General features: G+C 34.1%; 2 protein-coding genes across 2 annotated transcripts in view; both read right to left on the bottom strand.

The window, feature by feature from the left end:
• LOC149790568 (syntaxin-17-like) overlaps nt 1-12,737 on the bottom strand; it is a 32,296-nt gene extending 19,559 nt beyond the window's left edge. Inside the window, exons 1-4 of the mRNA XM_089972640.1 lie at nt 12,657-12,737; nt 9,150-9,338; nt 2,738-2,975; nt 553-701 (exon numbers count right to left, since the gene is read on the bottom strand). Coding sequence (XP_089828766.1) covers nt 553-701; nt 2,738-2,975; nt 9,150-9,296 — 534 coding nt within the window. The 5' untranslated portion in view covers nt 9,297-9,338; nt 12,657-12,737. The remainder of the gene's footprint in view (nt 1-552; nt 702-2,737; nt 2,976-9,149; nt 9,339-12,656) is intronic.
• Nucleotides 12,738-22,683: 9,946 nt separating this feature from the next.
• On the bottom strand, nt 22,684-42,584 carry LOC149790567 (uncharacterized). The gene is made up of 9 exons (XM_089972636.1): nt 34,973-42,584; nt 31,321-31,424; nt 30,886-30,950; nt 29,779-29,984; nt 29,167-29,347; nt 27,704-27,880; nt 27,007-27,121; nt 26,154-26,288; nt 22,684-23,354 (listed from the first exon to the last, which is right to left on the bottom strand). Exons 1-9 carry the CDS (start codon nt 42,570-42,572, stop codon nt 23,271-23,273), a joined length of 8,667 nt encoding a protein of 2,888 aa, XP_089828762.1. The 5' UTR covers nt 42,573-42,584; the 3' UTR covers nt 22,684-23,270.
• Nucleotides 42,585-72,089: the final 29,505 nt, after the last annotated feature.

Here is a 72,089-nt window from a genome sequence, read left to right as displayed (position 1 = left end):
AACAATACTGGTGGTTAATACTAAAACAATACTGACGGTTAATACCAAAACAGTACTGATGGTTAATACTAAAACAATACTGATGGTTAATACCAAAACAGTACTGATGGTTAATACTAAAACAATACTGGTGGTTAATACCAAAACAGTACTGATGGTTAATACTAAAACAATACTGATGGTTAATACCAAAACAATACTGATGGTTAATACTAAAACAATACTGACAGTTAATACTAAAACAATACTGGTGGTTAATACTAAAACAATACTGACGGTTAATACCAAAACAGTACTGATGGTTAATACTAAAACAATACTGATGGTTAACATGCACCCATTTTAATTGTACTGATCTAAAATGGTGCTCAGAAAAGCTTGGACTAAACATTGTATAAGCTCCTGAATCAAAATCACCAAACACACAAAGAAGGAATGAGCACACATATTACAATTTTTCCTTAAACCATAATACACATATTTGCACGTATAAAGAGTTAGCTGGTCTTGAGTAGTTTATGATATTTGTGAATGTCAAGGGACAGAACTCACCTCCTGAAGCTGTTCAAAGGATTCCAGAGCCTCAGCATTTTCTTGTGGAAGAATTATCAGCTCTTGATTCCTTGCTGGCATCGGCATGTTAGGAGGAATGACAATCCCTGAATCACCGCCAAGAAGGGGCTCACCTTGTGAAGCACTATCTGGAAAAATATGCATAGTAATTTACAATTTAAATATATTCCCTTAAAAAGTCCCTCACCTGAATTGATGCTCTAATGTCAGAATGGAATTTCCAGGTATTCAAGATAAGATCATCTTTTTGTTTTAACTGCTGAATCTCGGATATTTTTTGAAACAAGATTTTCAAAATAACTGCACTGTCTTCTCGCTGTCAGGATCAGAAAATCCATATCATGACTTGATGTTTTGCGTCTTGTAACAATCCAGATTTTCTCATCATGACAATATGATGTAATGATTCAATCAAGATCGCATTATTATAATATATATATATATATATATATATATATAAACAGCTTAGTATCTAGCTTTCAAATTAAAAGATACTCTTGTGATATATGATACACTTGGTGAATTTTGTAATATATAACAGGATACATTTTCCTCAACAACATAAAACATTAATATATACTGTCTTTTGCTGTTTGTAGCACGCATTTTCTTTTGCCAAAGTTTCTTATTTTCAAGACAGGTGTATATTTTATAGAAAAACATAAAAGAAGATATTTTCCAGGTTGATCTGATACAAGGATAAAGGCACTACAGCTGTCTACATGTGTCCCATTTACTCCATGTGAAATATTAAATCCACTGCACAATGCATTGTAACTAAATTGTTTACCAGTAAAAACTAAATAATGCCTAAAAACCACGATAACCTTGTTCTTTGATTGCTTACGTTAATAAAGTTGTTTCATTTAAAAAAATTGGGTAACATTTTGTTCTTTGATTCAACTGGAAAAACAATTGGTAACTTGTTTTAAGGCTTTCCAAGGTACCATACTGCAATGGAACAAACGTGATTACCATACCTGTAGTGTAAAAATGTTCCCTGTTTGATAACTGTAGATCTAATAAAATTTGTGTTCATTTATTCTTGGTTACATTGAAATATAACATTCTAAATTCAATCAGTGTTAATATTCTCTTCAGAGGTAAATCTAGGGACATTTTTTCGTGACTAAAGTTTGTCTGTTAAAGTAACATGGTATTTGATTAAAAAGTAATTTTAAAAAATGAACCTGTGTAAAATGGCCAATTTTTGACTTTTCCTATGAGTGAACGTTAGTGTCAGGTTGGACTGTATTTATCTTTCTTTGCAAAATAAGCTTAGATCTTTGTCTTATTTCTGATCTTAATCAATAGTATTGGATACTTCTGTACTACAAAAGAGTGAGCAATATTTCATTTTCTCAACTTAGTGTAGATAAAGGTTATCCGTGTGGCTAAAACTATGATGTGCCAAACATAATTACAATGCATAGTCTTGGTAATTTCTATGATGCAAATCATGAAAAAACACAGAGAGGGCAGGGATGTATCATACAGCAATGCCAGGAATGATGACAGACAAGCACATACAGCAAATTTTCAAAAGTGATGGGATTCAAGGAATTTGATGCAACAGACATAACTCCATCAACAAGGCAAACCTTAAAACGGCCTTTTTAAGAGCCAACCATAAAATCAGAATGATACACTTTGAATACTGCCAATATTAAGCGACATTATTAAGATTTAAAACGTATTTGCAATTGCATTTCACATCCGCATTATATGCAGTACTGTTTTTTCTCTCATTCTGGGTCAAAATCTGGAGTGCATGTTATGCATCAGTGCAGTTTTACACATTAAAATACAGCATAGGCCTATTGGCTTATTGTCCATATTTTACAGTTTTACACATTAAAATACAGCATAGGCCTATTGGCTTATTGTCCATATTTTACAGTTTTACACATTAAAATACAGCATAGGCCTATTGGCTTATTGTCCATATTTTACAGTTTTACACATTAAAATACAGCATAGGCCTATTGGCTTATTGTCCATATTTTACAGTTTTACACATTAAAATACAGCATAGGCCTATTGGCTTATTGTCCATATTTTACAGTTTTACACATTAAAATACAGCATAGGCCTATTGGCTTATTGTCCATATTTTACAATAAATAAATCAACAGAATATTATAAACTACTTCACATCATTTACCTGTTTTAGCATCTGTGACATCTTTTTGACTTTCACTAACATCTACAAACTCCATTACAGCCTGAATTGCAGCAGTTTTCATTCCATAAATTTTCTTATCAAATTTCTCAAGGTCCTCATCACACACCTGCTTTCTTGCCTTCTCGATTTCCCGAACATTAGCCTTGATTTGCTGAATGGTACGAAATGTGTTGACATTCTCGCTTGTCAGACTTGACCAATCACCAAGTTTCTTGTACTATAGAAAAATTTAAAAAGGATTACAAGAAATCAGACATGCAGTCAAAGCTGCTTACTTTTATACGAGATCTGCTCAATAACAAGCCCATGTCTGTATCAGTATTAGCAATTCAATTCACAGATGGCAATTCATTTCAAAAACAAGATATCAAATGAAAATTTAAATGCATGTGCTGTCATCTGTAGATTTTTGCTCTGAAGTCACCAACATCCACTAATGTAATGTATTTTTGGTGGTTGCATAAATGATGCAACGCAAAAATTTGGTTTAAAAAAAGTTTATTTGGTTGAAAAGAAAGCTATCAGAGAAAAGATTATTAAAGAAAATGAAGTTAATAACAGAATAATGACTGTAATAGAGTCAGACCCAGAACAAAGACAGCGTACAATTTTGCCTGGTATTGCAATGAGAGATAATTGCATCAATTGTACCAGAATCTGTATAGAGTATGTCTCAACAAATGTATGATAATTTTTAATGAATAAAGATTAAGATCACAGTTATTTATCATGCAATAATATTATAGGACAATGCATGCAATATACAATCAAACCTGTCTACACCAGCCACCCATGGCAAAAGGTGAAAGTAGCCTTCATGAGCAGGTGACCTCAAAAGGTGGATTCAGTTCTCAAACTTGGTTGAGTAGTATTGTCGTTATTATTATTTCATATATATTATTATTAGCGGTAGTAGTAAATGACCAAGACACATGTATTTAGCTATTTAGCTCAAATCAAGAAAAGTACAACTGTGTACATGCACTCCTCTCTCTCTCTTTCTCTAACACAGGCACACAAGTTTTTCTCATTATCAGTAGAATTGGCTCCTAAATAAAATTACAAACTGACAGCTTACCTGTAATTGTGAAACATGATTGGCTTTTTGTTAGGGCAGTTGGAATAATTAGGCATGAAAACAAGTGTTCATACTTTAAACAGTTGATGGATTAAATTGCTGCTCAAAAAACTCACCAGGATCAAAAGATAGTTGGCTTTTGTTAGAGACCTTTGATGATAAGGCAATGAAAAGAAGCTTCCTGTGGCTATTGTAAGTAGCACCTAAACCACCAATCCAAGTTTTCTCTGACCCTTCTCACCCCTTTTCGATATTTGGATATTTATGTTGGGATGTAGGTTCTGAGTCAATTGCCAATCAAAAAGTTGGAATTCATCACCACAAGACCACTTTCATCAAGCACAGAGCACAACAATGTGGTAATCACATGATATATCTAAACCATCGTTGACAAGTGCTCTATTCTTGACAAGTCTTCCTTTCTTCAAATTGCTGTGACTACGGCAGGTTTTTGGTCATTGTTCTTGGAATAAATATGTTGAGAACTAAATGTCCTTTAATTCTATTATAAACAGAATGTGACTTTCATTTAGTATTTTCAAATGTTTGTACAAGAACATTGGAAAGGGGTTTATTGTTGATATCACATGACTACTGGATCTCTGACATCATGGACATGTAGACAGAGAGACTTGTGTAGTCATGTGAATAGCAATGCAAATGGCGAGTACCAGTTCAAGTTTCATCATCTGTGTAGTTTTGTCTAGTATGTCAGCAGATTAAAGAAATAATGATTATAATATGAAATTTCTCAAAAAATAAATCATTTTTCCTATCATTTCATGCTTGTAAGCACCAATCCTATACCCATCCAACTTTTCAATAGCAATTGACTCTGACCCTACACTCCAACATAAATGTCCAAATATAACAAATGGGGTGGGAAGGGTCAGAGGAAACTCAGATTATTAAACCATAAGGGATATCACTAGTGCAGAGTCCTTCCTGTAAGGAAACGCCTTACTTTCGAAGTAGATATGTAGATATCTTTGAGTTTCACTGGATTACAATAAGTACAACTGAAATATGAAACACTTAAACATCGATTCACATAGTATACATTTATATATATATCTGACTTGCTCATCAAACAAAGAAGTTTAGTTTGCATACTTTGAGTGGTCACTAACGATATGCTCCAGTGACCAAAGAAGACAGGGTAAAACTACTTCTTGGTTAAGAAACACATTACTACTGAATCCGAAAGACAGATAACTGCTGCTTACATGAAATTTATGAAGGAAATTTGCAGGGGTGAAATTAGAATCACTGTTGTGACCAAGTGACCATTAGGACAGGTACGACTGTACATTAGAACTGCATGAAACAGCAAAGATATTACCAATGAATACCAAATATTGCTTGTTTGAACTTGTACAACCTCAAGTCCTTCTGGCATGATGCATATAACTACATAATCACTGCTGGCAAGATGTTTATAATAAATTCACAATCACTTTTCAATTGCAAAATGTAATTATTATGATTGTTAAACACAAGTGTGTACAGGATCAAACTGACCTTTGGTAATATTAACAAATGTTACAGGATTCATTCACTAATGGCAAATCAACAGTGCATGATTTCAGTGTGCTTAGTCATTTCTGGGGAGTGGGATAGGTCCATTAAAGTTGATGGGGATCTGTCCAACTACATGTGCTCAGTCATTTCTGGGGAATGGGATAGGTCCATTAAAGTTGATGGGGATCTGTCCAACTACATGTGCTCAGTCATTTCTGGGGAGTGGGATAGGTCCATTAAAGTTGATGGGGATCTGTCCAACTACATGTGCTCAGTCATTTCTGGGGAATGGGATAGGTCCATTAAAGTTGATGGGGATCTGTCCAACTACATGTGCTCAGTCATTTCTGGGGAGTGGGATAGGTCCATTAAAGTTGATGGGGATCTGTCCAACTACATGTGCTCAGTCATTTCTGGGGAGTGGGATAGGTCCATTAAAGTTGATGGGGATCTGTCCAACTACATGTGCTCAGTCATTTCTGGGGAGTGGGATAGGTCCATTAAAGTTGATGGGGATCTGTCCAACTACATGTGCTCAGTCATTTCTGGGGAGTGGGATAGGTCCATTAAAGTTGATGGGGATCTGTCCAACTACATGTGCTCAGTCATTTCTGGGGATTGGGATAGGTCCATTAAAGTTGATAGGGATCTGTCCAACTACATGCGCTCAGTCATTTCTGGGGAGTGGGATAGGTCCATTAAAGTTGATAGGGATCTGTCCAACTACATGCGCTCAGTCATTTCTGGGGAGTGGGATAGGTCCATTAAAGTTGATGGGGATCTGTCCAACTACACATTCTGGAGAAATCACTGATTTGTATATCAGCATATTGCACTGAAAAATTTGGTCAAGCCAATCAAGCCACACATTCATAAATTACTACTGATACAATTATGAAGATTCTCTTAATAAAAATGTCAAGTCTCTGAAAATTTAGGCCGACATGTATCATTAGGTTAGTTTAACAATATAAATTAAAATTGAGGCTGACATGTATCATTAGGTTAGTTTAACAATGTAGTATATACAGCTATATAGATGGAAAAGTAGGTATGTCTATATAAATGTAGTAGGCATGTCAATATAGATGTAGTAGTAGGTATGTCTATACAGATATAGTAGTAGGTATGTCTATATAAATGTAGAAGATATGTCTACTGAGATGGAATATTAGGCATGTCTATATAGTTGGAGTGCTAGGCATGTCTATATAGATGGAGTAGCAGGTATTTCTATATAGATGTAGCATATACATCTATATAAATTGAGAAGTAGGTAAGTCTATATAAATGTAGTAGGTAGGTCACTATAGATGGAGTAGATATGTCTATATAAGATATGTCTATATAGATGTAGTAGTAGGTATGTCTATATAAATGCAGTAGTAGGTATGTCTATATAGACGTAGTAGTATGTCTATATAGATGAAGTAGCAGGTATGTCTATATAGATGTAGTATATATGCCTATATAGATGGAGAAGGTATGTCAATATAAATGTAGTAGATATGTTTATATAGATGTAGTAGATGTTTATATAGATGTAGTAGTATGTCAATATAGATGTAGCAGTAGGTATGTCTATATAAATGTAGCAGTAGGTATGTCTATATAGATGTAGCAGTAGGTATGTCTATATAGATGTAGCAGTAGGTATGTCTATATAAATGTAGCAGTAGGTATGTCTATATAAATGTAGCAGTAGGTATGTCTATATAAATGTAGCAGTAGGTATGTCTATATATATGTAGCAGTAGGTATGTCTATATAGATGTAGCAGTAGGTATGTCTATATAAATGTAGCAGTAGGTATGTCTATATATATGTAGCAGTAGGTATGTCTATATAAATGTAGCAGTAGGTATGTCTATATAAATGTAGCAGTAGGTATGTCTATATAAATGTAGCAGTAGGTATGTCTATATAGATGTAGCAGTAGGTGTGTCTATATAAATGTAGCAGTAGGTATGTCTATATAAATGTAGCAGTAGGTATGTCTATATAAATGTAGCAGTAGGTGTGTCTATATAAATGTAGCAGTAGGTATGTCTATATAAATGTAGCAGTAGGTATGTCTATATAAATGTAGCAGTAGGTATGTCTATATAAATGTAGCAGTAGGTATGTCTATATAGATGTAGCAGTAGGTATGTCTATATAAATGTAGCAGTAGGTATGTCTATATATATGTAGCAGTAGGTATGTCTATATAAATGTAGCAGTAGGTATGTCTATATATATGCAGTAGTAGGTATGTCTATATAGATGTAGTATATACATCTATATAGATGGAGAAGGTATGTCAATATAAATGTAGTAGATATGTTTATATAGATGGAGTAGTAGGTATGTCGATATAGATGGAGAAGTAGGTATGTCAATATAGATGTAGTAGTAGGTATATCTATATAGATGCATTAGCAGGTATGTCTATATAGATGTAGTATATACATCTATATAGATGGAGAAGGTACGTCAATATAAATGTAGTAGATATGTTTATATAGATGGAGTAGTAGGTATGTCGATATAGATGGAGAAGTAGGTATGTCAATATAGATGTAGTAGTAGGTATGTCTATATAAATGTAGAAGATATGTCTACTGAGAACGAATATTAGGTATGTCTATATAGATGGAGTACTAGGCATGTCTATATAGATGGAGTAGCAGGTATGTCAATCTAGATTTAGTTTATACATCTATATAGATGGAGAAGTAGGTATGTCTATATAGATGGAGTAGTAGGTATGTCTATATATATGGAGTACTAGATATATCTATATAGATGTAGTAGTAGGTATATCTATATAAATGTAGTAGATATGTCTATATAGATGGAGTAGTAGGTATGTCTATAAATATGGAGTAGTAGGTATGTCTATGTAGATATACCGGTAATAGTAGGTGTGTCAATATAGATGTTGTAGTAGGTATGTCTATATAGATAGAGTAGTAGGTATGTCTTTTAGATGTAGTATATATGTATATATAGATGGAGTGGTAGGTATATCTACATAAATGTAGCAGATATGTCTATACAGATGTAGTAGTATGTCTATATAGATGTAGTAGATATGTCTATATAGATGGAGCAGTAGGTATGTCAGTATAGATGTTGTAGTAGGTATGTCTATGTAGATGGAGCAGTAGGTATGTCTATTTAGATGGAGTACCAGGTATGTCGATATAGATGGAGAAGTAGACATGTCTATATAGATGGAGTAGAAGGTATGTCTATAATGATGGAGAAGCAGGTGTGTCTATTTAGATGTAGTAGATATGTCTATATAGATGGAGTAGTAGGTATGCCTCCATCGATAAAGTAGTTTATCTATATATCTATCTATATATATACTGTAGTATATATATATATATATATATATATATATATATATATATATATATATATATATATATATATATATATGGTGTATGACTTGGATTTTTAACATAACTTTAACAACTTTTCAGTCATAACGCTATGATGTCTGCAGTGTGGCAGTTTATAGTGATGTCTAGCACTGGGGCATCATGCCGCAGACATGTAGCATTATGTCCCACAGTCACATTATCCTGACACCAGGCCGACCAGTCCTGACACTAACCTCTTAATGCTGAGTGCCAAGCGAGGGAGCTGTTAGTACCATTTTGTAAGTCTTTGGTACAACTCGGCCAGGGATCGAACCCACAACCTCCCGCATCTGAGGCAGATGCTCTAGCCACTAGGCCACCAGAGCAGCCTATATATATGGAATAGCCTGTATATCTATTTAGCTGGAGTAGTATTAACCTTGTCAATGTTAAGCTTATGCTGGTGCAGTCTCTGCAGATCAATCTGAATGACTTTCATGAACTTGTTGATGGACAGCTCAAGTCGACGGAGGGGGTACTTGTGAAACTGAACCTCCTCCTGATCATCTTCTTCAAAAGACGCCATTCTTCTTGTTAGGGTCTTCTCATTTTCATTTGATGTGGCAGGCTAGAAATGAAAACCACACATTGGGTTGAGTTTGAAGAAACATTATTTAAACAAAAATTGTACAAGGTGGAAAAAAAGTAAAATGTGAAAGTTATATGACGATGATGCTATATTTGTTGCCAGCTGAAAATCAAACACTATTCCCAACTGAACTGTGTAAAGGTAAATTAAAAACACATGCCAGATTTATCTTTGTACAGGTAAATCAAACACTATTCCCAATTGAACTGTGTAAGGTAAATTAAAAACACTATTCCAGATTTATCTTTGTACAGGTAAATCAAACACTATTCCCAATCGAACTGTGTAAAGGTAAATTAAAAACACTATTCTGGATTTATCATTGTACAGGTAAATCAAACAATATTCCCGATTTAACTCTGAAAAGGTAAATTAAAAACACCATTCCTCATTTACCCGTGTACGGGTAAATCAGACACTATTCCTAATTTATCTGTGTAAAGTTAAATCAAACACTATTCCTGATTTAACTGTGTCAAGGTGACTTAAACACTATTCCTGATTTATCTGTGTAAAGTTAAATCAAACACTATTCCTGATTTATCTGTGTAAAGTTAAATCAAACACTATTCCTGATTTATCTGTGTTAAGTTAAATCAAACACTATTCCTGATTTATCTGTGTTAAGTTAAATTAAACACTATTCCCGATTTATCTGTGTTAAGTTAGATCAAACACTATTCCTGATTTATCTGTGTAAAGTTAAATCAAACACTATTCCTGATTTTTCTGTGTAAATCACATTTTCATATGCATTTCAAGTCGAAATGTGGGATATTTTTGTACACTTGATAAATATCACTTTTCTTAATTAAAGTAAAATCGGTCTTTCTTGATATTGAATGAATTTTTCACCCAAAATAACACGGGATCCAATGTTTACAGAAGTGACATATCATGGCGCAGAATTACTTGATGTGAAAATTGGCCAACATGGTGGTACAATGCTGTCGGACATTTCAGTGTACCTAAGGTTTTCGTAACCAATACTGAAGCAAAATTTGACTGATTGATGAAAATAAAATACTGTAATACTTACCATTTGAAAAAAAGCAATTGTCATCAGAATATTCTGTTCAAAATAATATTAATTTTGGACACACATGATACCACCCCCATGATTTCATGACTTGCAATATGTTGTCCTACTATGCACACATCTTTGAAAAGATGGAATGTTTATCCATCGGGCTATAGAAATGAAATACTGTAACATTACTTTGTACTGTTTCTGTCAGAAGTTCAGTCGAGCAATTAGGTCAGGTTTATAGCCAGTTTTACAAAATGCAATGTAACAATGCCAATAAATGGCAAGAGAAATTAAGCAAACTAAACCAACCTTGTAAAAATGTATAGTAAAATTTAACATTTTATAAAACACAAACTATTATGTGGAAGAGAAACAACAATTAATCTGACATAATGAGTTTACAACTTCTTGTTTATTGGGAAAAAATACTAAAGAATTTAGAAACAGACTATACGCCAGGGAATTTCTTGAGAATCTTGTTCTAGCGTCAAGCTGGCATGTTGGGTATCAGATGACTTTGTATGTGCGGGATAGCTTCTTGCAAACTTGGATTAGGATGCAGAATTTTTTAAGGTATACATTTCCATCTTTTAAATAACATATTTATTTGTATGATTCTAAAAGATAGATAGTAAGTAGGATTTTCTGGGTTACAGGTTCAAGAAGGTCATGGAGTAGTCAGAGTTTCCTCTGACCCTTGCCACCCCATTATTAATGTTTGGACATTGATGTTGGGGTGTAGGGTCAGAGTCTATCGAAAAGTTGGAAATAGCCGACACCATTTGGTTTTGGCATGGGGTAGATGCTTACTAACTGGCCCAGATAACTTGAACGACCTTTCATGGAGATGTACCTGCATGAAATGTGTAGGAATATGATTTATTTTCTAAAAAATTGTGATCATAGCATTCGTTCTGCCTTTAACCCGCTGAAAGACGAGACAAAAGTACATCCTTGCTGAAATTTGACCTGTATGTGGCCATTTGCATTTCTAAGTCACATGACTACACAACTCTCGCAATCTACCTGTCAATGACATCAGGGGTCATACAGTCATGTGATATCAACAATAAACAATTTCTACTGTTGCTGTAGGAAAAAAAATCAAACATATAATTGAAAGCCACATAGTTTTTATAGAAAAATGAACAAACATAAACTTCTCAAAATATTTATTGCGAAAACAACGGCCGAAAATCTGTAAACGGTGCAGCAATTTGAAGAAAACCAGATTCACTGCGCAAAGAGCATATGTCAATGTGGTAGTCACATGACACCAACAAAACATCGCTGACACATGCTCGGTACTTCTTGAAAATGGTTTTCTCCTCCCTGCTACCATACCGACAGGTTTCTGGTTGTTGTTCTCAGAATGTTGAGAATTAAGTGGGCATTATATTTATTTACAAACATTAAGTGATTTCTATATAATATGTCCAAATTCTATGTACAACAACTTAGGAAATTTGTTTGTCGATATCATGTGACTATATGACCTCTGATGTCACTGACATGTTGGTTGCGAGATTTGTATAGTCATGTGACTTGGGATGCCAATGGCCAGATCAAGGTCAAATTTCATCAAATACATACTATCATCTCGGCTGGCAGCGGATTAAAGACATGACGAATGCAATGCTCGCGATTTTTGTGAAAATAAATCATATTCCTGTCGATTTCAGGCAGGTATATCTCGATGAAAGGTCGTTCAAGTTTGCTGGGCCGGCTAGTAAGCGGCTACCCCATGCCAACACCAAATGGTGTCAGCAAATTCCAACTTTTCAATGGGGAATGGACTCTGACCCTACACCCCAACATAAATATCCAAATATCAAAAATGGGGGTGACAAGGGTCAGAGCAAACTCAGACTAGTCGTGGAGTGGGTCTTGATTTTGACATTTAGAAATCAGTTTCATATGCAATTAGGTAGAAATGTAGGATATTTTTGTACACTTTATGAATATCACTTCCTTAACAAAAGGAATATCGTTATTTCTTGATACAAACTGGATATTCGACCAAAAACAACACGTGATCCAATGTTTACAAAAATGACGTATCGTTGCGCAGAATTACCCGACGCTCAGAATTGGCCGAGATACAAAATATGTATTAAGACAAATTACAAATTCGTTTTACGTCGTTTGTTTAAGAATCAATACAACACAATATTACTGAGTTTACATCAAATATTATGTTTAAAGTTCAGTTCTAAATTCATCTCCTTCAACCGTAAATATATGTGCATGAAAAAACGTCAGTGAACCTGCAAAAGCCTTCCGATAACTCACAACCAAAACTAAACAAGATGTGCAGTCTCGGACTAAATGGTGATTTATTGGCTGAAGAGCACTATCGTTAAGTTGTGTCCCTTAGGCTTCAAAATGTGGACTCTCGTAATAGATACAATTGTATGACACTATTATCACATGTCTCTGACATTTTATCAGTATAAAATATACTCATTTCGTCACGTATATTAATTCTTTGTAAATGCCTCATTAAATTGTGTGGATATACTTTTCAGATAGATACGACTATAAATAGATTCTTTGATACTGTAACTTGTTCTCTTATATTGTGTTCGGCGATTTTCAAAGTCCCCATCGTGTGTTTTTGTACTATATCCTTATATCACGCTTTTAGTAACGTGACGGTGATACAATATTTGTCAGTATTTGTGTAACAAGTAAATGCTGAAAAACAAAACAAACACCACCACCCACCCCAAAAAAAGAAAACAAAACCCCAAAAACAATACAAAAACACGTTTCACATCCCGATATTGTTTTCAATAAGTTTTCATTACAATATTTCGTCCATAATTACGCTTTTCTTTAATATCTCTTAGGTGCAGTCTCGTTGGAGGTGGCCTTGCACATGGTCTACAGTCAGTATATCCACAGAACCAGGATTTGAGGCGAAAGCACACTGGGTAACAATGGCGAGCTCCTTTTGGGCTTCTAACCTATCTAATTACAAGATACTGCCCCCTGTTTAGATGTTATTATATCCTATGTAAGTTGCCATTTTTTGGCCTTTGGCTTCAAAATCTTTTCTGTCTTAGAGTTCTTCTGTTGGAATTTCAAGAGGGAATCATGTGCCATGCATATCCAAACTCTTCCTGTATTTCTCTTTTTCTATTAAGGGGTAGGGTGGGGGCTCTTCTATATTAATCTCTTTCCCCTTATTTCAATTTTCCGATCCTTTAGTATTATTAGCTGTCCATTGGCATAACGCGCATGTCTTTCATTGACTCTGTTTTTATAGGGTCTCAGTTTATTCAGTTTGGATCCCTCGAGCCAAGAGGACAGTTTGGATATTTTGCTGGTTGGTGCCTCCCAATGTGATCTAAATTAGACAGGCAAAAATCTCTACCTGAAAGTGAATTCACGTTTTCTCTTTCATCTTTCTTTCCTTCTTTGTGGCACAAGTGTCTTTCATTACAGCTGTATTCATATATCAAAAGAAAGACGTTAAATGATGCACAAGCATACGAAGAAAACGAATAAAAACTGATCCAAAAGAAAAGAAAGTCTCAAAATGAATTAAAAATAATATAAACAAAGGTAACTTCTCACAACGACAGGAAAAACCCCAAATGACAGACTTTGTTGCGTTTTAACATCTTATATTATCGAAGGGTTTATTTTGTTTTAAATTTTACTGTTAAGTTTTTAATTTCTTTCTAATTTAACCTTTTGTTGTCACTATTGATCCACTTTTGATGATGAAGTGCCGTAAGACACCATTAAATACATACCAGGTAATACTGGGTTAGGGAGAACTACTCACGCCATTTATTCTTTTCCTAATTTGCATATCACCTACTTTATTATTTTTATATTAAGAGGTCCGAACATTCTGTGAACAATTCATGAAAGGTTGTAATGAATTTTCGTGTAGCGATCTCCAGTTTGGTTTAGGTACATATGTTATTTTTATATTATATTTAATAATGAACGGGATAATTATTTTCTGCTTCTTCTTTATTTAAGAACAATTTATTTATTGTCTTTATTTTTCTAATCCATGAACTACCTTATCTGTTATAATTTTCGTGTCATATACTAATGTTGTTATAAGGTTGGAAATTGATTTGTTTACATTGTGATGAGATCAAATACGTATCTTGCAAACATGTTCCTAGCTTTAGGCAAGCTTGCTCTACAATTTGTTTACCTCATTTTGGACAGGCATTTAGATAAATTTTAGTTTTGAACCACATTAAAGATGCTGTTTGATATAAAATATTTTTCGCTGTTTTAAAGTACTAATAACCATGTGATCTTAAGGACATGAATGAACTATTTGTTGAACATCGTAAATTTTCATTCACAGTACAACATTTGATAAAACTTATTATTTCGGATTTTAAAAAAGCCATTAAAAGTGTATATTGGATGAGAAGACGATCTGTGAAGACGTTAATGTGTTTCAGTAGAATTGAAGTAGTCCTTCGTGTCGAGTAGTTTAAAATGCCTTAATGATTAGAGTATCAAGACAATTGATAGGGTTTGTAGTTTGGGAGCTTCACGGACGGGTGAATATTTTTTTCAGAATTAAAAAAAGATATAATAAACTCTTGCCGTTCATAATCGGCATGAGCCTTACAGAACTTTCACATACAAGCTCTCTACGTACATGGGACAAAAAGACATTTTTGAGGAATATCAGTTTGCCGAATTTTATCTAAACATTCGTTCGTGTCTCTGCATAAAGGTTGACGTATAACCCCAAAGTTGGTTTAAAAATAGCATATTCTAAAATATTGAACAACGCGCTATCTACGTTGAATAATATTGGTTTCCGGTGAATGTTTGAGGGGTTCCAACCACGATTCCTGGTCTTAAAGTATTGTAAAAAAGGAATACTTATGTTTTGGTCTGAGATTCTCCGGTGGTGTTTATTTATTAACGTATTGGCCAATTAGCACCATACTTCTTTTGTCAGGTATCATGCCGTAGCGGTAACTTTAATAGAATAACTTAAGGGTCTTTTAATTTAATAGTAATTAGAAGATTTGGTTTTTTGTTGTTGTTCCAAATTGTCATATTTGAAACTCCCATCATGATCTATGTTATGTTTCTGATGTTAGTTACTTTTAATGGTAAATGTGATCTAAAGCAGTTTAATATTAGAATGAAAGAATCGTTCATTTTCGGACAAGATGCATAACTGGCTGTGGTCTTGTTGCATCAATCTGTGTAGCGGTTGATATATACATTAACGATCGACTTTGTAATGAATCTTCCGCGTCTGACAGAATCCTAGAGCTTACTTTGATAACTGTCTTACCGAGTTGGATTTTAATACCCTGGATTTGTTCTTTTTGAGATAATGCAAATTATTATTAAAAGGGTTGATTTCTTGCACACATTTATTGAGCTAGACTCTTTTCCCTTATGGGACTCTAATCATTACCGACAAATCACTCCCTCTGACGTTGCTATCCAGAATTATGATATCACTGCTTGAGTTTCTAGTCGCGTTTTTATTTCATTCCTAGATATGACATGTTTAGGTATGCTTCTTTAATTACACGTGTTTTATCGGTAGCATAGTTAAAAATATTTCTGCATCGGAAAATCTATCGGGCGTCACCTACAATCGGTTTTCCATGCTTTGAAAATTGGTTTTAGCGTTCACATTTTCTCGTTTATGAATCTCTTTATAAGCACTAAATACGGACCTTTTTTTTTGCTCCGTGAAATTGCATAAAATGCCTGTTATATGAGATATTTTGACCCACTTGTATGACTCAGTTTGAATCACTTTATTCAGATTCAGTACAGGTTAGAATACGAACTGACTAGAGTTTGTTGATTGATTATTCACTGTTTTTTTCCGGTGGGGATTTGACTACAGCGGCATGTGTCAGATTAGGAATACATTGGGTTTAGGAAGACCCGGTAAGAATCGACCTATTAGGACACTGACAAGGAAACATATTGTTGAAGTAGAAGGAATCGCTTCACCTGGCTTCGGTTATATCCTTTATTGATCGGACGACAAAATAGAGTTAAAATGAGTTGATGGTTCGTTTAAGTAATAAGTATCGTGTTTAGGCAACACAGGTATTTGAGTGGTTTCTTAAAGTAAACTATTTATGATATGCACATACTTAAGCCAATTTCTAGTCTATTTGGACACATGGCAGTCCAGGATAAATTGTTTCCAGATCAATACCAAGGTTAGTAGGTTATACTTAAATTTAGAAGTTTTGTTTTAGCTTTGCTTTCCGTTTTGAAATATTTCAGGAAGGAAGGGATGCTTTACATTGAATAATTGGAAACGAATCATTCTGTATTTTGAGACGCACATCAATGCGTTGCAAATTTAGTGTGGCGGAAGTACACATACAAAGCCATTGTGTGATATAGTCACATCCTATGTTTTGATTCACCTGGAAACTGAACCCTTGACACCGGGAGATGTTGATTAGATATTAAATGCAAATGGTCTCAGCAAGTGCCTACAAATCGCCTTGTGTAGTATAATTGAATGTCACCCATTGCAATCCTAGTGTGAATTCCAGAATTATATATAAGGCTGATTGTTGATAGAATGATGTTAACAATGATAAGAATATAAATGAAAGTTCATTTTATTGAACTCAGGACATTAAGGCTATGGTTACAGACTTTTTGAGGATGTGAACAGTGACTTCCATTACGTTCACTGGTTTATTCTATCTATCAGGGTGTATATATTCATTACTGACAGATTCGTCTAGTTATTTTCTGCAAGAAAATGTAATAATGGATGAACACATCTGATAAGTGTATAGTAAACCTAGGTGTCTAGTTTTTAATAAATCGCACTGGCTAGGTTGTATTAATAGTATGTGATTCAGGTGAGGGTGAAAAGAAAATGAGAAAGAGGTTTAATTTCTTATACAGATGTTAGTAACTGTTGTCATATTTAATCAGAGACAGTCATTATTACAATGATAAGGATATATATCATTAGCAATGCATGCCCATTATATGACCGACCAGCATGAATTATAGGTGTATATCATGATACATTAAAACTAATGAAAGTTATAAAAAATAAATGTTGAACTGTTATTGAGATCTTATGGTGAAACACACACACACACACACACACACAAATACACACACCTATATATATATATATATATATATATATATATATATATATATATATATATATATATATATATATATATATATATATATATATATCCCCTTGAATGTAGCTGTTTCAGAGAGCAAAGAAAGCAACTACTACCCAAGCACTTCTATACATGATCAAATGAACCAAAGTTTAAATAATTAACGTATTCTGAGACAGTTGGTATCTTAAGAAATCTATCTAAATTGATTTATATTATTTTATACAAATTTCGTTAATTTCAAACCAACTTTACTCGATGTGTTTATTGCTCTTCCGTTTTCTGTTTTTTTTTTAATAATTTTTTTTTATTAAAATAATTGTCTCATTGTTTTTTTTATATAAATATTTTGTATAAGGAAGAGAAAAGTACTGTAGATTCATTACTGTAAAGTATTTGCTAGAGATGAGTTTGTTTTCCATATGTAATAGTTTACAAACTGTCTTCCTAAATTTACCGATGTCTATATATTTAAGTTTTAACATAATCTTATTACATTGAAGTAATAACTGTAATAATGATCTCATTACATTAAAGTAATAACTGTAATAATGTAATAATGATCTCATTACATTAAAGTAATAACTGTAATACTGTAATAATGAACTTATTACACTGAAGTAATAATTGTAATAATGTAATAATGCTGTCAATCTGAGGTATATTGCATTTACTGTGAGAAAAAACTATCGTCCATGGCTGATGTACACGCATGCAAAATGTTATACTAATATTTTCTAATATTTGCTTCAGATGTTGCATATTGTAACCTGAATGTAATAAAGAATCCGTCTTGTCTCGTCTTGTCTTCGTATATCTATCTCGAATCCTCTGCCCATCCACTCACGTAATTTTTTTTTTTTAAAGTTTAATCAAATACATAGAGACAAAGTAAACTGCCACTATTTGTAAGAGTCAATGTAATTTAGAAACGAAGCTTTACCCTTATTATATAATAAAGAAGAACACACCCAATATGTGGCAATACCAAACTTTATGAATCAATTATTCTATTTGATTTCCTTTTTCTATACAATGGAGTCTGTTGTTTATATTATCGCGACTCTATGGCCTTGAACTAAATGACAGAAAAAGTGAAGGCCAACAAGTTTTGTAAAATTCAACGAATAATTTATCTCCCTAGAATACAATATAAAAATTTCAAAAAATTTACATTATTGTGAATTCAATACCAAATAGTCCTAAACGTTTTATTACAAATCCAAGTGTAGAGTTTCGAATGAATTCCATTGGTGTTCCGAATGAATTCCAATTTTAAAATTAAGTAGACCTACGATATCACTATGTGATGATCTTGTAATTACACAATATATATTACCTATACTTTATACAACAAACTGTCTTGGTCAGCACAAAATGCTCGGTTATTCAAAAACGTTCTCATCAATACGTTTATAAACATGAAGGACTTTATTTTGATAACTAATAGGCCTACTGGGAGCGAAATGAAAAATAGTCCGCGTGTCCATAATAATGGTTAGTGTTATCAATGATATTATTTGCAGTGGTTTAACAAGAAAGAATTTATCACCAAACCATTAAAAATATATTTTGCTCAGCCTGATTGCTACAACGTTAAATTTCGTCTTCTCCATTTCACAATATCCCGTTAAATATATACAAAATTTAAAATGGCCATGTAAGGTTTGTGATTGACTGGACGAAAAGAGTAAACGAAATAGAAAAATCAGAAGCAGAAGATAGTAGAAAAGAAACAAAAGGCTTGGAGAAAATCAAATGATCACGATAAAGTGGAGGATACTTGAACTTAAAAAGTTGATTTTATTTATCTACATAGTATTGGCATAGTAAGTAATAAAGAAGAGTAAGTAATAAAGAAGAACGACACGTTTATACAAAAGATGTTTATTTCAAAGATTTTACAGCAAAACAGTGTTATCACAGTTCCTGTACTTTTCAAGACAAATTAACAATAGATACTCTGCAGGAATTCCTGCCTTAGTGGACATCTCTGTACGACGAAAACCACTTATAATGGAAAGATTTAATTGTCCTTCCTATGATATTGGCATTGTAAAACTGTGTAGGGCACCTGCTAATTATTTATGAGCTTTTTATTTTCTTTTTCTTTGAATATTCACCATAATTACAATTACTGACAATGAAAAACAGAATTGACATAATAGTATTAATGTGATTTTATTTAAATTGTATACAGGAAAATATAACTGTATCTGTATGTCGAAAATACAAATTAAACATCTCAACAACATATCAAATACAACTATACCTAACGCAGGAATTTTAAGGCAGGAGCTAACAATTTATGTGATGCTATTTGCCAGATAAGATAACATAAACGTTTCAACTAAAGCTGTATTCACAAAATCAATAATTTCTTAAAATGATGGACAAGCATTAGCAAACCTCATACATGTAGTTTATTTCCTAGAAATGTAATAATTGGAATGAGACACACAGAGAAAAAACTAATTCATGAAATAATATAAAGTTGCTAATTGTAATATGATTTAACAAATATTCATTCATATATTTTCTGATTATATCAATCAAGGCTATTAATGATTCTCTATCCGTAACATTTGTATCCTGCTTTTTGCATTTGTTTCTTTCTTGCTTATTTGTCTTAAAAGTACTTGTGTCCTTGAATGAACATTATTCTTTTATTTCCTCCAAAATTTGCAGACTTTGTTTAGGATCACAGATCCATATTTTCTTAGTCCATGATCATTAGGAAGGGAATTATGCATACTATTTTGGGACTGAGCAGAACTGGGGAACACACACGTCTTGTTTAGTTTTGTTAAACTTGTACTGATGCAAATTTCATCTTGAATTTTGAAATTCTTTGGCAAGGCCTTCTGTTGTAGAATGCTGTATGGAATGGAGTCGATTTTCTTTAGTATCCATTCCTCATTAGCAGGCTTCAATATACAGCACGGCGGGGACGTTTTACATAGGTAATGCAAAATGCCAGGACGATGACATAGTAGTAAGTTCATTAAATTAGTATTTTTTCCATTCTGATTTCTGCATCAAAAAAATGTTATAATCCCAGATTTTGTGATCTGAGCTCTAAAAACATTGTTTTTTCAGTTTAATGAAACACCATAAGTTTTCAATATAAATACCTTCGCTAAATTTATTTTAAAAGACTATATATATATATATATATATATATATATATATATATATATATATATATATATATATATATATATATATATATATATATATGCTGATTGGCATATTTTATCTAGAAACATAGAATTGATTTTAAAAATGAGATATTTTCTTCCTTTAACAGTTGAAAAATGTGTTTTCCCCTGGAAAGTGTACTATATTACTGGATCAGGAGTTCCATTGCCCCTATTCTGGATTTGCCCCTATTCTGGATTCGCCACCGGGATTTTATTCTTAGGAACATCTAAACGTTTATGAGGGGCATATGGCATTGTATGACCCTAACCACACATTAAAACTGTAATGGCACATGACATTGTATGACCCTACACATTAAAACTGTAATGGCACATGACATTGTATGACCCTAACCGCACATTAAAACTGTAATGGCACATGTCATTGTATGACCCTAACCGCACATTAAAACTGTAATGGCACATGACATTGTATGACCCTAACCGCACATTAAAACTGTAATGGCACATGACATTGTATGACCCTAACCGCACATTAAAACTGTAATGGCACATGTCATTGTATGACCCTAACCGCACATTAAAACTGTAATGGCACATGACATTGTATGACCCTAACCGCACATTAAAACTGTAATGGCACATGACATTGTATGACCCTAACCGCACATTAAAACTGTAATGGCACATGACATTGTATGACCCTAACCGCACATTAAAACTGTAATGGCACATGACATTGTTTGACCCTAACCATACATTAAAACTGTAATGGCACATGTCATTGTTTGACCCTAACCATACATTAAAACTGTAATGGCACATGTCATTGTTTGACCCTAACCATACATTAAAACTGTAATGGCACATGACATTGTATGACCCTAACCACACATTAAAACTGTAATGGCACATGACATTGTATGACCCTAACCACACATTAAAACTGTAATGGCACATGACATTGTATGACCCTAACCACACATTAAAACTGTAATGGCACATGACATTGCATGACCCTAACCACACATTAAAACTGTAATGGCACATGACATTGTATGACCCTAACCATACATTAAAACTGTAATGGCACATGACATTGTTTGACCCTAACCATACATTAAAACTGTAATGGCACATGGCATTGTTTGACCCTAACCACACATTAAAACTGTAATGCATGGCACATGACATTGTATGACCCTAACCACACATTAAAACTGTAATGGCACATGACATTGTATGACCCTAACCATACATTAAAACTGTAATGGCACATGACATTGTTTGACCCTAACCATACATTAAAACTGTAATGGCACATGGCATTGTATGACCCTAACCGCACATTAAAACTGTAATGGCACATGACATTGTATGACCCTAACCGCACATTAAAACTGTAATGGCACATGACATTGTATGACCCTAACCGCACATTAAAACTGTAATGGCACATGACATTGTATGACCCTAACCGCACATTAAAACTGTAATGGCACATGACATTGTATGACCCTAACCACACATTCAAACTGTAATGGCACATGACATTGTATGACCCTAACCATACATTAAAACTGTAATGGCACATGACATTGTTTGACCCTAACCATACATTAAAACTGTAATGGCACATGGCATTGTATGACCCTAACCGCACATTAAAACTGTAATGGCACATGACATTGTATGACCCTAACCGCACATTAAAACTGTAATGGCACATGACATTGTATGACCCTAACCGCACATTAAAACTGTAATGGCACATGACATTGTATGACCCTAACCGCACATTAAAACTGTAATGGCACATGACATTGTATGACCCTAACCACACATTCAAACTGTAATGGCACATGACATTGTATGACCCTAACCACACATTAAAACTGTAATGGCACATGACATTGTATGACTCTAACCACACATTAAAACTGTAATGGCACATGACATTGTTTGACCCTAACCACACATTAAAACTGTAATGGCACATGACATTGTATGACCCTAACCGCACATTAAAACTGTAATGGCACATGACATTGTATGACCCTAACCGCACATTAAAACTGTAATGGCACATGACATTGTTTGACCCTAACCACACATTAAAACTGTAATGGCACATGACATTGTATGACCCTAACCACACATTAAAACTGTAATGGCATATGACATTGTATGACCCTAACCACACATTAAAACTGTAATGGCACATGACATTGTATGACCCTAACCACACATTAAAACTGTAATGGCAGATGACATTGTATGACCCTAACCACACATTAAAACTGTAATGGCACATGACATTGCATGACCCTAACCATACATTAAAACTGTAATGGCACATGACATTGTATGACCCTAACCATACATTAAAACTGTAATGGCACATGTCATTGTATGGCCCTAACCACACATTAAAACTGTAATGGCACATGACATTGTTTGACCCTTACCACACATTAAAACTGTAATGGCACATGACATTGTATGACCCTAACCACACATTAAAACCGTTATGGAATGTGAACTAAATCATCGAAGTAAGTATGATAAAATTATGTTAAAAAGTTAACAAACTGCTCCTACATTTTCTTTCGTGGACTGCAGAAGGCTGTGTTGAAAGCTGAGGTCTAGCTATTGAGTACTGAAAAAATATAATGTGATACAAGACATCAGTCTATGGTCTTAAACTGAAAAAATATAATGTGATACAAGACATCAGTATATGGTCTTAAACTAAAAATAATATAATTTGATACAAGACATCAGTCTAAGGTCTTAAAATAAAAAAATATAATGTGATACAAGACATCAGTCTATGGTTTTAAACTGAAAACATATAATGTGATACAAGACATCAGCATATGGTCTTAAACTAAAAAATATAATGTGTTACAAGACACCAGTCTATGGTCTTAAACTAAACAAATATAATGTGATACAAGACATTAGTCTATGGTCTTAAACTAAGTAAGAGAAAAAAGTAAAACCCCAAAATTAATTAAAATTCAACACACATTTTATTTTCAATAGTCTTGACTATGCTGATGTTTCATAATGATGGAATTCGAACTGTTTTTGGATGATTTAACAAAACTCCATAAATAATTTCCTAATCCAGTCAATTAGGACTTCCAATGAATGATTTCAAATACCTATTCTAGAATTATGTATGAACATAGCTATATACTCTGATAATAGAATCCGAAAGAATGACATGAAACTGGAATGAACACTTTATTTACAAAGGGCCCATCTATATACAGTCACGTAACCTATGATGCAGCAGTATTCCCTGGAATTTCCTAGATGTGGGTCATTTCTAGTTGAAAATTCCTTCAAATTGGCAACAAGTTCGCTTCCAGAATATTCTAAGCTCAAAATACTATGTCAACATGTTCTTTACAAACCACACACACACACACACACACACACACACACACACACACACACACACACATATATATATATATATATATATATATATATATATATATATATATATATATATATATATATAATTGGACATGTTATGAAACATTATTCATAGCAAACGTGAATGTCCTTAGATGAATGAGTACAATATAAGTAGATTTTACCCGTATTCCTAACAATCACCCATGAAGGGACACAAAAATAGCGTATGTCCGTACGTCTGCTCGCCCACAAGGTTTCGAAACAACAAAAGTCGATGACGAACTAATTTGGCTATTACAACTAGAAGAATAATTGTCCTCAGAGTTACTGCGAATACTCTAGTTACCAATTAATGTTTGGGGATGCTTATCCAATTTGCAGTGAAACTGTTTGCTGACAATGGATCGACAAAGTACTATTTTGTTCAGATTTTCACCAGGTTTCAGAGATTTAGTCCTCACTTGTCTTAGAAGAAGCCTTTATGTATGTGAAATTGTACATCAACAATATGTTAAAAAAATTCGAAGCTGACCATATTTTGACCTTGATGCATATATATTTTTTCTCTTGACCAAACTTTCGAAAATGCATTCCATTGGAAATAAGAACAGTGGCAGCCATTTTTACTATTTGATTTTATACAGAATTAGCAGTGAATCTTAATCTCAACATAATCTTCTAACCTTTCTACTATGATCAGATTTTGATAATATTTTAAGGAGTTAAGGCCCTCTAAGGAAGGATTTAGGCATTACACTTCAACATTCACGTTTAGTTTCTTTGATTTCAACCACATTTGCTAAAAACAATTTCCTCAGCAATGTTTCAACTGATTTTGATGCCGACCAGTTTTTAACAATGTTTTTCCAGAGTAATGGTCCTTCAACGACATGTATCAGCTACGAATTCCAAACCGTTCTGAGCAGTATGAACTATTTAGTTTGATATGAACTAAATTTTAGTAAAGGTTTTTTTTTCTCCGTAAGATGACATTTGAATTTGATGATTAGCAGATTTACGTGTTAAAAACAAATTTTGGTCCATGGCTGGTGTTGTGTATGATGTCCGAACACTAGTATGCATATTGTTGTCTTTTCGTGCGTATAATTAGAAATCTAATATTTGGCAATCATGTAATTGAATCAATACTATATTCACTTCCCAATCTCCCAACATTTTAGCGCGAACCGGTTGGTGGTATTGGATATGTTTCAGACAAGTTCTCATACAGTTTCCCATTTAAAAAATAATGGAGACATTTCTTAAAATTAAAAACAAACTACTCAGTCTTTAAGACAATCCGATGACGATTGAAAAAAAATAAGACATAGTGATTAATTTTCATGTCTAATGTCGCATCATCTTTAAACTGTATTATATAAATTTTGAAAAATGAAAGTTTAAGACCTGGAGTCTGTTCCCATTACCAACACATGCAGTACACAGTTGCGGATAGGTGCGATTTTTCAACCTCGAATATTGCTATGTATTATATAGTTACGTCGTAATTTTAGTTCTAAAGCTTTTGTACAAGTGATGCTAAATCAATAGTGCTATCCTTGTCAAGTCCATGAACGAAATGAAGAGCAACAAGTATCATCTACAGATACAGAAAATGTTGAAAGTGTTGAAATCTAGACAAGGTTTGACGGTTACGTATCATAAATATATGTAATCAGAGACATGATGTATATCAGATGAACCAATTAATCTGTCAGACTCTCAGTTATCTAATCAATCTAACAGGTGGCGTCGAAAAGATTTATGTTGCTTGCCACCTCTTTTGAAGGCAATAGATATTGTATTATTAGGGGAACTACGTGTGAGTACCATCAGCATATCAATACGCACTTGCACAAATATGCAGGACAACTATGTAAACCTAGATTACAAAGCGTGCGTGCATATGTATGCATATACGCTTGCATGACTACATGTATTTCGTATGTGTGTTCGCGTGTCTGTCCGTCTGCATGAGAGAGAGAGAGAGAGAGAGATCCTAATACATTTCTCTGGATATACTTACATCTTTTGTTGTATCTATATTTTTATAAGCAGAATAAGGTTCTCTCCCAGCAGCAATTATGTCACTACTGTCACTTACATGCGGCAGATACATTTTTGAACGAACACTTTCTCCGGTATCGAAAGACGGCCACGTCTGTAAAGATATTGATATGGAACTGACGCCAAATTGAAGAAACTGCAAACTGAGATTCTAAAACTCAATCGATGCTATTTGCATTACCTGATGTACTTCTATTGCACCTTCTCTCTTTGCATTACAGTATTTATTCCGCTAAGTGTTTAAAAGTATTAAGGATATTAGGAATGGAAAAACATCACTCAGCATTTGCAAGGACAAAGGTTATACTGCTTTAGCATGTCATTGTTTAGTGGAATCCCCCACTGTAAAATCAAATGGAAAACAATACGTTTTAGAAACATCGCCAAAAAAACCCAGCCACCCCAAATTCTATAAAAAGATAAGACCGAAAGTAAAAGACAAGAACGGAAGCAAAAGACAAGACCGGAAGTAAAAGACAACACCGGAAGCAAAATACAAGACCGGAAGTTTTAGAAAAATAAAACAACAACACGAAATTTCAACACGTACTGTTTGTTCGTTCGTACGATATAAAGATATAGCAAAATATAATTGTACAATAATTACCTAAGTAGCAGTATGAAATTACAAATGTATACAAATTCAGATTGATTGATTCAAATGGACATTAGGCAATATATCATAATAGCAATGTGTTAGTGAAAGGTATGCGTGTGTGTCTGTGTGCGTGCGTGTGTGTTTGCTTGTGTGTGTGTGTGTGTGTGTGTGTGTGTGTGCAAATGCTTTGAATGTTAGATAAACTACAACAAACCAGGTTAGTTAAAGCTGGTGACCGATGGTATTTCCCCTGTGTATCCGTAAGTCGAAACGAAAAACTGGCTTCAGACCTCTCTCCGTCATCCCATTTGGAATACTCATCTTGTAACCTCATGATAAATAGGGAATACATTAATAAATATATAAAAAATACATACATAAGTCATAAATGTATAAATAATGATAATATGACTTGTCAGTCAAAGTATACAAAAGACTGCATGTGCTTTGCTTTACAGTAAACTTTGATAATAATCAAAAGATGACACGTATACTATACAGGCTTAAAATGGATGAATTTATTTTCTTATGATATGAATTATTTGTCGAATGGGAACAAAATGGATTGTGTAGTATATATATATATATATATATATATATATATATATATATATATATATATATATATATATATGTATATATATATATATATATATATATATATATATATATATATGGTTTCGAGTGGCAGCATGGAGTCATAATAGGAATTTATCCTCCAACCATTTACTCTGGCATCCTCCAATCTTAATCCATCCATTCAACAAGCTGTGTATGTATGTATGTATGTATGTATGTATGTATGTATCTTTAGCTATCTTGTAAGATATGCATGACTCTCTTGAACTGTTTTCTGTAATCATGGCTGACAAGTTTCTTACACACGTTTTAAATATGTAATGTACCCATACCTTTTAGCTCTGGATTTTGTTGTTCTCCTCCTAACAGCAAAGCCAATTATTACTAAAATTAGAATGAAAATAACAAAGCCACCAATTCCAAAAGCCAAAGCAAGGAATAGCTTTGTCGTTGGTGTCTTCTCCTCGCATCTACTTCCACTATAAATGTATATTTCATCACTGTGGCACCTATTAAATTTTGGAAAATGGACATGAATAAGAAATTGATTAGCATAACACAAATTAGTTATGCATTACAAGAAAATAATACCGCAAGAGATTCGTAAACATAACGGAAAGTCCGCTGTTTTCTTGATATACCAAGAGTTTCCTTTTAAATTCACATGTATACAATAAGTGGTATATAAAAGACGCAGCACATGTTCTTTTCATATGCTTGATTTTATGACATTGCATGCCTAACGTTCCGAATAGTGGGAGCTAAGATAGTATTATGCTTTGTTGACCATACAATTCTTTTTATCCCCTCTTTCTCTCCATCCCATGGTCAGTTTGTCTGTCAGCCTTGTTTGAGAGAGAGAGAGAGAGAGAGAGAGAGAGAGAGAGAGAGGTATTTAATTGTCCCTCAGTATTCTTGTTATTTTGTTAATGGCTAATATTTGCTAATCCATCACAAACCTAAAGTGTACAGGAGTAATAGTCTGTGGTTGAAACTATAATTATATACATATTTATAAGTCACAGGCGAATCACAATTTAATAAAGGAACAGTACTGTCACATCAAAAACATAAATGAAATAAGCAACATTCATTTACCATTCCCAAGTATAAGGAGGAAACAAATATATATTATATTAGGTTCAACTGATACAACTTTAAATATAGAATAGCATATTGCAAATTCATTGCGGCACGAGTGAATGTTGAATTCATGTATTTAGATAAGTACTTTTTTCATTTAATCATAGTAAAGACGCTAAGAAAAGGGACGTCGTGGAAGTATGCATTTCACTGCTTTCAGAAAAAGACTCAGAAATATTATTTTACTTTAAACAGGTATTCGTAAGTTTTGTCGATAAATATCAATTCGTGATTATTCATAACAAAATAAATAGATCAGTATTTTCTATTATCCATGTTTCTCATGACAAAAGCATATTTTGCATCTGTAAGCCAGAATGGTAAACGTAGCCGTTTTCAAAGTCTGCAAATTGTTTAATTATGTTTTTCAGTTTGTTCAAGGAAGATACCCATAACAATGTACATTATTATTAATCTTATTATTATTATTATTATTATTATTAATATTATTATTATTATTTCCGATTATATTTCGATCGAGCTATGCCGATATTGCTATTTTTAAGTTTCTTGGCTCTTGTCCCTCTTTTCACATATGAACGAGACGAAAAATTGAATGAGCGTATTAGACATTAAAAATCTGAGAATGTTGACAAAAAGAGCTCAAGACATTCAGATAACAAGCGTTGTGCTAATTGGCTTGATTTCGTACCGGCAGAGTGCAGTATCTTCCTTTAATACGCACGCGCCTTGTCCACAGTCAAAGTCCTTGCACTTGTGTTGGCAAATATACGTTATGTTTGTGTTATTGCTGTTGCAGGTATAGGGGTCAACAACGCATTGGAAAGACAACGAGCACATATTTTCCATTGATTTACATTGATTACAGGGATCTGGAACAAAAAAACAATGTCAATACAGCATGTGTGCCAGTTCGTATTTGTAATATCTAAGATGAAAGATTAGAATATATTCGATTTGTAATAAACTGCTATTCTCTTTTGCGTCTGTACGGACCAGTTGACTCTTCCGTTATTACAGAGGCTTTCCATTTTAAATAAGATTTTCTAGTGAGTCATGGCTTGATCAGATATTTACATATGTACAGTTGTTACAGAGTGTGCGTTAACGTATCAGAAAATGAGGGTTTGAAGTCCAGTTTGGAGCTTCTCATATCAATCAATCACTCAATCTTTTATGCATTTAACTATCCATCTCTCCTGTTTCCTTTGAATCATCAAAAATAGCTCAGAGTAGAAGACAAAATTTAGGCACTACTAAACTTTGATTTACTCTCTCTCTCCATTTAAGCGTGAATACATACCGGCCAGGTGCACACTTTTGACAATATTGTTCAGCGTCTTATTCATGTCGAGTGTTGCATTTATGCCTGGGATCGTTTTCTTGGTAGAGATAGCTTTCTTAATTTGGTCATGAATGGCCTTTACAGCATCCACCACAGCTGAATTATTTTGAATAATTGACTGCACACTCAGTTTTCTTGCCACAGGTACAATTATACTGCCTTTACTGAAATTCATTCAGGTATTCAATATCTTATGAAAGTAGACGTAACCCATATATGTTTGAAACGTTGTTGTTTAATCTCTGCCGCGTATATATATATATATATATATATATATATATATATATATATATATATATATATATATATATATATATATACAACAAAACAAAGCAAAACACAAAAATACACCCCCACAAATACCCCCCCCCCATAAAACAAAAAAAGAAAGAAAGAAACAAATCACAATAAGAAACCGAAAATAAACAAACAAAAACAAAAAAGAAACAAAAATCCAACAAAACAATGCAAACTCAACAACTGCTCATATATGTCTGTCTTTTGTTAATTTAATTAAATTCGTTCGGTAATGGTATCCTGAAATATCAATCCTGGGAAGCGAGATCAAGCAAATATGTTTCATTTAAAGCCGTAACTATATTCCATTCAAACTAGAGACCCACTTGACGTCAAACAGATTATAATTTCGTTCAGAAACGCTGTCTCTAGTTATCATTGCCATTGGCAATGCTACCGTTCTTTCAAATAATTGATTCAACTATAGGAATGGGAACAATCTAAGCAATCCAAGAGCTCTGAAATTCTAGGAACCAACTAAGAAGTGTCGTTTATGTCTCTGCTTTAAGTGCGATGGCGATGCACTTTTTTTTATCGCTTTCAAGAACTGTGTTTTCTAATTTCAAAGACAAACTTTCCTGCATATTCATGACGTCATGTATGATACTCATATACTTGCATTGCATGGCAATACTGTGGTCGAGATATAACACATATTATAAAAAAACTTATTAAATTGTATTTTAGTCGATTTAATAATAGTTTTAGTATGTATCCTATTTAATTTAAAGTGTTTCTTCTCCAAAATCTGATCAGTGATTTACTTACCTTGGATATGAAACATCCCATAAGGAAAGTCCGATATTTCCAGGAAGTACTATTGTTCTGTCAAGCTGTAGTATAGGAACATATTGCAAATGAATTTTGCGTTAGATTATGTTATTAGGAACGTATCGTAAGACTGTATAATGGAAAAGACATTTAGAAATACGAAAATAGCATTAAATATAATTACTAGAGGGAACCGTTGAATCCTGATTTACAAAATGCACAGTAATAAAAGGACAGTTTATTAAAAATTCTTGACAGTAATATTAACAAAATAAGTGGCTCTTTGCAAGCAGAAAACTCGAAAAACTCGTTCGATAGGCAAGGCAATGCTGAATATCAATCGTTTTACGAATGTGTATCATGAGAACGAAAGTAAATATAACTTGGATCTCTCTCTCTGTGAAAAATAATCCCCATTACAGGCATACTTACGAAATCCTTAACCTTAGTTTTAAAGTTTTCCTTCTCGATAGTACTTAGCTTTTCGAAATCTCCGTCAAAGACAAACTCAAATCGGAAAACATATATCGCAGAAACTGGAACAAAACAAAAAGAACAGTACAAGTGTAGTAGGTATTGCAGAAGATATATTCATATGTATATGCAAAATCATAATCATAGGTTTTCTTTGTATTTTCCTCGTTTCTAAATATATAAAGGTAAACTGTTTGGGTATTTTCTAAACTATCGACAGTGCTAATCAATGGTCAGTCCTAGAATCAGAGCGTCCGTTTATCTGTACATGTACTTATAGTAAAAGTACCTTTAAAGTCTGTCAGAGCATGTACTTTTGTATGTTTCAGAGAATCTGTCTTTTTCATGGTTAGTACTCGGATATTTGGTGTACGTATGCCAGTAGTTTCTACATTTTCAAGCAGAGAGCGCTATATTAAATGGAACTTATCTTTAACTCCACTAGGTACTACGCATAAAATCACACAAAACAATGCACAATATAAATAAATGCATTATCCATGTATTCTTTTATATTCTTTGCACTAAGTTATGAGCAGCACAAATCGAAGAAAACATCTATTTCTGGTTTAACTCTCTCCTATCATTTGTTCTCATTATTCACACCAACTCTTGCCTTTCCTATTTACAAACGTCAGCACTGCACAGTAGTTATTATCAGACAATACTTATCACAGACGAAATTCGAGGTTTTATTGCTATTGAAAGCTTCATTCATCTATATTATAGAAAATTCACGATACGGTTGGCTGACGCTCGCATGATTACACAGTCGGTTTGGACCGTATATAGACAACCTGACTGTGATAAGTATGATGGTACAGGTGATGATGTTGGAGGTGATGTTGACGACTACGACCATGATGTCAATAAGTATTAAGTAATTTCCAATAGATACTTCTCGATAAGGTTACTAGCAGACGATGTTCTGCCCATATTACCTGGACGATGGGCAAACTGGTAGTTTCTCCTATAAGCAACCACCACAAATGACCATTAGAAAAAGGCACACTGAAGCAAAATTAACTTATAAATTACAAACATAGGTAATAAAATTAAGCATGATTTGCGTTCTTTTGATATATGTATGTCTCCAACAGTATCTTGAGATTAAATAAATTTATTTCAAGTTTCAAACACCATATAAACATAATGGTGAATCTGCCAACATACAACAAATATGACTGCTGATGACGTCATTCGGATCAAGTTATTGTAGGTCACTAAGGGACCCCGGTGAACAAGAGACGTAATGGAAAATAGGAAAAAATAAAATATTGATTTAATAGGCATTGATTCTAATAGTTGTAGGAGATTGATGTACAGGAATAAAGAGGTACATTTCCATTGACGTTGTATTTATATTAGAGGATACTGCTAATGTCAAAACATTATACTTTACAATTGAACATCTGCTCTAACTGTATTAAGTTCTTGATCATATTTCTGTAAAATTAAGCAAATTGTAAGAAAGTGTCAATGAAGGTTGAGCGAGACTACAAGACGGTTTTATCAGAATATCTCCAAGTCAATGTCACCTCAAACGTGTAACATGGATGCCTAGTATATCAACATACACCAGCGCCGTCTTCGGGTGTTTATTTCTAAAATATCACAGTCAACATTCCCCCCAACCTTTCCTGCAAAGAATAAATGTACACCAGATCCATCCAAACCCGTGAAAACTGATTGATTTCTGTCTAGTTTTCATTTATAGCCACGAAACTGTGTCTCTCTTCCGTTTATTTACCAAACCATCTGGTCCAGGTTGCATCTAAATCGTATTACTTAGATGTAACAAAACCGTTTAAAATACAATACAACTTTACTTGAAAAACAGCTACTTTGGGAGGCGGTCTCTCTTGGGGAGAGGCGGGGCGGTAGGTGAAATCTATGTTGAAAACTTCCAACACTTTAACAGTGTGGTCTGGCATGGGGGCAGGGAACGTGATTCAAAAGTCCAAGTTGTTGTTTGTAAATAATATCTAACTCCAGCACCCGTTTCGCCCGTAAGGCTAGGTGTTGGATGGCAAAGATGAGCCTTGAATGTAATTGAGCGAGTTAGTTGCCATCACATACTTTTCCATGGTTTGCATATGTGGTTGTAATTGCTTTCTTTGTCAGTATCATACATTTGTTGGTACTGGGTTTGGTTAATAAACTCATTGCTTTGCCAGTATACATACGTTTGTAGGTACTGGGTTTGGTCAATAAACGCTTTGCTTTGCCAATTATGCATACGTTTGAAGGTACTGGTTTTTTCAATAAACGCAATGCTTTGCCAGTAAACATATGTTTGTAGGTTCTGGATTTGGTTAATAAACGCATTGCTTTGTTAGTATACTTACGTTTGTTGGTACTGGGTTTGGTCAATAAACGCTTTGCATAGAGAGTATACATACGTCTGTAGGTACTTGGTTTGGTCAATAAACGCAGCTATGGCTAGTAAGAACATGTGTTACGTAGTCAGGAAGAATGTGTTATGATCAGTTAATGATAGGGTTGCTTTTTATAATTTAAAACAAAATGTGTTTAATTCAGTTTTAAAATATTCTTTCCGTTTTATTCATTTCCTCAATTTGTCTATATCTTAAAATGTTCATAAATATTACTCTTACTATTGCAAATACGTTGTTTATAAATTAAGCTCGAGTTTAAAGATTATGGTTACTTAAATTTTAAATTTCTTTGCACTAACCACACTTCATTTTTATGCTACTGTATGCTACTTCTTTGTGAATTTGTCCTTTTATTGCTTGTTATAATTTCAATGATATTATAATTTGTTTTAACTGTTTATTGTTTTGTAAGGAATAATCTTTATTTATGGTTCCACTGTATATTTGTACAATTATTTCTGTTAACTAATATTCTTTACTTTTTAAAACGTTTGTTTGTCAAGTAATTCTTTTCCAATTTGTGAGCCATTAATATTGTTTCTAAATATATTCATGGCTTACTTTTGTTAATTGTTAAAATTCCTTTTATATTTATACAACAATTATGTTTCTTTTTTCGAGTGTTTCTTCATATTGTGTGGTTGAGAAGATATTTTTATATTAAAAGTTCAGTTTAACTTTCTTTTACATAGTGTTTAAAATATTTCATTTTCAAACGTTGGCTTTTACTTATTATTTCTGCGAAGTTATTTTTAAAACAATATTAATAAATATTTTGAAACTTCTTTCCAAATATTATGTTTTATAAGTTTGCTTTGTAATGTTTGTTTTTAAACTTACAGTGGTTTTGAAATTTGTACTTTTCTAAATTGTTAGTGATAATCTTTTAAAACCGTAATATTTTTAATATTTAATAGTTGCCATCCATAATACTGGAAAACATAACTGAAACAAAAATAGAAACTTACTTAAAAGTAAGATATTTTTTAGACTAACTTCAATCTATTATTGCCGAATAAATACAAAGAGATACTCCTTTCCGGACATCAATAATCCTTAATTTGCACTACGTTGCATTAAGGATAGTTTTCTTTGTGTTTTGTACATATTATAAAACATATATCATCCCCGTTTTCACGCACATAGTTCTTAAAGCCTGTTCAGATCGAATATACATTATTCAGAAGGATTTCAACCAAAATAGACAATACCTATATCAGGTGCCTCAGTAGGATACAAGGTCGTCGGATGGAGTGTAGTCCCTAGGGAGGGTTTAGCTGTACTCGCTGACATTGGAGTGATACTTGATGGAGTGACCGTACTAGTTTTCCATGAGGCTGATGTAGACATCGTCATGTCTGTATCAATAGTACGCTCACCAAACGGGAAACCGCCGGTTGTACTCGCTGTTGGTATCATAATAGTTTTCAGTGACGTAATACTTGAAGATGTCGGGTTCGTTATTGGAGTGGTAATAAGTGTTGATGACACACTACCTATCCATAGAGTCGTTATTGCTGATGACTTGTTTGTATTCGGCATAGCATTAGATGTTGATATGATAATCTCTGTCGATGAAATACTCGCTGTAGATATTGGGACAGTTTCTAGTGAAGTACTTGTTGTTCGCGCAATATTTGATGTCGAGGAAGTGATCACTGGAGATGTCAAGTTGGTTACTTTAAGATTATTCGCTGATGATATGATATTTGTTGTGGAGTACGTGCTCAAGGTATCTGTCCGGTTTGTTCCTGGATTATTACTCTCTGTTGTATCTATTGCGCTTGTTACTGGAGTTGAGTTCCTTGTTAATGTGCTAGTGTCTGTCGAGAAAGTAATTGTTATTGATGTCGACGCTGCTGTTGAAGTAATACTCGCTCTTGGTGTTAAAGTGAGTAACGATGAAAAACTCGTTGTAGATGTCAGGGTTGTCTTTGTATCAGTACTAGATGTTGGTATGATTGTGGATGCTGATGAAGTATTCTTTGTAGATAATGGGTTTGTTAATTTTGTCGTACTTGCTGTTGTCATGATACTATCTGTCGATGATGGACTCGTTGAAGGTATGAGGCTTGTTATTGGTGTAGTACTTGCTATTGGTACACTATTGACTGTCGATGAAATACTCGTTATTTGTGCCACGCTTGTAGACGTCGGGGTGATAGGAGGAGTTGTACTTGCTTTTGACAAGATACCGGCTGTTATTGAAGTAATTGTAGATATCAGGCTTGTTCCTTGAATATCGTTCGTAGTTGACCTGATTCTGGTTGCTGACAACGTACTCAAGAAATCTGTCAGACTTGTTGCTGGATCAGAACTTGTACTTTGTATGATACTAGCTGTCGATGTCGAGGAAGTACCCGTAGCCATTCTTATGCCTGTTATTGGAGTAGTGCTTGATGTCAATGTGAAAGTTGATGCAGTGGAAGTATTTTGCATAGATGTCGGAGTCGTTATTGTCGTTGTTGGTCTTACATTTACCATTAGTGAAATAGTGGTTGTTGCAGTACTTGCCACTAGTAACACACTGACTGTAGATGAAGTAATCATTGTAGACATCGGGTGTGTTATTTGAGTTGTACCCGCTGAAAGAATGCTACTGGCTGTCGATGGGGATATCGGTGTTGTTAATGAATTTGTGCTCTCTGTTAATTGGAATATGTCTGTGACAAAAGAATTTAATATTGAGATTGAGAGTGTTATTGAATAAATATTCGATGTTGATGTGATATTGCGTATCGATGAAATACTCGCTGTAGACATCGTGCCTGTTTCTAGTGAAGTACGTTTTGTTAATGCAATATTTAATGTCTTCAAAGTGATCATTGGAGACGTCAAGCTGGTTACTTGAAAGTTACTCGATGATGATATGACATCTTTTGTGGAGTACGTACTCAAAGTATCTGTCCGGCTTCTTGCTGGATTATTACTCGCTGGTGTATCTATCGCGCTTGTTACTTGAGTAGAGTTCTTTTTTGACGTGGCAGTGGTTGTCCAGGAAGTACTTGTTGTTGATGTCGGCGCTGTAATTGAAGTAATACTCGCGGTCGGTATTAAACTGATTAACGATGAAAAACTCGTTGCAGATGTCAGGGTTGTCTTTGTATCAGTACTCGCTGTTGGTATGATTGTGGATGCTGATGATGTAATCTTTGTAGATATTGGGTTTGTTGTTTGTGTTGTACTCGCTGTTGTGATGATACTATCTGTCGATGATGGACTCGTTGAAGATGTGAGGATTGTTATTGGTGTAGTACTTGCTATTGGTACACTACTGACTGTTTTTGAAATACTCGTTATGTGTGCCACTGTTGTTCCTCGAACATAGCTCGCTGGTGATGTGAAGGTGGCTTTGTATGATGTACCTGTAGATGTCGTGTTTGTTGTTGAAATAAAACTCGTTGTTGGTCTTATACTGACTGTCGATGGATTGCTTATTGTAGATGTCAATATTGGAAAGGTAGCAGTGCTCGTCATGTTGATACTGTCTCCTGACACAATAATCGGTTTAGCTGTTGGAATTATTCCCCAAGTGGTACTCACTAAAGGTATGATACTGGTTGTAGATGGCATAATCCATGAAGATTCCGAGATTGTTGTTTGACCAGTACTAACTGATAGCATGACACTACCTGTCGATGAAGACATCAGGCTTGTTCCTTGAATGTTATTTGTTGTTGATCTTATACTGGTTGTTGACAACGTACTCGAGGAATCTGTCAGACGTGTTGCTGGATTAGAATTTGCAGCTTGTATGATACTAGCTATCGATGTCGAGGAAGTACCCGTAGCCATTCCTATGCCTGTTATTGGAATAGTGCTCGATGTGGATGTGAAAGTTGATGTAGTGGAAGTATTTTGTATAGATGTCGGAATCGTTATTGTCCTTGTTGGTGTTACGCGTATTATTGGTGAAATAGTGGTTGTTGCAGTACTTGTCATAAGTAACAAACTGTCAATAGAGGAAGTAATCATTGTAGACATCAGGTGTGTTATTTGAGTTGTACCCGCTGACAGAATGCTACTGGCTGTCGATGGGGATATCGGTCTTGTTACTGAAGTTGTACTCGCTGTTAATTGGAATATGTCTGTTGCAAAAGTTTTTAATGTTGAGATAGGGAGTGTTATTGAATGAATGTTCGATGTTGATGTGATATTGCGTATCGATGAAATACTCGCTGTAGACATCGTGCCTGTTTCTGGTGAAGTACTTGTTAGTGCAATATTTGATGTCGATGAAGTGATCATTAGAGATGTCAAGCTGGTTACCTGAAGATCACTCGTTGATGATATGAATTCTTTCGTGGAGTACATCCTCAAGGTTTCTGTCCAGCTTTTTGCTGAATTATTACTTGGTGTTGTATCTATCGCACTTGTTACTAGAGTAGAATTCTTTTGTGATGTGCGAGTGCCTGTCCAGGAAGTACTTGTTGATGTCGGCGCTGCAGTTGAAGTAATACTGGGGGTAAGTATTACACTGATTAACGATGATAAACTCGTTGTAGATGTCAGGATTGTTATTTTATCAGTACTCGCTGTTGGTATGATTGTGGATGCTGATGAAGTAATCTTTGAAGATATTGGGTTTGTTACATGTGTCGTATTTGCTGTTGTGATGATACTATCTGTCGATGGTGGACTCGTTGAAGATGTGAGGATTGTTATTGGTGTAGTACTTGCTATTGGTACATTACTGACTGTCGATGAAATACTCGATATGTGTGCCACACTTGTCGACGTCGGGCTTATAGGACGAGTTGTACTTGCTGTTGACAAGATATCGCCTGCCATTGAAGTAATTGTTGTAGACATTGGGTTTGTTCCGTGAATATTGTTAGTTGTTGACCTGACACTGGTTGCTGACGACGTACTCGAGGAATCTGTCAGACTTGTTGCTGGATTAGAAGTTGCAGTTTGTATGATACTAGCTGTCGAGGTATTATCCGTAACAATTCCTATGACTGTGATTTGAGGAGTGCTCGATGTTGATGTGAAAGTTGATGTCGTCAAAGTATTTCTTATAGATGTCAGGGTCGTTATGGTCGCCGTTGCTGTTATGCTTACTGTTGGTGAAATAGTGGTTGTTGCAGTGCTTGCCATCGGCAACACACTGACTGTAGATGAGGTAATCATTGTAGACATCGGGTGTGTTAGTTGAGTTGAACCCACTGGCAAAATGCTACTGGCTGTCGAAAGGGATATCGGTCTTGTTCCTGAAGTTGTACTCGCTGTTAATTGGAATATGTCTGTTGCAAATGTATTTAATATTGAGAATGGGAGTGTTATTGAATGAATATTCGATGTTGGTGTGATATTGCGTATCGATGAAATACTCGCTGTAGACATCGTGCCTGTTTCTAGTGAAGTACTTGTTTTTTGTGCTCTATTTGATGTCTTCAAAGTGATCATAGGAGATGTCAAGCTGCTTACTTTATGATTACTTGCTGATGATATGACATAGGTTGTGGAGTAATTGCCCATGGTATCTGTCCAGCCTTTTGCTGAATTATTGCTCTCTGTTGCATCTATCAAGCTTGTTACTAGAGTAGAGTTCTTTTGTGATGTGCCAGTGGTTGTCCAGGAAGTACTTGTTGTTGATATTGGCGATGTTCTTGAAGTAATACTCGCGGTCGGTATTAAACTTTGTAACGATGATAAACTCGTTGCAGATGCCAGGGTTGTCTTTTTATCAGCACTCGCTGTTGGTATGATTGTGGATGCTGATGAAGTAATCTTTGTAGATACTGAGTTTGTTACTTGTGTCGTACTTGATATTGTCATGATACTATCTGTCGATGATGGAGTCGTTGAAGTTGTGAGGATTGTTACTGGTGTAGTAATTGCTATTGGCACACTATTGACTGTCGTGGAAATACTCGATATGTGTGCCACGCTTGTAGACGTCGGGCTTATAGGAGGAGTTGTACTTGCTGTTGACAAGATACCGGCTGTCACTGAAGTAATTGTTGTAGACATTGGGTTTGTTCCATGAATATTGTTAGCTGTCGACCTGATACTGGTTGTTGACAAGGTAGTCGAGGAATCGGTCAGACTTTTTGCTGGATTAGAACTCGTGGCTTGAATGATTCTGGCTGTCGGGGAAGCATCCGTAGCCATTCCTATGACTTGGAATGGAGTAGTGCTCGATGTCGATGTGAAAGTTGATGTCGTCGAAGTATTTCTTATATATGTCGGAGTAGTTATTATTGCTGTTGGTTTTATGGTTATTATTGGTGAAATAGTGGTTGTTGAAGTACTTGCCATTAGTAACACACTGACTGTAGATGACAAAATAATTGTAGACATCGGGTGTGTTACTTGAGTTGTACCCGCTGACAAAATGCTACTGGCTGTCGATGGGGATATGGGCCTCGTTACTGACGCTGTACTCGCTGTAGGCATCGGGCCTGTTTCGAGTGAAGTACGCTTTGTTAGGGCAATATTTGATGTCGATAAAGTAATCATTGGAGATTTCAAGCTAGGAACCTGAAAATTACTCGCTGATGATATGACATCTTTCGTGGAATACGTGCTCAAGGTATCTGTCCATCTTGTTGCTGGATTATTACTCGCTGTTGAATCTATCGTGCTTGTTACTGGAGTAGTGTTCTTTGTTGATGTACCAATGGCTGTCGAGGAGGTAATTGTTGTTGATGTCGGCGCTGTTGTTGAAATAATATTCGCGGTTTGTGTTAAACTGAGTAATGATGAAAAACTCTTTGTAGACCTCAGGGTTGTCGTTGTATCAGTACTGGCTGTCGGTATGATTCTGGATGCTGATGAATTAATCTTTGTAGATATTGGGTTTGTTACTTGTGTTGTACTCGCTGTTGTGATGATACTATCTGTCGATGATGGACTCGTTGAAGATGTGAGGATTGTTATTGGTGTAGTACTTGCTATTGGTACATTACTGACTGTTGATGAAATACTCGATATGTGTGCCACCCTTGTTGACGTCGGGCTTATATGAAGAGTTGTACTTGCTGTTGACAAGATACCAGCTCTCACTGAAGTAATTGTTGTAGACATTGGGTTTGTTCCGTGAATATTGTTAGTTGTTGACCTGACACTGGTTCCTGACGACGTACTCGAGGAATCTGTCAGACTTGTTGCTGGATTAGAAGTTGCAATTTGTATGATACTAGCTGTCGAGGTATTATCCGTAACAATTCCTATGACTGTGATTTGAGGAGTGCTCGATGTTGATGTGAAAGTTGATGTCGTCAAAGTATTTCTTATAGATGTCAGGGTCGTTATGGTCGCCGTTGCTGTTATGCTTACTGTTGGTGAAATAGTGGTTGTTGCAGTGCTTGCCATCGGCAACACACTGACTGTAGATGAGGTAATCATTGTAGACATCGGGTGTGTTAGTTGAGTTGAACCCACTGGCAAAATGCTACTGGCTGTCGAAAGGGATATCGGTCTTGTCGATGATGGACTCGTTGCAGATGTGAGGATTGTTATTGAGGTAGTACTTGCTATTGGTACACTATTAACTGTCGATGAAATACTCGTTATGTGTGTCACGCTTGTAGACGTCGGGGTTATAGGAGAAGTTGCACTTGCTGTTGACAAGATACCGGCTGCCATTGAAGTAATTGTAGATTTCGTGCTTGTTCCCTGTATTGTATTCGCTTCTGACCTGACACTGTTTGTTGACGAGTTACTCAAGGAATCTGTCAGACTTGTAACTGGATTTGAGCTTGCAGTTTGTATGATACTGGCATTCGAGGATGTAACAGTAGCCATTCCCATGCTTGTCATTGGAGAAGTGCTCGATGTCAATGGGAAAGTTGATGTCGTCGAATTATTTCTTATAGATGTCGGAGTTGTTATTATCGCTGTTGGTGTTATAGTTACTTTTGGTGATATAGTTGTTGTTGTTGTCATGATTGTAACTAGAGGAATACTCTTTGTTGGTTCTACGCTGGATGCCGAAAAGGTAATCGGTGTAGAAGTTTGACTTGTTATTCGAATGGTGCTCGCTGTTGATATGAGTCTGGCTGTCGAAGGTGCAGTCACTGTAGCTATTGGAGTTGTTGTTATAGCGGTGTTTACCGTTATTATAATACTTTCTGGTGTTGAAAGACTCATTGCAGATATTGATTTTGTAACTGGAGCAGTACTTGGTGTTGGTAACACACTGACTGTAGATGAAGGAATCATTACAGACATCAGATGTGTTAGTTGAGTTGTACCCGCTGACAGAATGCTACTGGCTGTCGATGGGGATATCGGTGTTGTTACTGAAGTTGTACTCGCTGGTAATGTGAACATGGTTGTGGCAAAAGTGTTTGCAGTAGGGACTGGAGGTGTTATTGAAGGAAGATTCGCTGTTGCTGTGATATTGGTTACGAATGAAGTTAAAACTCTATATGGTCCTGTCATTGGGGTCGTATTCACTGTTTGTTCAATTCTGGTTCTCAGTGACGTAATACTTGCAGATGTCGGGAGAGTTATTGGAGTCGTAATCAGTGTTGATGATCCACTGCCGGTATATAAAGTCCTTGTTGTAGATGCCATGTTTATATCTGGCTTACTTATGGCTGTTTGGTTGAAACTGGCTGTCGATGTAGTACTCGTTGTTGGTGTGAGTGTGTCTGTGGTCGACATTATCGCTATGGGTGTCGGATATGTTCCTTGCATAGAGCTTGCAGCTTCAGATGTCCTCGCTGATGCTGTCTTAGTGATTATCAACGAATTTGCCGTTGCATCTTTCCTGTTTGTTACTGAAGTAATAGTCTCTGTTGTGGCTGCTTGAGCATTACTTTGAGAGAGGACGAGCAGAATGGCAAATACTATCAACATCCTGCAGCGAGATCTGCCGATATATCCTGAGGGTAAACAGTTAGAAAAATTCGTTTTAGACTATTTCTTTGCAGAGAAATAACGATGGGGTTGGAATTTTCATTGTGTTAAAACGTTGTTCATGCAAACATATAAATGAATTGTATGCAAACTTTTATACATATATACATGCATAGAAAGAAAGTATCAGGGAGAGAAATGCCGATTACAATGCTCCTTCAAATGTCAAAATTGCTGTGCGTATAACAAAGAAAAAGAAACAGATTGGGCGGGGAAGCTATTCTTGCCACAGAAATTTATATTGGTTGTTAACTATCTTTTGAAGATAAACAGAATATCCCGGAAATGAACAATCACATAAGTATTATATAGGATATATTAAATAAGTTGGAATACATATGGGTACTTATCACCTAAACATGGTGTACAATTGAAATATCCGCAAAATGTCTGGGCCCTATAGTAAAAAACAAACAGCACACACATGCGTGCACATACAACTACATTATTCTATAAAATAGATATGGTAGAACTTAAGGGAAAATATCTCGCTAATTGTTTTTATCGTATTAACATGAGAGATAGAAGAAAAGCACTCATAATATTTGTGTTGCATGAAAATAACATACACGCGCGCGCGCGCACACACACACACACACAGAAACATGTACATAATGCTCTACTGTGTGCATCCCTCTATATTGCTTTATCTATCAATCTGTCTATCTAATTTGTCTATATAGCTAATATATTTTGAGGGAACATATATTTTAGTAATACAGGAAAATAGTCAATGTTCACATACCTGATGACAATAATGTTTCTTCCATGTCGTATCCAGCCTGTGAAAATTATTATAAACAACATCTACATAAGCATCCTCACTGCGATATCAGAAGTAGCTACATGAATGCATTCTCTGTTAATCTGTATCTTTAACATAGTATAAGAATATGTACAGCAAAACGGTATATAATATGGGAATCTTTACAGTAAAGCAAGTAGGATGGGCAATTGTATTTATGGTATATTTCATAATGAGATGTTTAAATATATCAGTAGCAGAAAATACATCGCAACAGTCGAGATACCACGTTTATTTTTACAGTTGCAATTTCAGTTTTGGAACTATTTTCTTGTCCAATTTAGCAAATATATCGGCCCTTATATATGATATCCAAATCTGCACTTCAGTATTTAGGACAATTTCTGTTTTTCTATTTCTGCTCTCTCCTTCTCTCGCCCATTCTGTCTGTCCATCGGGACGAAGACATCTTCACACTTTGTAAGATTGTTGACCATCTAGCGTGCATTAAATTAATAACTATATATTTCTTGGACCTCATGACAACAATCGTTGTCAACCGAAAGGCTATTAAATGGGCAACTACTTCTGTAATGTTTTCTAATAACCTGAAGACAGCACATCACGAAATGTTAATTCCACGCTTGCTTTGTTGTCTCTTGTTTCACATTTGTATGACTTATTAGCGTGCTTTTCGAAGCCGAATATTGGTACATCTTGACATGCAATATTACACACGACCCAAACACCCACTACAAGCAATTATTTCTATGTCAAATTACTAAGCACATACACTTAAAATATCCAGAGAATCCCCAATGTGAAGAAATGAGGGAAGGTCTAGTTTACGACATTAACCCCTGCTGTCATGACGTCCGCTCCTGATAAATACCTTCCAAACACAGATTCCCCACAATAATCAAAGAAAAATAGTAAAAAACAAGCAAAAAAGTCCCCAAACAAAACAAACAAACAAACAAAAAATCTAGAAATGGAAACGTAAATACTAACAGCACATACACATTACATTATCCACCCTACAAAAATTACTCGATCCGCCACTCTCCATCGAACTGAAGATGAAGCGTAATCATTCATAGCCTTAAAAGAAAATACATCATGTTCAACGAAACATTACATTACTGTTACTGATCTATTGAGGCAGTCAAATCTCGTATGTTAACAGCAGGATATAAGAGGTGGCACCAGTCCCTTCCCCAGGAACAACTAGCAGGCTGCGGTGCAGTCAGAAAAAAGTGGCACATGCACGATTGTGCACACGCCACTATAATTAAACTCAACAACAACAACACGTTCATTCAAACAAATCAGAATCTTCTCATGAGATCTCATATTAAAGCGAAAATACGATAACCATGCAGAGTAACTCCGGCCTCTTACTAGCTGAATGGCTAGTCTGCCATTGTAATCTGAAGAAATAACAAATTCTCTCTACTGTTACAAAGCATTTATATCGAATATCTCCCGTACAATCTGCAGGCTACTAGCAACTGGTCAAACACGCATGCGCCTCCTACTACGAAGAAGATATGTAAGGTAGGGCGATGTCGATTCTTATCGGTTAATGGTTATCCACATAAACAAATGCACAATGGCAACTTTCTACTGTCGACAAGCATTGCCACATTCTCTCTACCAGCTACAAGTGGCCCAAACTTGTCAACAAAGAAACCTGATGCAGTACGTTGCTACTCACATTTATAAACACACGCTGCTAATATGAATGCTAAGAAGCTTCCTCATGAATCTTCCATCAGTATCAACATGACCAAAAGTCATTATGTCACTCCTGAAGCTGTGTCAAAAAGAAAGCCTCGCACGTTCGCGGCTACTTAAGCTGAAACATTCGGCCATTCTTCGGCCCAAACCAAAACGCATTGCTCCTTAGAGCACCGTCAAAACAATATCAAATAGAGTATGACAAATAAAGTGTATACAGTATAACCTCTCCCATAGCACAAGTAAACCAGTTCGAATTTAACATTGCGATGGTCCATATATCTGTAATATCGTGTACTATGAGCAGTTGTTCAGAGATTCCCCAATAAACACTGATCTTTACAAGCTGACCCTTCAGTAGATGAAAACCTAGTAGACTATTACCCATCCTATACTGGTACTGAACAGTTTTCGAAGTGCCCTGAAGTAAATGCATCTGAACAAACAGGTCTGTAACAGGTCCAAAACATAGAATCATCCTGCTCATCATGACGAAAAATCAGGTACTGGTACTGAGCTTCCTACAAGATAACACATCTCTACCAAACACAAACGTTGCTCAGAACCCCAGCGATCATACTGAACATTGCAAATTATATCTTTGCCACCAGACCATTGCATCCTCACATGTACATCATCACTAATATACAATTACTACAGTGACAAAAACCGTTCACAAGCTTCTAAACAACTACAAATTAAAATACAGCATTTCACTCGTACAGTTTACTCCAAACACAGAATCTTACTCCAAAAGCACTATATACAAATAGTTCCATTAAAAAATTTAGGGCGTTATTTACAACTACTTCTCTAAAAGAGCACACACACACACACACACACACACACACCAATTCGAATTTACGTAACTCTTGCTCAAAGCTGCAAAACAAACAACTTCTAACCATTCCTTCTAGAAATTAATACTCACATGATCAATCCCAACCAATTTAACAAATAAAATAACAAAAGCAAAAGAGGCAACTGCATTCACATACAAATACTATACTCAAATAAAATGATCACAATACGTATCACCACAGAGCACAGCTTTCTGAGTTATTCGTGCTGCACTGTCCAAATTCAATCAGTCGTCACAGCCTGCCACTCAGCGGTCATGGGTATACAACCGTTGCCCACCGTCAAGCTTAGTAGGAACTACATGTAGTTAGATGAAGTGTGAGTGTGTTTGTTCGTGCGTGGAGAAAGGTGGTGGGGATCTTAGAAGGTTCTTTTATTATCACACAAACACACTACACAGCCTATTCATGACCCCCAGTGGGAAAGTACTCATTACAAAATAAATTGGTCATTTTACGATTTCAATCACGTCTTGTATGACTGAAAATGCAATCCAACTGGCCCTGTGCTTGGTCTAGGAGAAGCAATGTTTCTCACTGATCTACTTTTAGGAAGCAAAATTGTCCTCAGGTATTGAAAACATATTATATTGCACCCCCAAATTACATTATGGCACTGGCTCTTAAAGAACTATGTCTACTCACATTTCAATGGAAATTAAAATGGAAATTAAAATAATAAAAAAATAGATCTTCCATCATGCAATGGATGTTGAGAGACCCAAAGCAAATTTTAGAAGAAGCTTTTAACTTTTTGGAGGACGCATTTTACATCACGTTGAAAAGCCTGACTTTAGGTTTCATTTTATCACAAAACTCTCCAAAATCGCAGATCTTTCGCGTTAAACGCCGGAGTCTGACACAGAGGGAATCAAACACCGCGTGAGTCAGGTTTGATAGTCCACGTTTTTCCTATTCCAAGGAACTCAAGTTTACATTCCTTGTCAATTGAAAGGTTCTTACTGCTGCAAGTTTTTTTCTGTTCACTTAATAACCACACATCACGAAATTATAATTCCACATACGTACATGGTTTTCTCTTGTTTCACATTTGTATGACGTATTAGTAAGCCTATCGGAACCAAATATTAGTAATTCCTGTCATGCAGTACGAAAACACGATCCAAGCACCCAATACTAGAAAATTATTTATATCTCAAGTTACTAAACACGTACACCTAAAATATCCAGAGAATTCATATCTTATGACATTAGGAAGGTTACATTTTACAAAAATAATCCATGCTGTCAAAACGTATTGTGAATATTGTATATTACGATGTCTGCTCCTAGAAAGTAGCTATTACACGGGGTGATGAATATCTTCCCATCACCAAGTCCCCTTAATCAAACAAATGATCACAAAAATCTAACAAAGATGCCAAACAGAGACATATTTACAAATAGCACATACCCCAGGTGTATTACACTATGTATGTATGTATGTATGTATGCATGTACGTACGTACGTATGTATGTATGTATCATTCAAATATGTTCAACGGTTCTATAGATATATCCAGAACATGATAAATGTCACGTGTTTCTTGACGTCACTTTCTTTTTGGTTATATTATATATTTGAGCAAAGGTTCAATAAAATATATTAATTAGCCTAAGAGATATATCCCGGGGAAGGGTACAAGTCACATTATTGCATTTTTTCTTACCATGATCTTCACTTTGAGAGGATCTGGGATGGAAGCCTGGCGATAATTCTGATACATACATTCGAAATATTTTATGAAAATTTTTTCATTGTTTTAAGAAAAATGATCGGAACAGTTTACAAGACACACAATCTTATCTGCACTCTGCTGGGGCCTAAGCAATAAAGCAGGGGACGTTGTATATATATCTATATATATATATATATATATATATATATATATATATATATATATATATATATATATATATATATATATATATATATATATATATATATATATATATATATATATATAGGCAATGCCTCATGGACATCTCTCCATAGTTACAAATTTAAGGCCTCTACAAGCAATCGTTTACACACAGACACACAAAACATAAGATTATACGTCAGACTTTAAGACGCACGGACACATGCTCATTAAATATCTTACCATAGTGTAATATGATACCAGTCTTAAATCTACATTTTTCCCTTGAAGTAAAGTTTCATGCCTTTTATTTGGCATTGAGAATAAATAGAAATGGCTTGAAATACGTTTATTAGGATAAATCAGTAAATACACTTTTCACCCAAAATCCCAATCAACGTCAGGGCTATAAGTCTTGACATATATATTGAGCATCTCGACCTTCAAGACAGAGCCATGAAAGAGATGCACAATACTATGTCAGGTCATCATGACTGGGAGCATATTACGCTTCTAAACAAGGAAATGTGTTATTCAAAACGTGGCATGAAAAATACTTAAATCGGTATGTGAACTTGAATTTAAGTCTATGATTATAAAAGTCGTATAAAGAGAAGATGTTAAAATGTAAAAGGTCTGAGATGATCGTGAACGTGGCACAAGATACAATATTCAGAGCAAAAGTGCGTAAACTTAACAGATGGTTTGTATCTTGCTGATATGACGATGCTATTGATGCACACAATATGCTTAAGATGCAGTCTTAAACTATGATCTGAGAGAGAACATTCGTTATTTAGCTGCTGTACTGCAAGAGTTTGGAACTAATAGATAACACTGGCCTGCTATCTGGTATTTTCTGTGTATTGTAATATCTCTGTACTTTAGTAACTCCGTTGCATATCCCAACGATTCCAAGCTATGCCACCAGCTTTGCTTATAGTCTGGTCTAGTTGCCAATGTTGGAACACTGTAAATCTGTAGGATTCTTTTCATTGTCAGTTAGGTTATTATGATGTTAAGGTGGGAATTAAAGGATGGGGGGCAGTTTCCAAGTTATGAACCAAGAGATAATGCCCTGCTCCAGGGACATGTCCTAGGGTCTACATTAGATGCACCAGTACATTATCCCCACAGACACATTACATACATACGTGGCTGTAAGGTGGAGATCTTTCGCGTGGGGTTTTACTGGGCATATGTATAATTTCGTTTCCTTATATTCTTGAAACCGTTATGAACAAAGTGCAAGCCCTCTATCCATGTAGCATGTGACATGGTCTGTATTTGATTTTGTCTCCCTATGTCCTTCAAATCGGCATATAGTAATATGATCTGGATGTCAGTAGTATTCCAATTTATAATCAGGTGGCAGCATCACCTACCGGTGATGCAAGACCCGAAGGTGTAACCTAAAAACGCATTAGATATGCTATATACTTTCGTTAAGTTTCCGTCATGTAATGCGTAAAAAAAATCACAATGTTCACAGTGCCAGGAGTCATAACAAAATTATAAAATCAAGGTGCACATCTACAGAGTAACGGCCCGTCAGATTCCAAAGTTCCAAGATCTGATCTTCAGCGATGTAGGATGATATATGTAGCTAACAGACAGCTACAGGGAAGGACAGCCAGCTGAAGGACATAATGACATTTTCTCTACCTTTATCCCAAAATGCATGTACGTCGATAAATATTACTGACTGATTTTTGTTGTTTCATTTTACTATGTGACGGTCAATGATAACTCATGAAAGATTTCATATACTATAAACGTTTGAGAAAATAGTTCATTGTTTCGCTGTTATATGTATTTATCCGTGTGCTTAGCTTTTGTTCATGATTCATTCAATTTTGTCTGAGTTTTACCTGGCCAGGGCAGACAGGAGTGGATGGGAGATTCCTTGAGAAAGACATTAAACTCCTATTTACTTGGCATGATATAGGCAATACTATTTTTTAAGTACTGTCAAAAGCAATGCATAGAAAGAATAATGTGAGATATATGTAACTAGTGAAATAGAACATACAGTTTACAAATAACCACCAATGTACGTGGCAGGTTAATAATAATAATAATAATAATACTATTATTATTATGTAGTATTAGTATCAATATAAATAGTTGGTATTTATGACGATAAACTTAAACTATATTGAAACTACTTTTGTGAATGAGGAATATATATCTGATATGCTTTTTTGTGGCAGACTTAAATCATTGACATGATAGAAAGAAAACTTCAGTCTCCTAACTTATGGCATTTAAATACAATGCTTTATACCGTTGTTTGTTAGCAATGTGAAATTCCCTATAAACTCAGGTGCTAACAGAGAAAATGCTGCTATTGTGCTTTGTGCAGGCTGCGATATTTGTCAAGTTAATGATTTTCTGTCTGTGTTAATATGTAATATACCTGCACTTTTTAGCCACTTCATTTATTGCCAGCATACTTATTTCATTAAGACCATATTAGAGAATGTGATAAAGTAGTAGATATTAATATCTACGTTTTTACAACTCTGTGGTCACAAACTAAGTAAAAGAAAGAAGCAAAACCAACACGTTCTGTAAAACTTAACAAATAGTTTAATTATCAAAGATATAAATGAAAATATGAGAAAGAAAAAAACATAATTATGAAGGGAATTCAAAATAATCACGATAAAGTTCTAAGCAAGTTCTAAAGAATGAAAAGTTCCATATAAATTTCAAAACAGGTAATGGTCCATCAAGAATCGTGCATTTTTCATGATGGCGTCGTCCAGAACTCTTTTAAATTATTCACAATAGTTCCAGAATAATGTGATAGTCCAAATAATGAGCACTTTCTATTTCCACTGAACAATTTAAACAAGGTTTTTACTCTCGGAATTATAAGAGTGCAACATGAAACACGACTACAGACTTACAACAGGAACATTATAAATGAGAATGGCTCCAAAATTAGGAATGAATCTGATTGCTTAGTTCCCTCCTTATATACACCTTCCAATAATATTATATTTCACAAATACCAAATGTGATAGATCTTACTAAGACATTTATCTTAAAATTGTCTATCAATGAATGTGATCTAACCCAAACACTGAAAAGTTATTGAATTCTTGAAGTACAGTCCAAACCCCATCCGCCAATGAGAAATTAACCCAAAGTCGTCATTTAGTCTTTTTATTAAGATTATTATTAGTAATTGTCAACACATACGTAAGCATCTATTTATAGATCATACGTTATTTTACGCTCTAACTATTGGTAATCTCTACAACTGGCAAACATGAATTTTTTTAATACTGAAAATAAATAAAATCATGCACCAAGAGTTACAAAAATATAGATATACATGACAGAGTGTGATCATTTGTTTTCAATGGACAAATTGGATGTAAAAATAGTTCAGTCTTAACAAATCAAATGTGGTCATTGTGTTATAATGCTTACATTAATATTAAACTTGTGTTTGAATTATTTAATTTTCTGAATCAATATCATGGATCATATGACCCTAATTAGTTAACAGCTAACCCTAACCCTTTGCACTTCAAGCTATGTACAGTGAAGATAATAACATGTACCTGTGGATACATTTTTGTTTTGATCTGTATATGAATGGTCTGTGGAATCCAGCATATATTGCCTTACAAATAAATGAGTTGTTGTAGTTTTGCAACTCTTTATGAGGTTTTAATACACAAACTATAAGTAGGTAGGAATGGAAAAGTCTAAGAACCTGAAGTCCTCAAATGATAATATTTAATGTATTCATCAGTTATTTATAGCTTGGATAAAACCGTACAATTTAAATATTAAGTTGTCTTGGAATTTTCTGCTTTTTACTACTCTTTTGACTTGACTTTTACTGCCTACGTTTTTGCTACTCTTTTGACTTGACTTTTACACCCTACGTTTTTACTACTCTTTTGAGTTGACTTTTACACCCTACGTTTTTGCTACTCGTTTGACTTGACTTTTACACCCTACGTTTTTGCTACTCTTTTGAGTTGACTTTTACACCCTACGTTTGTACTACTCTTTTGACGACTTTTACACCCTACCTTTTAGTGCTTCTTCTGACTTTTGAATAACGTATTTTTCATTCCAGATTTCCTCTTTATATAAGAAATAAAAGTGCGTCTTTGTGTGTGTGTGTGTGTGTGTGTGTGTGTGTGTGTGTGCATGATTATGTGTTAGCAGGTATTGATATATGTTTAAAAATTATTCATGGCTTAAAGTAAGTCAATCTTCGGTAATACGATTGAAGAAAATAGCGATAAACACATTTTTGTCAAACATGTGGCAAATTGCATGCAGGTAAAAAGTGTTACGTGGCAGGTCAAGTCAAATGATTAAGACTGTTTGATTAATCGATTGAAGTCACTGTGCCGCTTTGTTTGATATATTCTACGAGCTCTTAGTATAACAGAGCTGATCGCAGACCGAATTTCTGGGAACGAAAAATATATTTTCCATATTTTGTTAAACACCTACCTTCGTATCTAAATCACATCTCAAAGTGACAAGCTTCCAATGATGCTGAAGTAAGCAAACTTAATTTTATTGGAAGCACAAATGCATGATCTGTGTGTGAGGCGTGTACGTGTGTGTGAACTACACATGCTAATGGATTCTTCTTTACAATTAGCGGTAGAGATTCATGAAGTTCTCTCAAACCGTCATAATTTATTGCATATTTTATAAAATGGTGTAGATATATATCAGTGCGAGAAAAAATGATATATCCGCGGTGGTGATACTTGTAACAGGATCGATATCAAATCAGTAAAAATTTTCTTTCATCACTTAGGAAATTTATCGTCTCTCAAATGAATATATCAATATGTGATTATTTTTTCGTCTTTTTTGTCTTTCTGTCTCCTACCTTAGATTTGCTGGATACGATCAGAAGTAAACTACACAAACAATGAGTTGCCATAGAACACATCTCATAAAAAAACTCCAAACAATACCAAGTAGATTTCAAGCATTACCTTATTAAAATAGACTTCTACATGAATTTCAATTGAATAGTCGTTGATTGACCTTACTATTCGTCATCCATACGTCTCATGCACCCTATGGACAATACTGTATATTATAATCCCAAACTATAGATAAAATATACTATTGCAAACGGGACTTAAATGTCTCTATAAATATGGTCACAAACAACTGTCACATAACAAGACTGCAAGCTAGGGAAGGCCGTACCATTCGTATTATAATACCGGCATATAAACAAAAGTTAAAAACTCTGATAGGTAAACTCACAATTATTAAAATCTTGTTACGCTCCGCATGCTGTCGGTAACCATATCTCAGTGATGCTATCTCACCTCACCAATTTTCACTGTATGGACCTGCGCAAGTAACGTGCAATAAAAAAGAATTTTCCGTCTGAAAATAGTAATTGCGCACAATACACTGCATGTATCATTATATGTAGGAGAGAAATTTGAAAACGTGTCTGTTCTAAAATGAATATAAAATTTGGGAACACCTTATATAGGTGGTAATAAAGCCGTCTAATCTATAACATCTGAAGTGTAAAGTGCATGGGCACAGAATAAAGGAAACAAAATATATGCAAATAGACGTTTTCCGACTTAAAAGATATTGAAAAGAAAATATAAATGCATTTTGTCCTCGATGATACAAGGATTCATTTAGAAACCTGTTACTTTACTGTTTACACTATATTCTTCAAATTGCAAGCGGTCTAAACTGTAGAGTATAACATGAGATTGAAGTTACGCAAAAAATAGTTTATTTATCTATTTGTCGCTCTCGATTGCTTGCTTGTTTCATAATATTTACTTCCGTTCATGGTATTGGATCATACCATAAACAAACAGTGAGAGTAGATGGTATTTAATAATGGCTGGGATTCGACAATGGGCGGAAGTAACACATATGACTTTTTCGTTTTAGTTTCCATGGAGTACAAATAAATGGTATTTTATCACTATTGTTTGCTTGTCGCAGTTTTTATGCCTCACTTAAGTGATTCACTTCTCATAGTTTTGTTTGAATTAGTTTGTATGAATATTTCAACAGTGTTTTTTTAATGATCTTATCTCTTAGGGCCGATACTGTTTTGAACAGTGGGATAGTATGGGATTGCTAGCAGGCAAACTGTGAGTGTGCAATTGCATAGTGTGACATTCGTAAAGATTTATTGTAGGTGCGATATAATAGCGTCTTCGTTAAAAGTATTTTTGTTGTTCAGGTGTTGTTTTTCAAAAATTTGCGTAACAGCATAAGGTTTGTTTGTAGGAAAATTGTGCAAAAATAGTGGGGGAAATATCATTGAGTTCTGATGGTTGCGAAGCAGTGCATACATTTCTTGCCATAGAGTTCTGATGGCTGCTAAGTTTTGTATACACTTTTTGGTGGTTGCAATACCATGCAGTTTTAGTAGCTGCTAAGCTGTGTATAGATTTCTTGGTTTTTGCAATACCATAGCATTTTGATGGCTACGAAACTATAAAGTTCATGGTGATTGTAATACCATAGAGCTGTGGTGGCTCCTAAGTTGTGTAACAATTTATTCCCGGGTGCAGTTGCATACGATTTTGTTTTCTTAAAAGTTATTTTTGAGGGTGCACATATCTTAGGGTTTATGGAGAGTACGGTTTGTGACCGTACAAATGTATATATATACTACAAAATTTATTTTTGTTCAGCTGCGAGTCCAAACTAGTTCCTAAGGGGTTATATACAGTGGTTGCTGAGCAAGTCAAAACCGTTGCCATTGTTTAAGTGTTGACGTGGATTCGAGCTCAGTAGCTAATGATTACTATCGGAGAATGTTAGTATGTCAACGGCCATCCAGGCAGTGCTGCAGTTGAATGTGCTTATCGACATTTACAAGTTGTAGAATTATCTCTTTTGCTTATCGACAGTCATTTACAAGTATGTGGAGAACAAGAGAATGATATGTCATTATGTGGTATAAAATCTAAAAGATGATGTTTACGCTCAATATTGTGTACAACATTTAGTCAAAATGTAGTCTAATGTATACAGTTAATAACAAGTTCCGATTTAAGCAACACGAAGTACTTTTCTTATTTCAAAACACAAACCCGTACCATTTGTTGGTTGCTATTATTCTCATGCAATCGAATGTTTAGATTCAAATACTGACGAGATCAGTCTCCTCCATAAAAAAGGAACACAGCCATATAACTATCTGCCTTCGGGTGACTTGAAATAAAAGAAATAAATAGTCATTGTAAAATTTTTTCATAACCTGCAAGTACACTTCAAGAAATACATTGAAGAATGCTGAAGGAGTATCCATCGTCATAAATAATAAAGCTCCTCACCGCCGTATTAATGTTAATACTACTTTGTAGGATATAGTTTACGCTCAATCAATATTTCACCAATACTTCAGTCAAACAACCTATCATGGATATCATTACAGTTGCCAACACATTTTGTTTTCTAAAGAATGGTGTTAAATAGTGAGTAAATAAGACATTCAAAACCGAACCGGAAGCTTCATTCTTCTAATATTCTAGTAATGTTGGGGCGGGGTGGGGACAAAGGGAGATGTAAACTGTAACCTCTACTACAGTTTCTTGGTCTCTCATTTGCATCAGTAATTTTCATGCCCTTCATTATCATCAGATTCATCGAGATTAGTATATGCTATAGACATTACATCCAAGGAATTCCAATTTTGGAGGGAAAGATCAGAAATAATTTCTTTTACAAGAGTGTACTGTCCTTAGTGGATCATGGGGGCTAGTGGTATTAACAATGTGTTAATTAGGTAAGAAGGAAATGAACATGATACATGGGGTTCGTAAAATATCACATGATACTAATAAGAGAAGCAACAAAAATCATTATAAAATTGAAGGAATAGACGTTTACTATCTAATGGGATAAATGTATCAGAACTTAGTGGCTCTGTGTATAAATATATTAAATAACTTACAGTATTCTCGATTTATCATTACAAAATAGCAACGTCTGATCGAGGCTTTATAAACCAAGCATGACCATTCTCAGTATTATTTACCATAACCTTTTGACCTTGTTAACTCATCACATTGACTACATTTTTAGAGGATTTGATGAAGGAATGTAAAATGAGTATGCAGATATCCCTTACATTTGTATTAATTGACGCATATAGTGTTTAATTTCGTCTACGACTTCGAGCTTTTGACATATTGAAGTTTTAGTACAAAATTTCCGATTTTGGTAACCTTTTTGCCATAATTTGAGATTAAAGATACAAACTGGATATCTAGTGATGAAGTTTACCTTTCTAGCTTTGGATTTAATTTGGTTCCTATGAAATAGGTATTTAAAAAATATTCTGCGACAACTCGGCCGACACAGAAAAGACCCAAGACTGAGAGTAACCTTTTACAGACATTTTAGTGAAACTTTAAAATGTTGTGGCATTGGTACAAAGGAAGTCATTCTTTTGAGGATGGCACCCTATGTTGAAACAGTAAAATACCTTAATAAGTGTTAATATGTCATATATATCTTACTGCCGAGTTAAATCAATCCACGTAATGCGGAATAAGGAAGTGTACTGATAACATTGTGGACTCTTTTATAAAACAGATATGAGATGTATGACTGACTTTAAAAATCTTCCCTTTGCATAAAATAGTCTGCATCTATCATGTTTTTTCGAAGAGAAAAAATAAATCTTATGAGAATGTACCATATTTATGCCAAAAGAGCACCTATAAACTGCACAAGAGAAAAACAACCATGTGCACGTAATTAGACAAAAATATAACTTTGTAATATTGTTGTTGTTTTAGATTGTAAGTATTACACAACAAAAGGTAAAATTTTTTTTCTAATTAGGAAATAAATTCATTCAAATCATCTAACAGTGGCACTAACTGGGCGTTTGGTAACCATTTATAACACGTATTAGGCGAATTTGGTGTCTAGATTATAGTCTCGATATTCCTGTTTCTAGGCAGGCAACGTATTTAAGTGGATAAAGACAATATGGTTTATGTTTGTATAGCCACTCTAAATGCAAATCAAACATCTGTTCAAATATTGTGAGCCAGTTGAGATTATTTCCCATGCAGTGATTCGTACCAAATATGATTAACTATTTTGGTAACTACTTTAATATGTTGATATGGTACTTAGGTTTTTATTGATCGTCGAATTTGTTAAGGAAGCTCGATTGTATTGTACTGACATGTACGTTTTTATTTAATAAACACTCCCCTATCCAGATCATGACAACTACATGTCGACTATCCAGTCATTACCGAAGTCTTGGCAAATTTTTAAAAAACCCAATCAATTTTTCTCACAGATATAAAGCTATGTAATAGTTATTTCTATTTCAGAATTGATAGGCACATACGAATATGGATTGGGACCAATATTAGAATACTGGACTGTTCCTGGCATAAAAGTCATACAAACTCTTCAGGCAACTACATATAATGTTTACGCAAAGACCGTTTATTAGGTGTCATGTGTTCTTGATGAATCTACATTTTCGGGTGTATTCCAACAAAACCATTATAATAAAGGTACTGTTCAAAGTCGTAATTGTTGTATATATCCAATATTAAGATGCTTTGTTTTTTTTTAATAGAGCAAGAAAAAATAGAAATATATAAATTAGCACATTTTGTAAAAATATGTATTATTGTTTATAGTTATATATTGGCATCATTTGTACAATATTAAGTCATATTGTTAGACAGGTTTCTTTGAAATATTAAATATCTTTTGGTTTATGCCAATGATTCGTGGTATACTTCACTATGATGATCAAGTGTGATTGCAACCAACTTTAGAAGCTTTGTTTCTCGAATTCGTTTTATGTAATATAACATAATCGATTGTACAACTTTCAATTTGAGTGGTATTTGCTTATATATTTCACTTTTAGTGCTGCAAACTTAGAGAATAAGTTTATGTTAAGATGATTTCCGTCTAATTCAATCACACTTGGTCGAGCGCTTATTTGAGAAGTAGTGAAATTGTCTTGATAATTGTTGTCACTGTGGTCATATCTAACTGCAGGTAATATTTGAATACATCTTTGTATTTTATTCATTGATTCGTGTGATTTTGGTATGTAGAAGACTATTTGTACCAACTGTATCATCGGCAATAAGATATACTGGACCGTTACAAAACTAAAATATATAATACATATTAGATGAGACAAAGAGTTTAAAACTTGAGATGAATATGGTTATTACATTGTACTACATTGGCTATAAGCTGTACGATGTGAAGAATGTTTAATAGGAAGGTTAAAAGGATTGTGAATTGGGTGTTATAGTGTATGTTGGAGGTGTAATGTGCGTAATCGGCGGTGGATGGGTGTGTGCTGGCGTGTGGTGGTATGTAAATGTTTACTTTTGTGTCAGTGTTATATCTGGAATTAAAAAGGGAACAAAAAGGAAGATACAAGCTTATGAGCAACTAACCGGCAACCAACCAACAACCAAACAAGCAAAATTCAATCAAACAGTCTCTCTATTTTTTATTTGAAGAAAAACCAATAGTAGAGGCAAAATGTGATTCATAGGAACATGGCAATATATGTAAAAGCAGCATTGCGAGGTCGATTTAGCAGGGTTTATGTCCACTGATTTATTTTGGAATACAATTTAGTTAGGTAGGGCGTTAATGTACTTCTAACAATTTTGCAACAGGTTTTCAAACTGTTTCCAATCCGTATCTTGTGTGACTCCGTTTTCATATTGCTTCTAATCGTCAATCAATTTTCCCTATATTTCCGTACGGATTCGTACCTTAATATAGTACCATTCGTAACCTTTCGTATCATTTCAATATAGTGTCACCAACAGCTATTGAGATTCGGTTTCTTACTATAATTTCACTTTAACAAAGTTAATCAATCATGATAAATTCTATTAAAACGAATATAAGTTCTAAACGAAGGAAAAACGTGCAGATGGATTCTATTTAACCTGGTTAAATCGTCTCTTTGTACCGTTTTGAACGGTATTTCTAATTATGCAAACACAATTTCGTACAGTTGTATACCACACTGTTTGCGCACGTACTAGGCTCGTACCGTTTTCGTACCGGACTGTTTGAGCTCCTATTGTGCTCGTATTGTTTTCACACCGCACTCTTTGCGCTTCTACTGTGATCCTGCCGTTTCCAATGTTGCAAAAGTCGTTGAAATACTGTGGAGGTACTTAAGAAAATCATGTTAAAAAATTTAACACAGACGTTCATAGACAAAGCCGACCACCATCCAACGCCACCCATTCATTTTTGTTAGTAATCCAGGGATTTACATTTACATTTACAAACATTTCTAAAGCGCTTGCGAGGAATTGCGGGAGAGTGATGGGGGATTGTTAGAGCTTTATGTCCAATACTTTTACTTTTCATAGGCATTTAAATATGTTTAAAGGAAACCAATGGATAAATGCTACCTTGTAGATATATAGAAGAATGCGTGTACCGCTAGACGAGAAAAAAATGTTTATTTTTTCGTTCCTTACACTAGATTCAATGAGAGCTTATGCTATTATCAAGCTACCAATTAGTACTTCTTGAATCACACATTTTCGCTTAATTCGCAAGCAGAAAAGGGAAAATTTATTTAAACGTAGTTTTTCGATTTCCAAAATGACCGAAGTTTATTCGCAGAGCACAAATCCTCATTACCTCGATTGTGACAGGAATTAATTGTCAAATACAACTAATACGCAAATACACAGCACGAAATCACCTCTTATCTTATCAGCGAGGAATATAAAGTTGTCGGAGATAGATTTTCTTTCTTGTTACTGGATATATGTGAGCACAAGAAAACGGTCATCTGATAAATACCTCGTTTGCTCCATGCATATGCTTACTACAAAGGAACGTCAAGATTATCTGAATCACTTTATATATATATATATATATATATATATATATATATATATATATATATATATATATATATATATATATATGTGGATATTATCATGTGATCCTTCACTTAAGTACGCACAAATCTGTATAGTAATGGCAATCATCACAGTTTCTTTAGACCGCTTCATATGCCAAAAAATACTATATAACCCACATGAATATACTCTATTTAATTTCAACACTCACGGTAGGGAAAATATATACAAAAAGTGTTTGTTTTCATCTTAAAATCTATGGACTATTTTAACATAAGATTTCCTATTTGTTAATATTACAATGAGAATCCGTTTCAGATCGTCAACTAGTTCTACGGATCAGTAACAGCCACAAAAATACACAATATATATTTGCATACTGTTACGTGATTGAAACAATATCAAATAATATAATTCACATATATCGTCACAAAGGCACAAAACTATATACCTTGTACTATTTACATTGTGGCAAATCAGGTGTTTTAGTCTGGCATGAGCATTGTTTTGCGTTTAATTTGCCCGCAAGTGGTTTTCTTTACGGACTGAAACAACGGAAATGAAACAGTATGTTAATAATGCTATGTACTGAAACATATTTTTTCCCCTTAAAATATGTATTATAATAATACAAAGAATAAAGGTAACGTACTTGCATGCTTAATAATTAGATGGCGTTGACACTAGTGATCGAGTACGACACTGTTATATCATATACCGTTTATGTACCTTTATTGCCAAGGACCTAAACTGTTTTGTTTGCATAACTCTGGATCATCGGACTATGCTTATGAATTGTTAAATATATTGATTCCTATGAGGTATATCAAAAACGTATAATAAAAGGTATCCTGAAATATTTTTAGTTTAATTAATCAATAAAACAAACACAATTTAGTAATAAATTATCCATTATCATTCCAGGTGGTAACCATATTGCAACGTCCCTTTATACCCCTTCAACTTATAAAGTATTTAAGCATTATGAAGGAAAGTTTAAACAAGATTGCTTGAATATAATATATAAATAAATTTACGAGAAATGTAAATGAGTACTTATTTGCTGCGGCAACAATCAAGATTTGTACGAATTTCTCAATCGAATTGAATGTTTGAAGCCAATATTAATTCGAAAATTTGACAATGACAGTTGAACTTAGATTTTAAACGACCAATCAAGGAAAAATAAACGTTATGGTCAGAGAGCAAATCCTTTAACGCAGTAAACAGAGCTGAAATAGATAAACGTGTTTTGCACGTGTTACACAATATAATTTGGACAGGAAATAATTGAAAGTACAGGATGAGTATCTGACAGGTTTGGCTATTTAACACTGCACTTAAATAACAAACGTCCAGAATAAGCCGATGCAAAGATTTATTAGCTTGGGTTAAAAATATAAAAACCTGTATCAACGTAACAACAAAAAGGCCATTATTTTTCTAAGCTCCGTATTATATTTAGAAACTAACAGAAAGATCCCCTGAAAATAACAATATTCAGTTTAGATGTACACATTAAAAATATCGGAAATGTTTGGAAATTTGAAAATGTGTTCGATAAATTTGAAAATATGCATGATAAAATAGAAAGGAGAGAAAGCTGAGCGAGGATTCCCGTGCATAGCTCAAACCTGCGATAATACATAACTATTTGTGGGCAACTGAAAGAAGTACGTGTGATACGAAATATTGTTTAATAAAGTGATGATAATGATTATCAACAAACACGACTTTAAGCGAATGATCGTGCTGGAGGAAACGTGCATGGGAGTAGCCATGAATAACACAGCTGCATTGGCTTGAGATCAATAAATACTGAATGTTTGTGTTCAACCGTATTTGTAGCTGTACCCGGATTTACTTGTATCATCAATATACTATGCGACGCATATAGTTGTTTCTATAGATAAGTCGTAGTTTTATGCGTAGAACAACTGAAATATGGTGAGAGAGAAAATGACATATCAACTTTATTCCAATAACGTGTAACTATAAATAAGGCATACAGAATGTTGCATTATGCTGGAAGAACAAAAGAGATAAAGAAACATAGTATAATAACAAAACATAACTAACGTACTCAAATAAAACAATACATGGAAACTCTTGACTATTTTTATTCGCTGGACCAATGATCAGAGCACCAAAGAATATTTCATAACACATATAGACAGACTGATATATTGCCTGAAGATGACTCATTTGCAAACAATTAAAACGTTAGAAAACATTACTATAAACAATACCTAAAATTTCTCTTCGTTAATCATTGTGGTTTTGAAAGTGTTATCGTACCGCTGGTGCGAAAGACGGACACAGTGCACACAGTACAATCTCATAAGTACTCAATAATCAATAGAACCAAAACATTCCATCAGGGTTATGTTAGCATATTAATCACTCTCCAGTAGATACAAACTAAAACTGCATAGAGGAAGTAATTGTATTCAAGTACACGACGTTGTCTTGTGTAAAACTAAAAACAAATAACAATTCCATTGAAATAAGACCAATAATTACAAAACCTATCGCTCTATTAGAGAAATATGAAAACATCGGAACACGACAAATTTGTGATAAATAAAATTTAAAGACAACGTTTAAGACCAATATCACAATCCTGAAAACTCAAGAACGGAATAAATTTGCTCGGTACATTAATTTAAAGTTAAGTTAGCATAAATAACTTATTCAACAGAACGTTCAATCTTTCAATAGCCGTCTGTACAAGCCATTGTGGATAATTTACTGCAGGTTATTATCCGACTGGCTGTTGTAAAGTTCTTGTTTTATGAGATTGCGAAAAAGTTACTATTTGATATAATACTAGTTTAGCCCGAAAGATTCTACAGAGGGATACAGTAAATGGCTTGCACAAAGTGCCATTCTGTACCGGAATTGTCGCCTTTTCCGTCCTCTGCCACGAACCATACTTCTAAACGCAAATGAGTTATGATTTCCTGCACAACACTACTGTACACTTATTGGTACTTTTAATTTCTAAATTTGTAAAGTATTTTTGTTCTAAATGACATCTTTGACACATATTCTCTATAAAAAGGAGTAATTATTGTAGGAAATAACCGACATCTTATACTAATTTTAACCCCTGTGTTTAAATGAAATGAGTGAAAAATACATCCATTATAGAGTAAACTCGCAGTAATACACTATTACTGGCTAATGAATATCATATATTTTGGTGCGTGTGGTGGGGCAGTGTATTGACATGTCATTTTTTTCATTTTTGGACACATTTGAGAATGAGTTTTACGATTATTCACATGCATAGCGTGTATTAAAAATTATTTAGTTTTTGAATGGGTTATTATACAAATTATGTATTTAGGAAATATACAAGATCGTGCTTCACCAAGATATATATATATATATATATATATATATATATATATATATATATATATATATATATATATATATATATATATATAATTGAAATAATGAAAGAATTAACCAGTTTCTAAGTCAGAGCTCTACCTGACCGGTGTAACTAGAAGCAAAATACATATATGTCGTATGAGGTTCAAAAATCATGAGGTTAAATATCTAGTGACTGGACCATGAGCGCATCATCAACAGCATTTACGTTTCTACCAGCGGGTTGGGATAGACATTGGTTCATACACTAGTTTATCGTTTGCGATTTTCTCATATGTTGAAATATGATGATGTATTTACGATTAATTATCATTTGTACCAAAAGCATCTATAATCAATACAATTTGTTTTAACCATCTTTTCTATAATTATATCAGACCTGTTAGCTGAAAAGCACCAAACATTGTGCTGATATTTCCTTTTTTGAGTACTATTCTAGGCATAATCCTTATATTACGCAAACTTAATATGAGTTACGTAATGCTATAGCAAAGCACTATTTGTTATACACAATGGGGAAAAAGCTCCCTCTAGCTAATAACAAATCTGACTCTTTGAACGCCCTGAATAAAATTTAACAATGTGTTATGTGTTCATTATTTGTACAGGGAAAACATAGCTAATATGAACTTTGAACTGATGCTTATATCTTGAATCTTAAGCTATTACGTCCAGTTTATTACAGATTAAATGAAACTTACCTACCAGTTATGTATATATTACTTGCACATATACTAGTAAATATGCAGTTAAGATGGCAACATGAAGTCACAGCAATAAAAATCAGTTATGTGTCATGTGTTTTTGTTAAAAACTCCACAGTCTAGAATTGTTGTATAAATTATATATATATATATATAAACTAAGAAAGGCAACATGAGCTACAATTCGGTAACAGAAAGTGTATCATTGTCGTCATTAAAAGAAGCATCTAAACAATTTCAGTAAATACGACCCTGTTTAGATAACAAACAAATGGTAAGTTATTTGTTTCTTTGTTGTGCTTACAAACGGAATCCATAAACTCTCTTTAATGATTCTATTTAAATGAATAGTCGCAGTCTAATGCACAATGGCTCACATGCCTTGGTCATCTACTCTCTAAGGTTGCTCCAGGCTTTTTGCCATCAGCCCTAATCACTTACAGATATAATCATTAAGACAGTAGGAATCTTTCTGAAAATTACAATACAGAGATTAATGCTGCATTTTAAAAGAACTCCTTAAAATTATTGGACTAGATAGCTTATGTTAGATTTGGTGATGTAATTCTTATCAAGAATGTTTTCTAATGATGATTATTTGTGATAGTTCGTATTAGAATTGCTATGTTTTTGGTTTAGGCTATAGTAGTACAATGGTTCTCTCTGACGTAGCTTTAGGTCTAGAATATTAACTTTAAAAATTAGCTACCTGTCATTTATGCATTATATGCAATCATTCCTGGAAAATACAGAGCGGAGATAACAATTGTGAACTTGTGATGATAATAAAAAACAGAATATGTAATATATTGGATATTATTTGATGACCAAATAGTCCTGTATAAACGAATTAATGTGTAGGCACTATATTTATGTGAACATTAATTAATATATGAAAACATAAGCTATAAAACTGTATATGCAGCAAAACCTACTTGCAAAATAGGATTGCGTATCATGCTAATAAATTGTAAATATTATGACTTGGTTATTAAGCTCATCCTAACTTTGGTAACATACAGCTTAAATACTATATGGTAAAGTATAACTCCTAAGGACTTTTAAATATTATGATCATACCGATACAGTTGGAGTAAAGGGCCTGCCCAACGACACTACGCGGCGATCGAACGACTAGATCTGGGCCGGATCCGATTCCTTTTGATCCGAGTTTGGCACACTATGACCCGACATGACATGTTTCGTGTAAGAAATCATAAAGTACATTTAGCAAAAACGTTAATATATATATATATATATATATATATATATATATATATATATATATATATATATATATATATATATATATATATATATATAAGATGGCAATATGAAGTCACAGCATATAAGCATTTTATATGTTCATGTCACATCAAGCTCTACAGGGTGCAACACAACTCCGACTTATTTTACGACTACTAATGCTAGTAGAACTATTATTGCTGCTGCTGTGTCTACAAAAGCAACTACTACTACAACTGTTATTGTTTATCAGGGTACTATAAAGACAATGGTGACGACAACGTTGAGAAAGACGGAGATGATGAACAGGAAAAATGTTAATATTATTAACAATGTTCCACATCTGCCGTTGGGAATCTATGCCTTCTTTATTTTTACTAGAACTTCCTTTGAAACATAATCCAATAACAGCGAACTAGAACAACATTATTGGCGGCTAGCACATATTTGTATCTATATTTTACTAGTCATGAAAATATTGCAAATATAAAAGTGCAGCATTTTATTTTGTATTCAACATCGCAAAGGTCGAACCATGACTGGTATCATCAGACTACCAAACATGATGTGTATCGCATTGTAGCTCTGTGCTGAGTCGATATCAGTGTGTGTGATACGACTTTAAGCTATGTATAAACTCATGGACTATATTTTATTTTCACACAAGACAAGATCTAGAAAAAATCATAATTTATTTTCTTAGGAAAATAAACTACTACGTGATTCGTGTAATTTTAGCTCTGTGGTAAGTACCAAAGCAGTAAATGAGACAACGCGAAGTGTGAATTGTTCCTTCAGCATGTACGTTTGTGGTTAGAAAAACCTCCTCAAATGAGACAATATCCCAAATTAGCAGTGGTAATTTCTATACCTGAAGAAATCAAATTATGACACGTTAAGATAGAGACAGACACAAAGAATTGATAAATTTCAATCTTTTTAGCGTTATCCCGGTCCATTTGCTAGAACTGCTTTGGTAATAATCCCTAACAATGATTTGACTGGTAATTTTGACAAATGACCAAAAATTCAATATATTGGAACGACATTAAAAGGTAACTTTTGCGTGAAGAACACATCTGAATTGGTGTATAATTTCATCGTTCCAAATGAAAGCTTTTAAATATAAAAAATGTAATTTATGTTTTGCGAAGATACTTCATTGTGTTATGTAGCCAATATAGCTTGCCATTTGCACAAAGCGAGCTACAAGAAGCTAAAGTTGAACAGAATTACTGACTTCAGGATTACATTCAATTAGATAATATGCGTTTTTAAACACCATACATTGAATATATTTGATCCCACTGAGTAAAATGTTGACCCTATGAAAATGATCGATTTATATTGAAATAAACTTAAAAGAAGCACTTTGAGAAAGTGATATTATTCTTAAATAGTTTTGAAAGCTTGACGATAGCAAAAGATATAGCCAATATATTGGAGTCTTCTGTTTTGGAAATGCATGATTATAGATCAGTCTGTTTAAGTTATTAAGAAGAACGTTGAAACTTTATGATGAGTACGTTTTGTCGTTTGCTAAAATAAAATAACATATTCTACATAGAAATACGTTGTTTACATCTTATGAAGGCATCTTGTAAAATTCCTAACATAGCGATACATTTTTGAAAATATACAATAAAATCGAGCCAGAATATCATATAAATAGATGATACCTTCTTAGTCATAGTCTGCATTTTGTTTTTAGCTTGTGCAATAAATCAACAAATCGCCCCATGTTTTGATGCAGTAGGACAGACTCTCTTATGTAAATGTCGGAAAGGAACTTTTATGGAGATGTCTCTCCCAAAAATTAGTCCAGGCCTCGTCCGGACCAGTCAGTGAACTATTACCGAAACAGGCGATTTTGTAGGACCGATGATGTTTCTATCCACTACGGTATTAATCTGGATTTGTTTTGATTTAAACGTTGCTGCCTGTCTTCAGCCAGAAATAATGGTACTCTTACCTGTCTTCAGCCTCAAATATTAGACACATGATATTCCAGCCAATATTTACCAGGAACTATTAGCATACAAGTTAGTTGTTCTAGACTCCCAACTACACTTTTCAGTACAATGTATCACAAAATGGCGTTGCGCAGCCAATACTGACCATGAACTATTAGTGTACAAGTTTGATCTCATCAACACCCAACTACCCTTTCCGAACGATATACAACAAATGATGTTTTGCAGCCTACTTGCTCGTTTTCTTTATATTTCCGTTGCTCAAGTGCCTTTCAAGGTCACATACAGCGAACTTATTAGTGCGAAATGAAGCCAACAACAACGGATAAATTCTATTTTGTGAGCATTACAGGTAGTATTCCTTTCCATCCGATGGAATCGTAGAGACAAAGATGGCAATGGACGATTTATTCTCTTTTATGAATGGAATATAATTTTTCATATCACTCATAAGAACAAATGTCAGTGGGTGAATACAGTGGATAGATGCTGTTAGGGATGACGGGTACACTAAATTGAAGAAACAAACTTAGGACATGGATTTTATATATATATATATATATATATATATATATATATATATATATATATATATATATATATATATATATATATATATATATATATAGTTTTATTTCTTGCAAGAACAAACATATCACTATATATCTTGTAAGAAGTAATTGAAAATGACAGCTGTTGCATTTTGACTTAGACTTGTTACCAGGAAAATGAGGAATCTTTGAAACATATTATATAATATTATCTTACTCTATTTTGCTGCTCTTTTTGTATGTTTGAATGACTTTCCGTTATCAAACGATTGCGTGATCTAGGGCGTAATCTAGGGCTGAATAAATTATGGTTATATCAGTCCTTCCCCTCTGTGGCTTAAGATACATCTATCATATTTGACATTCTAGTGTTTTTCATTCCTGTTAAAGGAGAACTTATCTGATATTAAACTTTAATTTTAAACTATTTCTTAACATGTAGGCCACAAATAAAGAAAATAGCTCTATTAAAGGTCGCTACAACGAGTCATATATGTTTCCAAATGAAACTCGAAGGTAGGAAAATTGGATATGCCAGTAAGAAACCTGAATTATAATGCTGATAAGATATGAGTGCTGAATTTCACTATATCAACATTTTGCTGAAATAAAACATTAGAAAAAGATGTAACTGAAAATAGTAATACATACAAATTTAATCGTTGCCAAATAACGCAAACGTAAACGTATATATAAGTCAGGTAAATAGAAATAATATGTAAATAGCTTTCTTTCCATAATAACTCACAATAGTTATATCTATCACCGTTTTCCCCATATTGTTATGTGTGTCAAAACTATTGATAACAATATCTCTCTCTAACTATCCAATTTCCAACCGTTCTAACACATATATTAATAATTTGTATTTGTATGTAATCTTGTATGTTTATTCTTAGACTTCAGTTAGCAGTGAGGTTTTCTCCTGTTCGGGTTTGTTTTTTAAGTGCTCCATTGTTTATGTATTTTAACTTTGTATGTGATGTAATGTTTTGTAAAGGATGTTATATAAACCTTTACTCTTTTCGTTATATTTGAATGATTTGTAACCCTTTTTAGCTGCAGGAAACATGGGAGTGTCTGTAAAAACTTTAGAACTATTTGCACTGTTGTATGCAGACGATTTAATTGACTATGCTGACACTGCTCACCAGTTGCAAAATATGCTCCATAGGTTGCATACATATTACCTAAAGTGGAAATTAAAGGTGAATACAGGAAAAAACATGAGTGGTTGTATTTCGCAGAGGTGGCTATCTTAGAAGTTACGAAAAGTGGAACTATGGCCATACAGAGGTAAATATTGAATCATATTGTAAGTATTTAGGACGCATATGTTCTTCAAAAGAGTCTTGTTATATGTGCCAGAAAACTATCCTCCCAGGCGCTGAAGGTTGTCCATATATTGAAACAAAGTCTTTCAAAATTTGGCATATAACGCGTAACTGGATTGCTTCGTCTGTTTGACGCAAAGATAGCTCCTATACTTAATTATGGAGCTGAGATTTGGGGGTTTTACGATGTCATTAATATAGAAAAATCTCATTTGTCATTTTGTAAATATATCCTTGGTACATCTAAGTCTACTCCAAATGCATTTCTACATAACGAATTAGGAAGGTTTAGCATGCAGTGTGTAATATATAAACGTATTTTGAAATATTGGCTAAGAATTCTAAGAATGCCAGACGACATATATCTAAACAATGCTGCGATTTACGGTTAAGATGGGGTGAAACTTGGGATTGCTGGGCTAACTATATTAAAAAGCTTCTATTTACATTTGGATTTGGCAATGTTTGGTGTACTCAGGGCGTACATGATGAAAATATATTTCTTAGATTCTTCCGTCAGAGACGTGAAGATATTTTTAGGCAAAAGCTGCAGGATGAGATTAAGTCGATGGAAAGACTGCGCTTCTATAGATCATTGGGTGTAGAATTTACTTGTCAAAAATATCTAGAATTGTTGGGAGATAACGATCTTTGTTATATAATCAATATGCTTAGAGCGGGGAACTTGCCAGTCAGAGGTAATACCGGAAGATATGAAAGTATCTGCTATGAGGAAAGATTGTCTCAAATTTGTAACGGTAACATCAGAAATGAATTCCATTTTATTACTGCATGTCCGCTATATGGAGAAGTACGAAAAAAATACTTGCCCACCTTTGTAAATAAAAATCTAACTTTCGAAATATTTAGGTTCTTTATAAACAATGATACTAGTGAAATGTAGGTCCTTTGTACACAATGATACGAGTAAAATTTAGGTCCTTTATGCACAATGGTACGAGTAAAATTTAGGTCCTTTATACAGAATGATGCCAGTAAAATTTAGGTCCTTTATAAACAATGATACTAGCAAAATTTAGGTCCTTCATAAACAATGATACTAGAAAAATTTAGGTCCTTTATACACAATGACAAAAGTAAAATTTATGTCCTTTAAACACAATGATACTAGTATAATGTAGATCCTTTATACACAATGATACGAGTAAAATTTAGGTCCTTTATACAGAATGATGCCAGTAAAATTTAGGTCCTTTATAAACAATGATACTAGTAAAATTTAGGTCCTTTATAAACAATGATACTAGAAAAATTTAGGTCCTTTATACCCAATGACAAAAGTAAAATTTAGGTCCTTTATAAACAATGATACTACAAAAATTTAGGTCCTTTATACACAATGATACTAGTATAATGTAGATCCTTTATACACAATGATACGAGTAAAATTTAAATCCTTTATACACAATGATACGAGTAAAATTCCGATGACTCCTGCTACATAATTGTATGCCATTACTGAACATACAAACTGTTTATTCCATTACTCAATTATCTCATTATTAATTGTGTAATTATTAATTGACTAAAATAAGGTTTTATTATGTAATCATGTGACACGGTTATACTTATTGCTTTTTCGATGCTTGCAAGGTTTCTCTAAAGTCTCACATGGAGGTCAAAACTTATAATCAATGCATATAAGGAAAACAAACGTCGAAAGTACTCGTTACGTTTTGGTCCAAGGTAAATAAATGTAACTCTTTATAACAAGTGGAGGAAGAAAACAAAACGAAATTATTTTAATGGTCCATTTTCTTGAATTACTATGATAATGAGACCCCACTATACAGACCGGGAATTTTAACGAATGACGAATAATGCATTATCAATTTGAAAGTCCATTTAAAATTATTTTTTTGTGATGAACATAGCCAAGTACATGACCATTGGGAAATGATCAATAGATATTAAAACAAGTGTATGAATGCGTGATTTTGTTCAGTGATAAAGTTATATGAATTGAAAATGAATCGCTTATTTTTTATATTGAAAAAGAAAAGAAAAGAAAAGAAAAACAATCTTTTTGTTATTGGCGATCCATGATAATCTTTCAATGCATGGACATGATTAAACCTAATCTGCACACTCTAAAATGAGTAAACGAATCTGCAGTCACTACGATGAGTGAAAAAATCTGCACACTCTACAACGAGTAAACGAATCTGCAGTCACAACGATGAGTGAAAAAATCTGCACACTCTACAACGAGTAAACGAATCTGCAGTCACTACGATGAGTGAAAAAATCTGCACACTCTAAAATGAGTAAATGAATCTGCAGTCACTACGATGAGTGAAAAAATCTGCACACTCTACAACGAGTAAACGAATCTGCAGTCACTACGATGAGTGAAAAAATCTGCACACTCTAAAATGAGTAAATGAATCCGGAAACTCTACGATGAGTGAATATTCTATTTTAGCAGATACAATTTTGATATAAATTTGTCTTATAATTTGGTTTAATGATAACATTTTAACTTACTTTTCAATAAGCGAACAAAAAAGCTCAGTTCATTTGCAGTATAGCCAGCAGTCTGAAAACATTAGATTTGAAGCTTTTAAATGGATTCATGTTTGTCATTTTCATTAACAATAATAATGACTAACACAATGAAACAATGAAACAGGACTGAACTTAATTGCATGCTATATAAAGAGGGATTTTATATATATATATATATATATATATATATATATATATATATATATATATATATATATATATATATATAATCATATTATCAATCTTACCTTTAGTTATTCATGTTTGAGGGGTTTCCTGTCATCAAACCTCTAGCTCTTCTTGTGATGAATTCTAGCTAATCTTTGTGAAACATCTATACACTTCTTATTTGTAAAATAAATTTTGCATTGGTATTTTGGTCACAATATCATTGCATTCGGTCAATATAGGAAGAAATATAATGCGCACTTTACTGCGCGATATTCAGCACTTGGTCACCTCTACTTATCAGAAGGAAGAACATGTATGGTTGGAAGAGACCAATGAGCTTTATGTTCAATTGTCCCTCTAAGAAGGTTACCCGGCCCATTATTCAGACTTGTACACGGATGTGTAAATTCTTATATTACAGACTTGTACACGGATGTGTAC

The sequence above is a fragment of the Sinohyriopsis cumingii genome, chromosome 10, assembly GCF_028554795.1.
Source record: "Sinohyriopsis cumingii isolate HCF-2022 chromosome 10, ASM2855479v2, whole genome shotgun sequence".
In the NCBI taxonomy this organism is placed as follows: Eukaryota; Metazoa; Mollusca; class Bivalvia; order Unionida; family Unionidae; genus Sinohyriopsis; species Sinohyriopsis cumingii.
This window is presented reverse-complemented; position numbering and strand designations above follow the sequence as displayed.

Bases quoted from the DNA above. Each gene is read 5' to 3' on its own strand.
- LOC149790567 (XM_089972636.1), bottom strand. From the start codon at position 42,572: ATGTTGATAGTATTTGCCATTCTGCTCGTCCTCTCTCAAAGTAATGCT. The intron at 29,348-29,778 runs GTATGTATTCAC...TTTTTGTTCCAG, and splicing joins CAAAAGTGTGCACCTGGCCG to ATCCCTGTAATCAATGTAAA. The intron at 26,289-27,006 runs GTTTGTTGTAGT...ATATCTTTACAG, and splicing joins CACCAGCTTTAACTAACCTG to ACGTGGCCGTCTTTCGATAC.